Source organism: Chenopodium album, chromosome 25 (assembly GCF_948465745.1).
Source record: "Chenopodium album chromosome 25, dcCheAlbu1.1, whole genome shotgun sequence".
Classification (NCBI taxonomy): Eukaryota; Viridiplantae; Streptophyta; class Magnoliopsida; order Caryophyllales; family Amaranthaceae; genus Chenopodium; species Chenopodium album.
Genome location: NC_137858.1, coordinates 9,968,810 through 10,023,339, shown reverse-complemented (window position 1 = coordinate 10,023,339; position 54,530 = coordinate 9,968,810). Strand labels below are relative to the sequence as shown.

Here is a 54,530-nt window from a genome sequence, read left to right as displayed (position 1 = left end):
TTTTTTTTTTTTTTTTTTTTTTTTTTGAGTAATACAAGTTCTAAACATGTGTATAATTATACTACTTGAGTATAGTAAAAAAAAAGAGCTTTTCTAAACATGTTTATGTGTCACATATATAACATTATAGGTATTCCTCAAAAAATATATATATATATAACATTATAGGTATTCAATAAGTAAGTCTTTTATTAAAGTAACATCAAGGTTTTTACCACAATGTTAGAGTTAGCAAAAGTTGACACAATATGAACTGGATACCGAAAAAAATAGATACTATAAAATGGGTTGGTGGTGAGATTCCTAACATGATTCAACTTATCTAAGAAAGATAATATGGAGATAATAATATAATTAGACAATACGACACAAATATGATATGGAAAAGTGGGTTAGTGTCAAGCGTTTTTGACACATTTAATTAAACAGTCAGGTCAAGTTAGTATTGTGCGAGGTTCTCCAATGTGTGAATGTGAACATGCATGAGTATAACACGACACATTTGTCAACTCCACACTACGCTATGCCATACTATCTTTGTCCTCCAATAATCTCTATGTTAGGTTTGCACACATATTAAGAAGGATGGAAGGAAATTGTAAGAGGAACATAGTTAGCTCCTATTCTGTTGAGTTGAATTCAGGAAAATGAAGTAGATTACTGAACTGAGATGACCTAAATTGATCGAATTGAAAAAAAATTCAAAGACCGGAGCGTAAATAGAGGGGGTCAACTTCACATTGGTTGAGAAGACAAAAAAAAATTTTACTTTTTTAAAACAAAGAGAGGTTATTTGTGGATCAGATATTCTAAAGACTAAGAAGTAGAAAAGATTATATGTGTGTGAATAGATTGAATATAATACATTGTTTCAAAATAATACAAGTACGTCCATAAATGAAATACGAAAAGATCAATCATAATTCATGAGTGAACATAAGTAATTTATGTCGGTGAGATTTTAGACTAGAGGTGATTGTTTGTAGGTTTGGCAGAAAACAAGCTCGACCTATATATACTTCATTGTTTGTCGAACTAGGTCTAATACAGCAAAACCAAGCCCTTTTATGCGAGTTTAGCTTAATATTCAATAAACAAATTGGGATTGCACAGGGCACAAAGTTAGTATTTGTATAAAGAGGAGTTTTTTTTTTCCTATTAGAGAGCCTTGTAGGATTTAATTTTCTTAGCATGTCAGATAAGAATATATATTTTAGTTGTAGCCAATTAAATAAGAGATTATTAATTTCTTTTAGAATTTTTATAATTCAATTGTCACATAAGTAAAATTGGCGAATGAGATTTTTAAATTTAAATTAATTAAATATAAAATATTATTCTTTTATATTAGGAAATTTATCTAAAAATACTTCCTCTGTTTTTTAGTTGACATCTTTATATTATCATGCTTGCCAACACATGTTTTTAACGCTTAATAATTTCAATTATCAACATTGTAAAATTATAAAAAGTGGATATTAATAAAATATACCTATAAATGATTTAAACAAAATCCCACATGAATAAATTTTATCGTATCTATAAATCACAAAAGCGAGTCAAAGTGTAGTATGTAAATAGTGTAATAGTCAAACGGTGTCAACTAAAAAAAACGGATAAAGTATTAATTGTTTTAAAAAATTCAAACAATCCTTGCATCGCATGGGTTTTATCTCTTTCCTTAAAAAACTCTTTTATTTTGTCCCACTTCTTCTCTTTCCTTACCTGTCCCATCTCCGTTCCTAACACCAACACTTCTCCAACTACCCCCTCTTCCCCACCTTATAAAACCCCCTCTCTCTCCTCTCTCTCTCCTCAACTCAAATCCCCGTCTTTCTCTCTCCAACTTCGGCGGCAGAACAACACCGACAACACCAACCCCATTAACACTCCTATCAAATTCATCAACAATGGCTCTTTCCACCAACACCATTCTCCCTTCCAAAACCTCCTTCCTACCTTCCACCACCACCCCCTCCTCCTCCTCCGCCGCAAACACCGCCACTTTCTCTCTCCTCCCCCGCAAACCCCGCCACATCTCCGCCGTCCAATCCTCCGACAAAAACACCCCCATTACCTCCGCCAAACCCACCGTCCCTTCCGCCGCCGCATCTACCACCGCTATCCCCTCCACTTCTCCGGCCAAGACCCAGAAATGGGCCGTTGATAGTTGGAGGTCTAAGAAGGCATTGCAGTTGCCTGAATACCCAGATCAGAATGAACTCCAGAATGTTCTTAAAACTATCGAGGATTTCCCCCCGATTGTCTTCGCCGGTGAAGCTCGTATCCTTGAAGAGCGTCTCACTGATGCTGCTCTCGGCAATGCCTTCCTTCTTATGGGCGGCGATTGCGCTGAGAGTTTCAAGGAGTTCAATGCTAACAACATTCGTGACACCTTCCGTGTTCTTCTCCAGATGGGTGCTGTTCTCATGTACGGCGGTCAGATGCCCGTCGTCAAGGTTTGTAACTTAATTACTCACTTTAATTTAGTTTTCTTTGATTGTTTTGTTAAATTCAATTTGTATTGACATGGCTCTTTTGGATGTTGTTATGTTAGGTGGGGAGAATGGCTGGGCAATTCGCCAAGCCGAGATCAGACGGTTTCGAGGTTAGGGATGGTGTGAAGCTGCCGAGTTACAGAGGGGATAATATTAATGGGGATGCATTTGACGAGAAATCGAGGATTCCTGATCCACAAAGGATGATCAGGGCTTACTGCCAGTCAGCTGCTACCCTTAACTTGTTGAGGGCTTTTGCAACTGGTGGTTATGCTGCTATGCAAAGGGTTACTCAGTGGAATTTGGGATTTGCTGAGCACAGTGAACAGGCTGATAAGTATGTTTACTTTAATTTTTCTCATATCATGTCTTGTTGACTTTTTATTTAACCCTTTATATCTAACTATTAATTGTTAGATACTTGTAAGTTTGTTCTTTTGTGATGCTTGTTATATGTGTTACTCTTACTTTGTTGAGAATAGTAAGGGGGACCCTTAATTTGGACATAGTAGAATTCATTTGATTTTGCATATTGCAAATTAGGATGGAGGGATTGTTCAATTGGTACAATCGATTTGTAATTGTACCTCTCTACAAATAGATTTGTTCGTATAGTACACGCGATTATACAATAGAATTCAGAAAATCTCTTGGTTGAATTGGTAATAGTTGGAATTGGACCATTGAAGGGATACTGAATTAATCTATAGGGTTGAGATTATATTGATGGGGTGTTTTTGGCTGTTTGCGACACGTCTTGGGGTGTTTTGGGATCTTGTTTTGGGCTGAGTTTATTTTCCTATCATTGTCAACCTTAAGGTCAATGAATTATAGTCCATTATTTGTCCTTGATCAAAAGAAAGATCAAAAGGTAATTGATTTTTCCAATTTGGGGATTAATTTATGTGTTCATTCTATTATGGGGTTTGATTACTGGGGACAGTATAGTGGCATTGATTCCCATTCAATTTTAAATGCGCGTGAATTCAATTTGCTGTCTTATATGCACCATCATATTTCTTGACCCTTCAGCTTTTGAGTGGGCACCAAGTTGGAGACATAAATATGGTATATTAGGAATGCTCATGTATCTGCCATATAACGATTTGGTATTTTGTCAAATAAGTTCATGTAACTGTAATTTGTCAGATTCTTTTCTTGTGATGCAGATCTTTTTTGCTTGGATTATGTGATAGTATTTATTTGAAAGTGTAGTTCTTTGCTACCTTAGCCATTTACCAGTACATGTCGCTTCAGACCCAATGTCTTATTGGCAATTTTGCTTATGGTTGGGCCTCTACTTTGGGATGAATGTATTTAGCTGGTGTCCTCAATTTAGTCCACTTGTTCCCTAAACTTATGTTACTAATTTGCTAAATGTTGCCTTTTTGCCTGGTTTATGATGTTGACACTTTATGAAAATTGCACAGCTACGTAATGAAATTGTTGATCAGGGCTTTTACCATTAATTGATTGTGTCAGCCTCAGCCATGTGCAATTATCCGAGTTTGACGTAGTACTTTGTTAAATGATTCAGGTACCAGGAATTAGCTCACAGAGTTGATGAGGCCCTTGGATTCATGGCTGCTGCCGGGCTTACACTTGACAATTCTGTAATGCAAGCTACTGAGTTCTGGACTTCCCATGAATGTTTGTTGTTGCCATATGAACAATCTCTCACAAGGTTAGACTCAACTTCTGGACGCTACTACGATTGCTCAGCTCACATGCTTTGGGTTGGAGAACGTACTAGGCAGCTTGATGGTGCTCATGTTGAGTTCCTTAGAGGAATTGCCAATCCCCTTGGAATTAAGGTAATTGAAGAATGCATTATCCATTCCCTATTTGTTGTTTGATTACATGTAATTTAAGTCAGAATTTAGCAGCTAATCCAATTAATTGAACTAATGTGGCTCAACATGAATATTTGTCGGTGTTACAGGTGAGTGACAAGATGGATCCAAATGAGCTCATCAAGCTCATCGACATCATGAATCCTGACAACAAGCCAGGAAGAATCACTATAATCACTAGAATGGGAGCTGAGAACATGAGAGTGAAGCTTCCTCATCTGATTAGAGCTGTCCGTAGGGCAGGTCAAATCGTGACCTGGGTCAGTGATCCTATGCACGGAAATACCATTAAAGCTCCTTGTGGTCTGAAAACTAGGCCTTTTGATGCTATTCGGGTATGTTGCTTATATTATGCAATGGCATTTAATATCGTCCTGTCTTTGTTACAATGCTTACAAATTCATTGTTCACCACATTCAATTAGATGCTAGATTTGGGTGTTTGGTTATTGATGCAATTTTACCAATTGGGTGGTGGTTTCAAAGGAATATGGGGGGTTGGATTTGGGAAGTATGATGCCAAAAAGACAACTGACCACATTCATATTAACTCAATGTACTTGGGGAAATTTGAGTCACTTGTTATGGTAGGGCAAGACTTTTTTACAAGGGGCCACTTTGTACATGCTTATGTATATATATTGCTTATTGCTTTTAGATCTTGTAGTAAAGTCATCTCATTACAATGTAATTGGTGTAAATATCAATACTTTCAAATTACCATTTATGGTCCCCCTAAGGCTATAGTTGGCAATTTGGAATCTAATCAATGCTTGCTTGAATCGTTAGAATCAAGAGTCGCTACAGTTATTGTGATGCATACACAAGCATTTGATCACAAGGCAAAATCCGGTATCTTCCAGTTATTGGGGCTCCGGTATTTGGCTGGAACTTTGTGGTTGCCAGAACAAACTAATTACTCCCCTTACATCATTTATCCAACTCTTGTGGACGCTTGTTTGTAAGTTTGGTAGGTAGGGTGTGGTAGGTGGGAAGATGCTAGAGGGTGTTGCTTAATGGTCTCTTATACTTTCATGACTAGTAATATGATTTAACATGTTAGCTTGATATTTTAAATTAGATACTTTTAACTTTGGTGGGTGGACATTTGATTTATTGCGTGGATTGGATTATACTTGTCAACTCGTGGCATCTTTAATTTTGTTTCCCTTGCAACATGCCAACGTGCTTACATTGTTGTTCCTTTTCTCTTGTTTGACAGTCCGAAGTCAAAGCCTTCTTTGACGTCCACGAGCAAGAAGGAAGCCACCCAGGTGGAGTTCACCTAGAAATGACTGGACAAAATGTGACTGAGTGCATTGGTGGGGCTGAAACCGTTACCTTTGATGATTTGAGCTCACGCTACCACACACACTGTGACCCTAGGCTGAACGCCTCCCAATCTCTGGAGCTTGCTTTCATCATTGCAGACCGTCTAAGGAATAGGAGGATGAAGACCCAAGCATCTCTTACTTCCTAAACAGAGTCCCCTTCTTTTTTTTACTTCTTTTTGGTGTGTCGAAAGTGTTGTTTAGTTATTGTATGAATATTTATAACAATACATGTTTAAGTACCGGATTCTTTTAGAAGTGTATTTTGTGTACTGTATGTGTATACCGTTGAATACCAAAAACCGAGTATTCTGGTGTTTGAGACCATGACAATTGACAATAAAATGTGACTACTTATTTACAAAATTGTCTTGTTAAAATAATACTTTGTCTTATGATAGTATGATTAATTAAAATAAGTAAACTATACTATAATCATGTTTGTTGGCGAGATCATACCTAAACAATTGACCATGACATGTAATTTTGAGTGCAGAGTGAGTAAGAAGGAGCTTGGTCAAAAATGGCGATTGATCATGATGACATTGTGGTTGGTGTGTGATAATATGAATAATGAATGAATTTGTTGGCCTGCCTTGTAGGACCTGCTTTAAAATAAGAATAAGAACATACAAATACTCGCTAAGTTAGTGGTTTAAACTTTAGACTTTAGAGGTTTTTTAAATTTTAACACGTGAATTCGGCTCGGCTCGGCTATACTTTTGCAACCGAGTGAAGCTTCACACAATGATACACAGTACTATTTTAGTTATTGTCATTATTATTAGTCTTATGGATTTTTTTGGATGTGGTGTACATTCGATTGTAACTTTGTAAGTCTTGAGTATCATCTGACTTACATAAAGTTTTGTTTGAGTTATTTGCTTAGTAAGCACTAGCGGAAACAATACCTTATGCTGCAATAATTTTGGGGTATGCCATTAGCCGTTGCAACAACGGCGGCGTTTGGATAAATCACATATTATCCGGTTTAGTGGCATAACTTGAACATTTTATACGCTTATGAATTGGATTTGGGCAACTAGTCTAGTAACTGGGGAGCATTTATTCACTTTAAAGCCATCGTAAAACTCGAGATTTACTATGGCCACACTATTGTGTTAGATAGCCATTTTTTTAAAAAAAATTGCCTCTTATCATCATATGTAAATCACTGATTTTAATGGAAAGACATTGCGCGAGTTTGGATTCATGGTGAGATAAGTAAGAGTTATTTTTCACATAACTTTTGAAAAACTTCTTACAAATTATTAGGCATATATTTCAATTTTTAGGTAGGTGGACTCTCATTGAAACAGACTCACCCAATACTTTATGTTTACTACAAGGACAACTTATAACGTGCAAACATACTTATATTAGACGAGGATGTCCAAAAAATTGAGATTTTACACTTGTGAAGTTGTGATGGTTTAACTTTTACATGTTCATCTATATATAATGGTTTACATTTGATTATAAGGAGATCAGTTATTTAAAATTCTCTATTACATGAGTTTTTTAAGATGATCGTTTGGGTATTAATTCAATCAGTTAGCTGACATCCTCTATTTATACGAATCATATTCCAGGCCCAACATCAAAAGGCCCAATAAAAAAAGCTCAACATCAAAGGAGAGTTTCATACAAAGAAACGCGTAAATAGACGAAGTAACACGGAGAAGAAAACACGGCCCCGCATAATATCCACGCAACCCAGAAACACTTTACATCGTCAGCTCGTCTTTTTGTCAATGCTTTTTTTATTCCCATCTTCAACCGAAATGGATGGAGGTGGAGGAGAAATGGTGATGAAAAATGATCGAAGAGCTGAAGCATTAGGAAATCTTAGAGTTTTACCAGATGAAGTTGTTTGTGAAATCATCAGTTTTCTCTCTCTTCAAGATGTTGCTCGTCTTTCTTGTGTTAGCAGGTATGTTAATTTCATCATTTTATTAATCTTATTTGATTATTTGTGATTTTTAAGATTGTGAAATTTCTGAATCTGTTTTTTATAATGATGAATTTGAAGTTGAGCGATTATAAATTATTTAAATGATGTGTTCTTGTCAGTTTTTGATTTGCAATTTAGCAACAATGTTGTAAATATTGTGGACATGGTCTTATGCATTTGAATACTTATAATTTGTCATAATATAATATTATGATTGAATTGAAATTGGAAATTTTATTGGATTTGAATTCGGTTATTACTAACAATTAATGACTCCAATGTTTGTTCTATACTATAATAGGATAGGATGTCCGAAAAAGCTATCACCTTTAATATGAAGTGATGGTTTTTTGATTTGATTTCCTACTATGCGACTATTCGAATTAAGTGATGGGGGAAGGAAAGAATTTTGAAGTCCTTTGTGGCAATTCATATCATAGTTTTAGTTACGAGAGGTTGGAACAATGTGATAACTAATCTCACATGGAGGGAATCAACTTTAAGAATATGTGAGCTGGTGTGGATGTCAATATGTCATAGGGTTTTCTTCTTTGTATGATGCATGCATTGATTCTATATGCTGCATCTCGTGCGTTTAACTATCTAAGAGAGGGATTGCGAACTATGAGTTTTATTTTTTAATTTTACCGAGAACTCTTTTACTACATTCTAGGAACTTAGGAAGACCAATAAGAAATACGCCTAAATGGAGAGTAGAAAGTTGAAAAAATAGAACGGAGGGAGTATATAGGCTATAGAGGGGTAGAGGCAAAGATTTACAAGTCTTTTGAATATAATTATGATGTACTACATTATACTTGTACTTCTTATTTATTGAGAAGTAGGAGATGGTCATTGTGTATCAGCTCATGGCTTATAGTTATTATTGACATAAGAGATGGTTCTGGTTATGATATTTCATAGTACAGTTGCAAAGATTCGTGTTCCTCTACCCAATCTGTGACGAGGGTCTCTTAAGAGGCATTGGGGTGGTGATGAAGTTGTAATGAATATAAGCAAAAGTATATGGATAAATGGTGGAATAGATCTTTTATATGGTTGTGAAGGGAGAAAGGATATGACTCATATATACATTGCAAATTTGCAATTAATTTTTCAAATACACTATAATATCTAGAATTTTGGGGCTTATGTTGACTCGATGTTGGGGCTCTGATAGGGTAATAGGGTTGAAATATCTTTTTCGAGTGTTGGAGATTGGTTAATATCTAGAATGTAGTTAAGAGTGTTTAAATAGATTTGATGGTACTATCTATACCAATTACAAGGAGATGTACTTTTCTTTTCAAGAGTCCACTGGCTGAGATAGTTTATTTTTAAACGTGCTTGGGTTGGAAAACTGGAATCAATGCTGCCTGAAATCTGGTACTTTTATGGTAGTTGGATTGGATGATGTAATTTGCTACTGACTTTAATTGAAGTACTAACGCAGTCAAACTTGGTACATATGCTAATGCGTGACTTTAAACATTACTATATATGTATAATTAAATATTAATAAAAAAATTATATGAAAAATGTTCATGTTATGAAATTTCACATTACAGCCTATTTAAAACATTTTATATGACAATAATTGCTATTCATACAATATTAAAAAGCTGCAGTCAAAGTATATGAGTGGTGAAAAAAATTCTATACTACGTATCCTGGAACGGAGGAAGTAGCCCACAAATGAATTTACGTTTTGCACCCCACACTAATTTGGGCATTCTAGATAGTGCTTTGTGAAGGTAGGGGCCAGGGGCAGATGATTACGTAACAGTGGTTTTAGACTTGTAGTATTCTTTGGGTGGTGCATCTCTTGAGAAGGTATTCTAGTATACACTTGCGTGAGGCAAATCGCTTTTGAAGGACTTGTGTTTGTTTGTGGCCTTGTGGGTCTAGTTATTAGCCCCACATGTTGTATCTTAAAACTTTACATAGTCTAGAGGATAAAGAATTACTGAAATTCTGAAAAGTTAATGCCGTATTTTGAAGTGTTGCCCATGTTTTTGTGCATGGTTTCTTAATATTTATTCTTATGAAGCCATTTTCTTCTTAATATCATATGCAGTGTAATGTACATATTCTGCAATGAAGAGCCTCTCTGGATGAGTCTATGCTTAAAAACTGCAAGTGGTCTCCTTGAATATAAAGGTTCATGGAAGAACACGACACTTCAACTGTATGTTTTACAAGACAAGCTCTCTTGATTATATTGCTTTTGTATTTTGAATTATTTTCCACTGAGTTTGCATCTTTCGAATGTTTAATATAGAAATACTGCACATGGAAATGAAGCACCTCTCAGGAAGCTCTTGCATTTTGAAGGTAATGTTTCCCCATATTGAGGTTGATAAATCACTTCTGCTATGCTCTTGTTCGCTAAGCTTTCATCTATATCAATGCAGGATTTTACTCATTGTTCCTATACAAGAGGTGGTACCGGTGCTATACCTCACTGGGCGGGTTTTCTGTGGATAATGGAAATGTGGAGAGGAAAAACAATCTTTCTATGGAGGAATTCCAAAACAAGTATGATGGAAAGAAGCCGGTATGTTTGACTTATATCTGGCTGTTACAGGAATTGTAACATTACAGCAAGTTTAGTGGGAAAAAGTGAAAAACACTTCACTTGGGAAAAAAAAAAAAAAAAAAAAAAGTAAAATAATAACCCCACCCTCCCTCCCCAACTCCTTTATCCACCTTTTCTTCATCATTTCACCACTCTGAGCAAGATGCAAACTCTTTGGTTGTTTGTCCTTGCTCCTAAATAGCTACAATTTACTTAATGGTTTGTACGTTGGATTTTACTGATGCTCTGCCTGGAAATACGAGAATTTTCATACTATCTGATCTGACTATTAACTGCTAATTGTCTGCTACACAGGTTTTGATTGCTGGTTTAGCTGATTCCTGGCCAGCAAGAGAGAAATGGACTTTGGACCAACTATTGCTCAATTATGGGGATACAACTTTCAAAATTTCTCAACGGAGTCCTCGGAAAATTAAGATGAAATTTAAGGATTATGTCTCCTACATGAAACTTCAGCATGATGAGGATCCTCTATATATATTTGATGAAAAGGTTCAATCACAACTATGTTACATGGCTGAAGTTTATTTATCTAGTTGAAAACTTAAACATATGTTGCTTGCAGTTTGGAGAAGTGGCACCAGGTCTTCTGAAGGAGTATGCTGTGCCTCATCTTTTTCAAGAGGACTTATTTAATGTTCTGAACCCAGATCAACGTCCACCATATAGGTGGTTCATCATAGGACCAGAGAGGTCTGGAGCTTCCTGGCATGTGGATCCAGCTCTTACTAGTGCTTGGAACACTCTTCTATGTGGTCGTAAAAGGTGAAGCTTGTGTTTAATTTTGTTCTCTAGTGGTTACTTAATCATTTTTTTTTTTTTATTTTTATATATTGATTTTATGATGTTTAGATTTTTCTGTTGCTTACATGAAAATTTATTTGGCCATCTCTTTACATTTCTTGGGCCTATCTCAAACAGCCAGCTTATCATAAAATGGAACACAAAAGTTGTGCCTTTGTCTGTAATAGGCTAATAGCTAACAATAGCCTATAGTTTCTGTATACATGTGTGTTACAGGTCAATAATCTCTTCTTAATCCCACTAGATGATTTCTTTTTATAGCATCCATAGCAAGCCATTGTCCATATTTCCCTCTATCAAGTACCACTTATTATAACCATGCCATTCCTACAGGAGTATTTGAATTAGGTGGATGTTGACGAATAGAAGTCTGTGTAGGCCTTTGCATGTTAGAAATGCTTTCAGTTAACCTGCATCCTTTTGATGGGGGCCATATTGTCGAGGGATCTGACAGGAAAAATTATTGTTATCATGAGTAGCTTGGTAAAGTGAAGTATTATCTCCTAATACTGATAGTTTCTGCGGCTTTCAGACTTTTGGTAGTGCTAAATCTTCCAAAACTCTTCTAACCAGAGCTGCAAGTGTGCTTCTGATGTCATCTCCTTATCATCTCTTATCTATCCTTGCTGAGGATTTTAAATTTCTAGCAGCAATGACTGTCCCTGGTTACTTTTTGAGGGTGGTGGATGGCAAAATCTTACTTCTACCCTTATTAACTTGGGAAGACAATCAAGAAGAGATTAGAATGCTTAATCACTTGAAAAGACTTTGAATCTGGTACGGTGTATTAAATAGCATCACATAACATATATCATTTATTCAAGATTTTACATTGTGATTCTAAAATTAAGGATAGAAAGTTTGGGATTTAGTTCTATAAAATTAGAAATCTAGTGTTCATTTTAACTCTGAAAAGCTTGGTGGATAAGAGAATAATTGATCTATTGCCTTTTTGGTGTGTTTTGTAGTGTGTTGACATTCGTATTGATTTTTTGCTATGTTTTGTTGATTAGCCCTACTTGCAGAATGGCTGGATAAGTAATTAAATTTTCCTTCTTACCATATTTCCAAAAAAATGTTCTAAACAATCTATGGCGTTAAAATCACTCTGAGGCTCTCAGCTGCCTATTTCCTGCAGTAAAAAGTATACAGTTGTGGGCCTCAGAAGTATGTTAAGTTCAGCCCCCATTTATATTTTCTGACAAATTATTTTACTACTTCAAGTTATTTTGAATTCTTTCATGAAATTTCTGAACATGTCATTAGTTGGTAATAAAATCTACTACTACGTATTAGTTCTGCTGAACATTACAATCTGGTATAGAATGCTAATTATGAATGGATTTAAACTTGAAATTATGAGGGGGGGGGGGGGGGGGGGGAAGGAAACCTGGGGAAGGATTGTATTAATGGAACTATAGTAACTAATTTCTCCACCTTTTGACCTCTTACATCACTTTCTCACTCTACAACCCTCTGCCACACACAACCTCTTCCTCAAGGCCTTTTCTGATTTGCTGATGTCATTAAGGTATATTCTCCAAGTTGTTCTTATTAAGTCTCCTAGCATAGGTAAGGCTAATCTGAGGCTTGGGGTAGCTTGGTGGCATCACAATACAGCCCCTTAAAAGGAATAGCCAAGCAAAGAGTAGAAGGGTTGATGAAAGTTTGGGTTCTGGAAAGCAATCAAGCTTGTTCATATTCTATGAGGTGATTACTTGTGTAGTAGCTCTTATTAAAACTCTCCAAGTACATGGTAAATTGGTAATATGGTATTATGGTCATTCAGGGGATATTACCTAAATTAGAAGTTGTTTTAAACTCTTCTCTCTGCACTTTTCCCTCTCTTATTGATTGTCATATTCTTCAGCTCAACAATTGTATGTGAGTGGGAGATGAATTCTTTTGACATATTTTTATTTGCTTATGATTGACATTCCTTTAGGTATATCGGTAAACTAGTAAAGCTTTCAATTAAAAAAATTACATGTTTTTTTTTAAATAATTTAATGGAAAATGAAGATAAGTAAACGTTCCCTTTTAAAGGCTTGGTTTCTGACCCTAAAATTTCTGTCACATTAGGTGGGCATTGTATCCTCCTGGTAAAGTGCCTTTAGGTGTTATTGTGCATGTAAATGAAGAGGACGGTGATGTGAATATTGAGACCCCATCGTCTTTACAGGTAAACTGATGTAAACTTGTACTAGTGTCAATTCATGTACTTGCTGGTTCTACCAGTCACCTTTATGTATTTATTTAGTTTCGATTTTGTCTTAGTAGTGGTGGCTGGAATATTATCCACTCCTTCCTGATGAAGACAAGCCTTTGGAGTGTACTCAATTGCCTGGTGAAACAATATTTGTCCCAAGTGGTTGGTGGCATTGTGTGCTGAACCTGGAGCCCACTGTTGCAGTTACACAAAATTTTGTTAACTCCACAAATTTTGAGTATGTATGTCTGGATTTGGCTCCAGGATTCCGTCATAAAGGGGTTTGCCGTGCTGGATTTCTTGCTCTTGATGATGGAAATATTGAGGATATGGATGAGGTCACATCCTGTGCTAGAAATTGTTCGAGTCCAAGAGATGTGCTTAGGAAAGAAAAACGAATCAGATCAGACCTTGTGTGCCATGATAGTCCTAGCAATGCTGCTGCTGCTAATTGTTGTAATGTCTGGAATAATGACCTTCCATATGATATTAATTTCTTATCAAAGTTTTTGGATGAGCATCGGGATCATTACAACTCTATGTGGAGCTCTTCCAACTGCATCGGACAGAGAGAGATGAGGGAATGGTTATGGAGGCTTTGGATAGGAAAACCAGGAATGAGAGACTTGATATGGAAGGTATGTTTTCCTCTCATTGCTATAACTTCTCCCTCCTGTAGATTTTAATATCAATGCTCCAATGGCTTGAGAATGACAATAATTTCCAGCAGCAGATCATGATTCTCATAAGAAACATAACAAAGATATACATTATTTAATTATTTTAGTAATTCACTATAGCATTTCATTCTGATGATTTACTTCTGTGAACACAATTTATGCATGTATATCTATGGATGTTTAATGCTGTCTGTAGATATTGTAATGCAACTATGCAAGTGCTTTTTTGGCTGTGACATGAGTTTATGTAATGCAACTGCTATTCCTGGCTCCCAAATATTTTTCTGTCCTAAAAAGGGACTCCTCTATATTTAAAAAAGTTTAAGGCAACTTTGCTTTTATAATGTATGTTGTTTGATTTGTCCACTTTGTTTGGGAGTTGGGACCTATAAAAACTTATCTTCCATATATGTTAGGTACATTAGGTATGGTAATGAAATAAGAAATTTTTAGGGGTTGGGGGTAATTGATAAAAAGTGGTTTAGAAAGTAAGAAATGGCACACAAGCTTTATTAAGTAGACATATACATTGGGACTTTTTTTTTTTTGAAGAACATATGCATTGGGGCCGACAATAATGCAATGAGACGTTCTTTTATGGATGGATGAATTTCATCACATGGCTTTAGATGTTGAATCCTTCAGAAGCATGTGGCTAGTAAAGTCGCCCTGGGGACCCTCTTGCCAAAGAAATGGATTTGAATTGTAACTAGCATTATCATTCTTCAATTATCCTTTTTGTGCTTAAAGAAAAGGTCTTTAAAATCATAATTCTGTGAGAAGTAGCCACTTCTTGTTGGCTATTTTTGGGCAAGTGATGTATTAGTCACCAGAGAGAGCTTTTTAAATTATTTACAAAAAAATAAAAAAAAATAAAAAAAACCTTAATTATAGTGTTCCAAATCTCTGATTCTGCTGAAATATTGTTATTTTTTTTCAAAATTAGGGATGTGGTTGGTGTGTCTATTCATAAACCATATCCATCCTATTATCCTTGTGACAACAAGGCTAGTGAATAATATTTTTGTGAAAACAAGCATGATTAAGTGAAATTATCTTGATGGGTTTCCCTTGCTTCTTATGTGATCATCAGGATGATGGATGTACGCTGGTAGCTGACTTTCTTTTTTTTCGTTAAATCACTCGGATTATGATGAATTAATGAGAACATGTTTATTAGTCAAATTTACCTTTGTCTTCTATTTTAGCTCTGGTCATTTTATTGCATATTTAGGAGTAGTCTATCTATAGTCTATATCCTCTTAGGTATAGTATTTAACTTTTTCATGGGCTTTAGTGGGCTGTGCTAGTGGTGTTGCCCCACAGCTTCATTGCATGCTATTCAATTTACGTACTTATTGCAATGTTGCAATTTTCCTACAATCTGCTTATTTGTAAAATCTTATATATGTTCAGGGAGCATGTCTTGCCATTAATGCAGGGGAATGGTTAGAATGCATTGAGCAGGTTTGCAAGTATCACAATTTGTCTTCTCCTAGCAATGATGAAAAGTTGCCTGTCGGAACAGGCAGTAATCCTGTAAGTCCCTTGTCTCAATGAGCTATGCTATGTTGGTTTCCTTTTTTTTATCATGAGGATTAGACCTTTCAATGTACCTGATTTGAGAATGGTAGTTAAGCTTTCTGTATTTTATTTTTGTAAGGTATAACTATGACATTATGTAGACCCTTGTTTCTGCATGTTGTAGCTAACCAGTTTTTTTCTCCCCACAACTCCCCTCTCGAATCAAAAAAAGAAAAGATTATTAGACAGTGGGAGGTCCATGTCAGGTGATGCTGAACTATTTTGGTGTCAGATTCACTGAGTTCTAAGAGTTTAAGTTTGGCTGAGATCAAATACTTAGTGTTGGGGTTTCTATTTCTGGATTTTCTTTTTGCCTGATTTCTTTCTAGCTTTTTGACAAACTGGTTTTGTGGTCTTAGAGATTTTGACTCATTGCTATGATACATTAGGTGCTAAGGTGTTAACTGAATTGTTTTTGCTCTCTTTTGTTTCTGTACAGGTTTATTTGATTGCGGAGAATGTAATTAAAATCTATGTTGAAGGAGGGCTGGAATCTTCTGTTTATAGTTTGGGCACTGAGGTATATTATTTGACTGTCTAATATCCAGAGGGGGATGTTTTCCTTTACCTTTAGAACAAAGATAGTGTGGCCACCAGTTTGACCTTTAATTAACATGCAGCTTGAGTTTTACAATCTACTATTCCAAGAGAAATCTCCTTTGAAGGAGCATGTTCCTGATGTCTTGGCCAGTGGTTTTATTTCTCTTGACAATGGATCTTACACTATTGTACCTTGGGATGGTAAAGAAATGCCTCATGTGATAGCTGACAACATTTCAATGATTGAAGGCTGCAAAGGTTATGGCAATTCTTTTGGTCTATGGACCAAAAAGTTGTTTGATTACAAAAATGCAGGACTCCATGCTTCTGAAATCAGTAATCTACCTGGAAACATGAAGATCTGGCCTTACATTGTGACAAAAAGATGCAAAGGAAAAATTTTCGCTGAGCTGTAAGTTGACCTTGGAAGCATAATTTAGTTTTTTTTATTCCTTTTCCTTTTTAGCATCTATAAAAAAAAAAAATGTTAGTTACCTTACTGAATTTATCTTTGCTTACTGCAGACAGGATTCACTGTCTTGGGAGAATGTGCTGGATTTGGCTTCTTTCTTAGGGGAGCAACTACATAACCTTCATATATTGCCCCTACCTCAGCATGATAACTTAAATTTAGCAAATATTAGAAGGGAACTTGGCTTGGCAACCAGTATTACTTCTATGAGAATTGACTCTCTTGATTCTAACGATGCTGCAGTCTGGGAGATATTTCTCCACAGCCTAATTAAAAAGGATGTCGTGAGCCACTTGAAAAAATGGTAATCTGAGATATTTTATGCCCATTTTGTTTTGCTTTCCTTGTCATGTGATGTGACAAAGTTTTACACTGGCTGTCACAGTTCTACTTCAAAAGTTCTTTATGCCATGTTCTACTTACTATGCTGCCTGTATCATTCTTTAGAACAACTTCTGTCTTCATGTTACCTGGAAACTCCTCACTCCTCTATTGGGAAAACCATACAATAACAAAGAGACTTGGGAACCTTCATTTTCTTACAATGATGTTTGGTTTTTTATCTTATAACAAATTTTCCGTCGAAGCAGAGAACACATCATGACCCATGACTTGAGTACTGCATGGTTCTTTATGGGTCATGATGTGTTCTCTGCTTTGATGGAAAATTTGTTAAAAAGGGTTTTTTCACCAAACCTCTTTTGAGCTCCAAGTTAAAGTTAACCAGAATAATTCAAGGCTATAATCAACTCCTGAAAATTTTTAGCCAACATACAACGATTGGTTCTTTTACCTTGACATATATGACTTGAGCAAAGCAAACATTCCATCCTTTCCCCTATTGGAAGATATGGTTTACGAAGCCTGATATCCATCTTTCTCTGAATTCAGAGCTTTATTGCTGTGGTTTTTACTGCTTACTGTCATAACTACATTGTGCACTAGAAAAAGAACATAAAGGAGATAAACTTTTGCTGTTGAATTAGAATATTGGGTGAGTATTACAGTTTCTTATGCTCAAAGTAAATCAGAACAAGCACCAAAAGACCTTTCTGTATCATTTACAATATTAAATTTATGCAACATTTGGGATGTTTCTGCTCTGAGCACCTGCATCTAATGTCTAATGAAATTTAGGATACTTGGTAAATCTTGGATCCATGTTGTTTCTAACAATACTGACGTGCTATTTGCAGGGGAAACCCTATACCAGATAGCCTCATTGAGAAAGTTGTTGGATACCTTCCCAATGATATCAAGAAGTTGCATTCTGTATTTGAGGTACACTCTTAACCCTTAAATTGGTAGTTGACTACTTGTGAAATATGTAGTACAAAGTATTTTCATGCTGTAATCCTGTACTTTTGTATCTCATAATGTATTCATCAACAAATGCAAAATGAGGAAAGTAATGATAATATTTCAGGGAGCAACATGTTCGTGGATACACTCAGACATCATGGATGACAACTTATATTTAGAGCCTGAAAGTAGTATCCATTTATCTGACCATTCTGACAATCCATCTGGAAATGGAAGCATGAAAAATGGAGAAGTGCAGTCATGGAAGCCTTCTCACATTCTTGACTTCAGCAATCTATCAGTTGGTGAGGCTCTCTTCACTAATAATTTGATGTTCCTAGTTTATTCTAGCATTTGAACAGTACTAATTATTAATTATTCCATGCTTCCATCTCCAGGTGATCCTATTCTCGACTTGATCCCTATTCACCTAGATATATTTAAAGGAAATCAGCAGTTGCTTAAGCAGCTACTATCCAGATATAAGCTTCCATTTTTCAGAAAAGGCTCTCAAAATAATCTGACCGAAGAGGTTATGAAGTTTCAGCGGGCCTCATATCGTGCAATGTGAGTTATAGCTATTTTATACAAAGTATCTTATGTGACTCATGCTGTCATGCAGACTGAATTGCTTAATCAGTTGAACTCTTTTATTTTTGATACTATGCATGCATCTGAATGTGTATTTTTTGCTTGCATGTCAACACATACATTGAGTCACCTTAAAAATTTTAACATTTCAGGTTGGCATTACTGTAGTTTTCCAGGAATGTAATATAGTTGCTGTTGATTGAATGTAATACATATTTTTGTCTCTTTCTGTCCTTGATAAAAGGTCACAATTCTGTCTTGGCATCCCAAAATATAGGCTACTGTTGAAATTAATAGGCTTTAACATCACCCTTAAGGTCAAGCTTAACAAAGAAGTCTGAAGATTTTATTACAGATAATGATACAGTAGGATTTTCAGGAATGTATATTAAACAGAATGATATCTATGGTAACTCAAGTTCTTTAATTTACAGCGGGAACTCCATGTCTCTTTCTAATTTGAGATGCAGAAGATTTAGAATTTTATGCCTAAACCGTGTAATTTGAATGCTTGCTGACAGGTGTTACTGTATTCTCCATGAGGATAACATTCTGGGAGCTATTTTTAGCATATGGGAGGACTTGAAAGACGCCAAATCTTGGGAAGATATTGAGGAACAAGTTTGGAGAATTCTGAACGAGAGTATGGATTTATCTTAGTCAGTGCTGTGAGTCCTGTGACTTTCATCATTCATGAATGTATTTCCAATTGTAGATTTTTATATACCATTCTTTGTAACTTCCTTTCTTCAGCAATAGATATTTTTCACTTGCCTGTAAAATTTTGTTGTAAAAACACCTTTGCTTCATAAAATGTTAACTCCAGATTTCAATTTGGATTATGACCAAATATCCTTTATGTAACAAATTCATAGATTCCAACATTATAAGCTTGTAACATATTTGAGTTCTAATCTTATAAATAGAATTGCTAAGTTCACACTAGTTTTTGAACTCATATCAGGAAAATTTTCTATTGGAAAACCAGTTGTATTGTACAGGACTACAGGTGAAAGTGAAACTATTTTTCTCATATCAACAGCTATGAATTGCAATAAAGTATTGAACTCACTCGTCAAACTTCCCAAAATGCACTAAGGCAATGACAGTTCAATATAACTCAAATTCAGTAAATTAATAAAAATTTAGGTGATAAGAGGTATTGCACAAGAGCCTGAGTAGCATAATTCCAATTTCCATATCCCAACCCACATATAAAGGCAAGGTAGAACCTCTAGCACACATTAAAGTCAAGAAAAAAGTCTCAGCAAACTTTGTTGATAAGATGATTAATACAGAAATGCAGGTAATATATTTCTAAGAAAACATATAATAATAACCCAAAGTATTTGAGCAACTTTGAAAAAAACAAGCATCCACAAGAATGTTACTCTCCTGATTCAAAAAGATGAAACTAGATATTACGCAGGTCTCTAACTCAAAATTTTGACAAACATATTAAATTATCTCATGACATTACTACTTCAAGACAACATTCAATGATTCAATCAAAACGAGAAAGCATCAAACTATGCAGCCTCAGATGGTCGCTTGGTAACGGCAGAGAGCTTAGACCTCCTCTTCGCCAAACTTTCACTTCTCCTCTCCCTCTGCTCCTTCAACCTGGAAGCAAGGAGCTTTTGGTACTCAGCAGCATCAGACTTGGACTTGGCGATCCTCTTCTTCTTCAAAGCAATTCTTCGACGCTTCCTTTGGAGGGTCAATGGAGTAACAAGACGCTGAATCTTAGGAGCCTTGCTAACCTTCTTGCCTGTCCATCCAATTAGGAAGATATTAGACAACAATAGAGTACAAGAAACCAGATTACATCATACATCTTTAAAAAGGATCTTAAAGCTATACCTTTTGCGTTAGTGAATTCCCTGCGGTATGTGTTGACATACTTGCGGACATCATCCTCCTTGGAGAGGTTGAAGAGCTTTCGGATCTTGGATGCCCTCTTGGGACCCCTCATCCTTGGTTTTTCAGTGTCGGTAAGACCGGGGAGATCATTCTCACCCTTCTTAACAATAACCAAGTTCAACACAGACAAGTCCTGGCTCACAATGCACCCACGGACAGACTTTCGGCGACGTTCTCCGTTACGTCTTCCGTAACCACGGAAACAAGGGGTTCCTGCACATAAAGAGAAATAAAAACCACCAAGTTTAAAATTACTTGCATAATTGTGCACAACTCAACAAATTAGCAAGAAAAGCATGAACCCATAACATACCTCTCTGGAGCAATAGGCGAACTCTTCCAGAAGTCAACACACCCTGCTTCATGGGGAAACCTTGCTTGTCACATCCTCCCTTGATCTTGAACACGTAACCTTTGAACTCCTGCAAATAAGAATGGCAACAAAAATTAGTCTTCCAGCAACATTCGAAACTTTAAAAATGCATCAAGCAAAAGCATACATACCTCTCCGAGAGCATCTCCACTGACTTCTTGAGAAATCCTCTTGTCATAGAAGACACGGCTGTTTAGAAGAAAAGGTACATCAGCTTAATCCAGTAAATCAAGTGAACCAAAGCTAACTACCTCACTTACGGATATCATCAACAAAACCCATCAACACAAGAATTCAAAGAAAATTTCCAAATGATTAACGAACAAGACGAGTAAATCAATACAACATATAGTACAGTGAAATGCAAACTTGTATGACATATACGAGAACCTGAGTGCACTCAGCCATCTATAGTAAAGGCAGTTGTGCAAGCATTGGTTAGCTCAAATAGGTATCGGCACCGCAAAGGGCTGGAAGCACCATCTGCTCAATGAGCAAAGCGCCCCAGCAACGCTAACGATTGCCTTATACTACTAACAAGCGCGACTAACATGGCGAAACAATTAAACACATTCACCCAGATCATCAATTCATCTATTCATTATGATTAATGAAACATCTACATTCTCCTTAAACAAGTCACAACCTAGATTCCTAAACACACCCTTCTAGCTCAACCACTCAATCATCAGAACCTCAAACAAAAAGGAATACCCTCATTTCGGTTTAATCAGTGATTAAGCACAATCACTCAAACAATTGATATAATCCAATTATAAATATAGAAAAACATATATTTAAAAAAATCCTATTTTAATGGAGTAATTCACATCTTAAACAATATCGTCAATCAATCAACCCAATACTCCACAACATTTATTAATAATCAAGTCTAATAACATACGATTACACTACATACAAACCTATATACACTAATCTTTTTTCATATTTAAGAGCAAAAAAAATGAGCAGATTCAAATCCATGTAAATAAAAATTCAAAAACAAGTGAAAAACAAGGAATAACACCATACACTATATTTCTCATAAACCCTAATAAAAATTATCAAAATTTAATACTCATTGATAGAAAAAACTCACAGTTTCTGGTCATCATCGATCTCGACCTTCTTCTGGCACCCTGTAGTAGGGTCAGCAATATTGAACTGCAAACACCCAACAAAAGCAACCAAAATCAAAACCCAGAAACAGATACATTGAGTAAAAAAAAACCCAGAAATTGTTGAATTCAAAGAATCAAATCAAAACCCAGAAATTATTGTAAAGGAGGAAGATGAACAAACCTTCATGGTTGGAGAGCAAGAGCGGCTGAAGGGAAATGGGAGATTGAGAGAGGAAGTGATATATAGAATAGAGGGTTCTAGGGTTTTAAGTTAAGATCTCTATATATTTGAAAGGTTTGACCCGTTTTAATGTGGGAGCATTTTTAGATCCGAATAGGTTAGGGCATTTCTGGCCGTCAGATATAATCGTTTCTTTTAAATGGGTTTCTTTTTTCAAATGGGCTTTGACACTGTTATTTTACTTCGTTGTATCTTACTATTGTCGTATGGCGATTTATGGCCCTGTTTCACTGTTAGGTAATTAGCTGTTAGCTATTAGCTGATTGTGTAAACTGGTTTGACTCGTAGGTTGTAAATAGGTGATTGTGTAAAAGTGTTTAATAAATAGTGTAGTTGTTTAAGAACTTGTTCTCTTCATCTAAAACAAGGAGATCTGGTCTGATTTGGTTTAATAATTTGACTAAACTTTAATCGCATTTTAATACTAATCTACAAAGAAAAACATCATCAAAATGAATCTTATTTGATTCGTCTCATTATGAAATTTTCAAATATATAATTTTTATTATTTTTTGTAATACGCAATTAACGATATTACGCAATAAATAAATGATAATTAAAAGTTTTGATCTAGTGTGATCTGAATGTTTTTGATCTGATCTTAAATTATTAAGAAATAAGTAATAAGTACCTAAAATGAGTTGAAAAGAATTATTAGAAGTTTTAATATTCAAAAAGATAATTGAATAAGCTAATTTCAAAAAACTCTTATAAAGAACTTTTTCTAAAGTCCAAAAAGCTCTTTTAATAATCTATTTACCAAACATCCAATTAGCTTTTCAAAATGGTCAAACCTCTAATAGTGCTTAATAAGCTAAAAGCTTTCCAAAAAACTCTTTACCAAACAAGGCCTATATGTAGCGCTTAGGTTTTTTTTTTTTTTTTTTTTTTTTTTTTTTTTTTTTTTTTTAAAAGTATTTATTTATTATTTATAATTTTTTTTTGTAATTTGGTAATTAGTACTCCGTATTAACTTAAAATGCATGACAAAATCACACACAAATCAGAATCTTTCTATCTCGATTTTATATGGAAATTATATGTGGAGTAGTACTCTCTTAGGGCTAAATATAAGTATTTAATTAATATCTTTTTTAATTTGATATTAATTTGAAATGCATGACATAATCACGCACAAATCAATATAATTAACGTTATGTTTTTCATTTTTTTTCAAAATTTAGCTCCTTATATAAAGCCCCAATTATGTATAGCATGTTCCTTTTTTACTATAGTAAAATTATTAAAATGGTTTAGCTTGTTCTTAAAAAATTAATAGTATTTTGAAATGTATTGTGTGAATGATTCAAAATAAAGCCTTGTTCACTTCACCTTATTTTTGCTGAACTAAAATTAATTTGACTAAATTATTTTCATAGAATATTATTTTTTAAAGGTGAAGTGAACAGAGCCTAAGTTTACAAAATAATGGAGTAACATTTGAATATTATGTATTGATGAAAAAGCTATGATTAAAATTAGTATGCGAATAAAGCAAAAGTCAAATGATGTATTTGCTATTTAGGGAATTATGAAATATTTACGTAGTATATATAATAGAGGTGTTCAAAACCCGGTCCGGACCAAAGAAATTGGTATGGTCTTTGGGTCGAGAAAAAAAATCGATCTTTGATCCAAAACCCCTAAAAATATGGTTTTAGAGCGGATCGATTTTTTTGTTTGTTTAAAATTATGAATAAAACCTTTGTAATGTTTAATTTTTACAGTCAGTATGCTACAAATTTTTTTTATATTATGATTGATTTCATCACCAATATGCTGGTTCATGAGTGTGGTTAGATCAATGGGTTGGCCTCTTGTTCCACCATTAATCTGCATCACCAATAGGAAATCAAAAATAAAAATAATAGTTAAAATGAAATGAGTCATCCAAGTATGTGACAACTGAACATATTGATGATTAAAATTATGGCTTAATTTGGTTCCATTGGTATGGAAATTACACATAGTGAACGCGACAAACATATATTGCCTCATTCGGTCATTTTCTTTGCACGACCCTCATGCTCGCTTACTCATGAGGGCGAAAGAGTTTATGATTTACATATGATACATTTTTGTAACACTGTAAATAATTTATCATAATCATACAAATTCACCACTGCTTTCCATGTAATCAAGATCTACATCTGCATCCAAGTCATCGAAATCCATGCTACCACAATCAAGTAGTCCGCTTGTAATATTAGGTGGCTGAAGAGGTTGTCGTGCCTCCTGAATTACAGACAGTATCTCTTCGACGCTCTGAGGTGGTTGATTAATATCATTGCTTTGCCAACTTCCACCTTCTCCGAGTTCCACAGGTAAGTTTTTCAAGAACCAAGGATGGTTTTTTATTTCTGGAATTGTTATTCTCTGTTCAAAGACCCAACACATCAACTCAATTAGTTACGTTTTTTAATGTAACCCTTAACTGTATAGTCAAATTTCACTAAGAATTGAAAGATAGAGAGCGAATAAACAAAATAAATTTAAGGATTAATAATAATAATGAAGATGAAGTATCAAACAATGAGACAATGGTCTTAACAGTATCACCGTGAAGGCGTGAAATGATCAAGGAATGAAGCTGGAGCTAATCATCCACCAACTTATCACTGTAAAGGATATGGAACCTATGTTCCACCTCAAACATAGCTCATAACTCATAATCTTCTTCTTTCTAAGTGATACTTTGTATGTCGTATGATTATATTTTATATTTAGGAAAAAGTAAACATGTGGCTTGGTCCAGGGGCTTTAGAAGTGGATTTCCAAAAGTTCCAAATTAGACATTCCACAGCAGCTCACAACTTCAGACTATACAGTCATACAGAAAGTAAAAGATCAAAACATAAATTACCTTCTCGGGGTTGGCCACAAATATCCGAGATAGAAGGTGCCTGCACTCTGGGGATATCGGAACATTATCTGGGACCAAGTATTGTGCATGAAGTATCCGCTGCCAAATTATAGTCATATTAGGTCATAGGTCCAATTATCAGCAAAGAAAAGAATGACAATGTTAATAATAAGTTGGATTCATCTGCACACTATTATTGATGCCAAACTTACAACAAGAGCTTTCTTGAAGTTTTTTGGGTCAGTTGGATCTTCAAAGGGATAAGCTCCGACCAGCATGACATATAAGGTGACACCACAAGACCACACATCTGCAATCTACAATCCAAAAAAAAAATAATGTAAATCTCTCAGGCTCAGGCTCAGGCTCAGGCTCAGCTAAACAAAACACAATTATACCAGTATATGCTTTAAACTTCAAATTACCTTCCCATCATACTCTCTTTTGGATAACACTTCTGGTGCAATATAGGCTGGCGTTCCAACTGCAGATTTTGGTTGGGAGTGCAGCACTGAAGACTGCAAAGACAAGGCCAGTGTAGCAGAAAAAAAATTAGATATGCAAGGTAGGTTAGCAAGTAATTTGAAGAAAATCCTGCACTATACGTCCATCAAGTTAGCTTCTTTCTAGTCATGTAGCATCCAGGTTGTGTCCTCTGTGACTAATAATCAGAATGCTCACCCATCCCTTAACAAGCTATTTGATACAGATTAGCAAATTTAAGAGGGAAGTTGAATAATAATCCGTAACATTTACCTTGGAGTAACCAAAATCGCATATCTTGACTCGTGGTGCAGCACTTCCATCTAAGAGTGTGTTTTCTAGCTTAAGATCTCTATGACATACTTCCTGCACAAATAAATCTCCTTTAGGATAATGACTGTAATGTTTATAAGCAGAGAAATGAAAAGTAAGAAGCAAGTAAAAGGAAGATCACAATATACCATCGAATGACAGTAACTGACTCCGGATATTAGTTGCTGAAAGAAAAACCTTGCCTGATACATACAATAAAAAAAGAGGAGAGAAGTGATTAGTTATGATATAACTTATTCACCCCTTCCCCCTATTTGGTGAGGTGATCATATTGAGACAAAAGGGAAAATAAAAGGCCTGCTTATGTAAGGAAATATACAATGATTATTACAACAGCATAAATCAGAAATAAGAAAAAAGCAAAAGAAAGCGAATATGAGGGGACATTCCAATTACTCATATAGTCATCCAACTAGTATCAAGTCATACTTTGTTGTTTCTAATGAATGGATAACAATAATTCTTTTCTGAAAAATTCTACCATAAAAGAAAGTTCAGTACCTCATCCTCCCTAAATTTACCGGCTTTACATATCCGTTCAAAGAGTTCTCCACCTGAAGCATATTCCATAACTATTGCAAGATGTGTCGGAGTAAGCAAAACCTGCAAGAGAAGTTTAGATCACATTGATCGTAATTTTCTATACAATACTAATTTTAGAAAATGCAACCAAAATCCCTCTCTTAACATATTCTTAAGTAATATAAAAATTTGTTGATTCTGTTTTCACTAGAAAATTTCATTCCTCTAAGAGTGAGCCTGCAATTGCCTTATGTAGTAATCTCGTCACTTCCAACTTTTTAATCACTCGATTATTCCTTTCCTTCATCAAAATATTTGTATGCCAATCATGTTGTCCACATCAGTTCTTTACCAATGAACTCTTAAGTTCCAAGTCTAATGGTGCAATTACCCTGCAACTGATTGGCCGAAAATTGATTCTAGAGATCAAGGAATAGATTCAGACAAGGTGCTGACACCATTTCCTCACAACACGAACCATAGTCAAGGAAGGACTGACAAATTGAATGGCTGTAATCGTAGTGCATTATTTGCTAGTATATACTATTACTAATAAAAATAAAAAAAAAATAAAAAAAAAAAAGAAAAAAAAAAGCCAATGTTTGTTATTGACTAATAACTATTGTCTTTGTCATCCTCCACCTTACTTAAGTTCGTGGTTTGTCCACTAATGTTTCCTAAGTTGCTTGTACGATCCAAATTATATACTCATTTATTCTCGACATAGTTTGTACTGGTATTTGGTAGTTGTTGATCAACCTTTTCCTTTCACTTACAATTATTAAAGCCTATGATTTACAAATAGCTTGGTATGAAAAAGCTAGAATAAAACACTAGCATTCCATCACATCAAGTTATACTATAACACGAGAAATGCTTGGCCAATCCCCGCCTCCCCGGGATTGGCCTCAATCTCTCGTCGATGTTTTTATTCCAAAACTACCCTTATTAAATCGAAATTAAAAATTAAAAAAACCCGAAAACATACCAAAAATTATCAAATTACTGCCACAACCTTAGTCCAAGAACACAAACACAACCATTGATTAATTAATTGATTAACAACTAACTACCAAAACAGCAAGCTTTTATATCCCAATTAATTCCAGCATGATAAATTCACAATTAAAAATAATGGTAAGAAATGAGTAAAATTACCTCTTTGAATCTAATAATATTGGGATGCTTTAAAGAGCTGTGATTCATTATTTCCCTTTGTACATGCTCATCAATCTACAACAAAAACACCACAAAAACATTCAAAAAATCTATACAAAAAATTTACCATCAACCCAGATCAAATCACCCACTAAATTTACTTTTAAACATCAAAACAGTTAATTTTAGCTACTTCAATAAAAAATAATATTAAAAAAAAAAAAAAACCTGACCTTATGACCTCTTTCAATGAACTTAACAGCAAGAAATTCATTAGTCCACTTATCTTTAACAAGCTTAGCAACACCAAAATTTCCAGACCCAATATCTTTTACTATTTCATACCTCTCCATTTTTTTCCCAATCAAATCAAAATAAAATCAACTTTTTTTTTATTTAATAAAATTATTTTTTTGGGTTGAAGAAGTTCTTGAGATTGGTAGTAGCGTGGGGAGGTTTTAAGTAAGATATATTCTGGGTTTATGAGCACATGAAGAGAGGGAAAACGACAAAGAGTAAACAAACTAGAGAGAGAAACTTAAAATTGTTAAATGAGGAAATGATTTGGAGAGAGAAGGAAGTGGAAACGTGGCAAAATTAAAGGGGAGTATAAAATAGAAACAAAATTAATTGAGAAAGAATTTAATTTTCTTTCCAACTTTTTTACAATCAATTTTATTTCCATTTTTTTATAATCAATTTTCTTTCTATTTAGGGTGTGTTCTATTCACCTGATTATCATTAATCTGAACTTATTAAAATTTATTTTAGTTGTAATTTGTATTTGAGTAACCCTTATCAAAACTTATTAAACCTGATCTGAACTTATCTAAACTCATAACATCTGAAATAAGTGAAAATAAGGTAAACATAACAAATCGTTAATACATCCTCCATTATTATATGCATCATTTTTAGAATTGCAGACTTCTAGATAATATTTTTTTTTTTAAAAAAAAAAAAAAAGAATTCATATAGCAAGAGATTATTAGAGAAAATTTAATAATTATAAAAAAAAAATGTGTGTTTTGTTGTGTGGCCAGCTAACACACGAGTATTAGCTACACATGAAAGTTTGTGAAAAAAGAAATTGATACGTCTAAGGGCCTGTTCACATTTACTACTCTCAGTTCAATTCAGCTCCTAATTTCCTTCTCTTATAAAATGTTCAGTTCAGCTTCAATCAGTTCAGTTCAGATCGGCTCATGTGAACAGGCCCTAAATTAAAACATCCATTTGTAAAAAGTGATACATTTAATATAAAAAACAGTGAAAATATTTGGAAGTTTGATATTGAAGGATTAGATTTAGCCGTAGGAAAGACAAGTATGAAAGTGATGCATTATTAAGAGCACAATTTACAATGACAATTGAAGATAAGAGAGAAAGAGAAAAAGGAAATTGGGAGATTCTTTTTTGCTTTGAGAGGAAAAGGAAGTTTGCTTCTTTTGGGCCCTTGTTCTCGCTAAGATACAAAGGTAGCCCATCACGTTTTCCCCTTGTTTTCTATTTTTTGGGTTAGGGGAGGAGGATGATGATGTGATCAATGTCTTCATGGACAATGATATTAGGTGTACTATGATTTTCTAGGAGAGCTTTTGATTTCTGAGCGTATGGGGTCGTTTGAAATCTTTGAATCCTAACCGATTGGTGCGTATGGACGGTGTGATTTCATGATAGATGATCGTTTATTTAAAAGAAATGACTTTGTGTATAACTTACCTAATATAAGGTGTTTTGGCCGGATTTGATTGGTTTAAGGTTTGATCTTATATTTATAACTAGGTTGGAATCCATGCGATGCACGTTTATATAAAACCAATTTGTAATTTATAAATGTTAAAAAAAATGGCTATTATATATGAATATAAATAAGTATTACATACAAAACCATATTTGTAATTTTTAAATTTTTATTTTCATCAAAATTATCATATAGTATCATACTTGTTTAATGACGTCTAATACATAGTTTAATATAAGAGGTCATTTATTAGTTAGCTATTTAAAATTGTTTCAATTTCCTACGGTAAATTTATAGGTTATAGTTAAAATGTAGAAGCTTCTAATATATTAAAATTTAAAAATATTAAATATGATAGCTACACACACACACACAAAAGAAAAAAAAGGATGACATCGTAATTGCATTTAGGCAGAAATTTTTTTAGTAAGAGAGCGACACGTGGGTAGTGATAATATATCAGCATACTCGGTTTTAGTATTAGTTAATAGATAGATTTCTTATATCTCAATTTGATTGAACTTTGTGTGTTCTATTCACTTAATTTCATTTATCGAACTTATTTATTATGAATTTATCTTAACTTATTAGACCATACTAAAACATTTTTGAATTATAATTTGAATTTCGATAATCCTTATTGACCATTATCAAAACTTATTTTTTTTAAATTATCTTATCTATATAAACGTTATGATTTTATGAGACCTAAAACAAGTGAAAATTAGGTGAAAAATACCGGGATTTTAGCTTAGCGTTGATGTATATTTTTCAAATATTTGATCTTAAAAACTTTTAGATATGAATTTTTAAATAATAAAATATGCAGATAGGTACCGCTTTCGTTAAATACCAAAAAATTGAAATAAGTGAATAGAACATAGCCTAAAACGGCTTTCGTTAAATACCAAAAAATTGGGGCATGTTCAAAACATCACATTAGAACACAATTATAAGGCGAAGATAACATGACTTTATCCTCACATGGTCACCCATTTACAATCACTATATAAATAAAAACATTCTGTAATTTTTTTTGAACTAGAAATGACTGACTCTTTAAAATCATAGTCTTTTGTTTACTTTCAACATTACTTTTCGTTGTATGTTTCTATATCCCGTGCATTAACACAATACACGATTACATTTTGGTTTTCTACGTAATAATAAAACCAGTCTGTCATGCAGCCATAAAGTCGTAAACAAGAGAGCGAGGGATAGCTCAAGTGATTAGAGGTTTCCTTCCCGATTTTAGGAGATCATATGATCAATTTTCATCTCGTCCTTGTGACTCTGTAGACACCAAGAAATGACGTTGAAAAAAGTTGAAATCAAGAACGAGCCCAATGAATCAATGATGGTAGCTATCAACAACCCACAAATTCATTCTACCTACCATAGTTAACAAGAAGATTGATCCAAACCACAACAACCACAAACCAAAGACAAGCCCAGCCCACTTTACACCAACTTTCTAAACCTCATTATCACACATCTTACTTCCCACAGCCCAAACATTCAAAGTCAAAAAACATGATCGCCGTACACCACGCTGTCAATCCAATCCTAAAAAATAAACATTAAAATTAATTACACATCACTAATTCACTATTCAACAACTGATCCCCTCTTCTCACCGTCCGATCAAAATCCAACGGTCCTCATTCATCCCCCACAAAAGTTGCTCCCCCCACACAATCATTACCAATTTACAGCTTGGCACCAATCAAATACACCCAACACCCCCCTTTCTCTCTCTTCCCCCTTTCAATTCAAAACACAAACCTAAAAAAAAAACTCAAGGATCCCCAAATTCAACCTTCACTTTCTCTCTCTAAAAATTCCTCAAGCTTTCTCTCTCTAAACCAACAATGGCGGTCTCAGCAAGGGAAGAGAGCGTTTACATGGCGAAACTCGCGGAACAAGCCGAGCGTTACGAGGAGATGGTGGAGTTCATGGAGAAGGTTGTTTCAGCGGCGTCGGAAGGCGAGGAACTCACCGTTGAGGAACGAAACCTTCTCTCTGTTGCTTACAAAAATGTCATCGGAGCTCGACGTGCTTCATGGCGGATCATCTCTTCGATTGAGCAGAAGGAGGAGAGTCGTGGTAATGAAGACCATGTCTCTGTTATTCGTGATTACAGATCTCGCATTGAGAAGGAGTTGTCTGATATTTGTGACGGTATTTTGAAGCTTCTGGATACTAAGCTTATTCCTGCTGCTGGTAATGGTGATTCTAAGGTGTTTTATTTGAAGATGAAGGGAGATTATCATAGGTATTTGGCCGAGTTTAAGACTGGTGCTGAGAGGAAAGAAGCCGCTGAGAGTACTCTCACCGCCTACAAGGCTGCTCAGGTATAATTATTTCATTTTTTTGATGATTTTTTTCGTTTTATTTGGTAGATCTGTTAATTAGGGTTTGGATTTGGTTTTTGTTTGTGATTTTTGCGTTTATATGATATGATATGTGCATTTTTCTGGAATTATTTAGGTTTTTGAGGAATTGTGTTGAAATTTGATCCGGTTATAAGCCACTTGTCCAATATTATGCATTGAATTTGGATTTTTGTGTTTCAAATTTTGGTAGATTTCAAAAATTGAGATATGCTGTAATTGGAATTTGAATTAGAATATTCCGTAATATACTTTGAATTTCAGTTAGCCTCAAAGTATTGAGGCGATGAATTTGAAGCTTTCATTTGCTACAATTTGCTCAGCGAAGTCTGACTTAACCTTCGGAAATGATTTATTTTGTGTTTATCTTTCTGTAACGCTAATGGTATGAATTTGAGAAGAGCGCGATCAAATTTGTTGGATGATATTCATGTTAAATCTGAACAAATTATATTTTCAGTAGAGTGTAATTCTTATGGTCTTTATGTTTGTGAATTACATTTCAGGATATTGCAAATGCCGAGCTTGCTCCTACTCATCCTATTAGACTTGGATTGGCTCTTAACTTCTCTGTGTTCTACTATGAGATTTTGAACTCTCCTGACAGAGCTTGCAATCTCGCAAAGCAGGTATTTGCTCTTCAAATTGGAAGATACGCAAATTTTTGTGATAAATTATTATATATCGAGATGTGTATGCCATCTTATGTATCTAACAGAAGTTACATAAGAAAATCTCATTAATTGTATTCGAAAAGGTGTATTCCTCATAGCTTTGCTCTTGTTCTTTTTTACTCAGGCATTTGATGAAGCCATAGCTGAGCTAGACACCCTAGGAGAAGATTCATACAAAGATAGCACTTTGATTATGCAACTTCTTCGTGACAACCTTACTTTGTGGACATCGGATATGCAGGTGGAGCATCTTCGCCTCCCAAATTAGCTGCTTTTATGTTTGTTTGCCATGTTTGAAAGAACTAATGTTTGATTTGGCTTTGCTTAATGTTCTTGCAGGACGATGGTGCTGATGAGGTCAAGGAGGCTCCTAAGCAGCCAGAAGGCGGTGAACAACAGTAAGAGTGTCATAAGTTCTTAACGTTGGAATTAGGGTTTAAACCTTCTCCATAGTGGTTTTCAAAAGGAGAAGGGTGCTTGTTTATGATTTTAGGGGTTTTTCTCATTCTGAACAAGTATTGCTTTGATTCAACATTGTCAACTTGGGTGATGTCTATGATTGCCGTTCTTATATATTAATATGGCAAATCTGTCTGCCTCTATTTTCTTGTGTAGTTTGTTTTGAACTGGCTCAATTGCTTTTTAGTGGTTCAAGTGCAATTAATGCAATTCCTTATAGCAATGTAGCTGTGGGTTCCTATCTAATGTTTACTTTAATTTTGAGGTTTGTGGTCCATTAATCTAGCGATACCTTAGGTTATTGCCTTACAAGCTACAACTGCAACTTGTGGTGTTACTTGGCTACTGAGGAAACTTGTGATTAGGTTGTTGGACCTTATGCAGTTACGCAACTTGATTGATTTAAATAGTTAACGGGTACATATTTCTGCTTAATGGTTTGCCTTTACATTTGAATTATGGAAAGCTTTGATGTTTTGTTGCTTGAGCGTGTGGTTTGTTAGTGACATTAAGGTGTTATGTGGATTATGGGGTGTAAACTAGGATTTCACTTAGAGGCAATTTTTGTTATGACAAAACAATTCAGGCACTTTTGTTGAAAAACTTGAACTCCTTTGCACTGTAGTTTCTTGAAATGTAAAATCTCTTGGGTACAGTATTCAATTTATTGGCTACTCCAAATGATCAGAAAAACTATTGCCTATAGTTTTCATTTTTTCAACAATAGGTAGTGTGAACACTATACAGTTTTCGGCGGCTTTGAAAAACAAGGGGTTGTGCTGTTTGTTGAATGTTTTTAATCTATCTATAATTAGCAACACAACAAGAATTAGATAAAATTTTATATACTATGTAGCCTAGGCTGCCTAGCTGTCTTATCATATGAGTCATACTTCGTATAATTATTTTGATTATTATTGCTCGACAATAATGGATGAGAATTGAGAAAGGTGGGATTGCCAGCGGCCTTGCTGATGGTAGTGATGTCTATTTCATAAAGCTATTGACTAAAATCGGTAGACAGTATTACTTAGTACAATTTGATATTCTTATGTCCAGCTCAAATTGGTGTAAGATAATCCTTTTTTATAATTACTTTTCGATTTAATGAATATGACTTGTGATGAAATGGAAGAATGTGGTGCGGGTCCACGGGTCACGGCACTTGGATAATGATATGTTTATCTCTTTCAAGTGGGCAGTCTTAAGTCTACCCTGTGTGAAGGTACTATGTAGTATGACTGGGTCTGTTAGGTCCTAAGACTCCTAACCATGTCGTGTTGATTGAAATTATAGGATGCCTACTTTACATTCGGGTGTATCTTGTTCTTATTACATTCTGACTTAAAATCTTAGAAACGATACTAGATAACTTGATTGCATGATGAGAACTGCCTATAGATTATCACAAGAATCATTATTGATGCATATTGGTTACCTATCCTTTTTGGCCTTTTGGGGTTTTTTCAATGAAAGAATAATGTGACGAGATAGATAGAGGGGAATAGGGGATGGAAAGAGATTTGTAAGCTTAATGCCATAGAGCTGAGTCAGGTGACAACCGACTATTCTATTCGAAGTATTTTCTTTCAATTAAATACTTTGTAAGTGGATTAAAATATTATCATTAAACTAGTAAACTATGATGATGTTATTTTAGTTGGTTTATATGTTCTTCAATGTCAAAGTTCCCTTGAAACCATTATTGATTTCTTTATGCATGCAATAAAGTCTTCAAAAGGAACGTAATTCTACTAGAAATCCACTAAAACGTTGCTGGATGAACATGTTTTTTGTGTGATTGTGTCTGTGTATGACGTTTACAGCGTGAGAGGTAAGAGTTAACCAGCAGCAATACATTCTGGTGGGCAAATGAGACAAGCCAGTACATAGCGCCTGCCCCCTGAACAATTACTCAATAGTCAATACACTTATACAGTTTTAGTTGGTGAGAAATTCACCTCCTTATAATGTTGACTTTACAAGGTCGAATCCTTATACCTGTTGTACTTATGGTTAGGGATGAGGATTCATTATCCTTCTTCCTCACTTCCAAGTACCCGACCTGCAAATTTTTATCCAAGAAAACTATAAGATTATTCTTGAAACTGTTTAAAAAAAAATACTCATACATTTATAGTACTCTGTAACTATCAGATTGTAAAAGTATAAAATGCACTTACAAAAAATAAGTTGCTGATCTTTTATATTTTTTAGTGTAAAGAGTTATGGTTTATATTTCCAAAATTAATTTTAGTTTGGTACTTTGGTATGCTTTAAATTTTCCTAATCTGATTTGATATGATTTGATCATCTAATTTGACTAATCTTTAACGACATCAACGTTAATTGTACATTAATGTATAAGAAAAACATTATAAAGTAGAATCTTATTAGATTCGTCTCAACATGTATTTTTTATTTTTTGATTATGAAATGGAAGATATACAAGGTGGAAAGAACAAATCACCCCCAAGGCTTTGGCATCCTTTATGTTGCCTAACATATGAGAGGATGATTGTTTTTTTTAAATTGGCTAGTTGGATTAACAATTAATAGGTTTTGTTAAAAATTCAAATGGGCCTTTTTTTTACAACCCAGATGGGCCTTTTTTTTTTACAACCCAGATGGGCCCTTTATACTTCTTTTATAGAATTGAGTCGAATGGGGGCAAATTATAAGATGCACCATGGTGCATATAGTTCTATGTGCACCACCAATTAAAATATACTTTCTCTTCTCTTTCCTCCTCTACTTTCCTAATTTCTGATTTTTCCCCCCTTTTATTTTCCGTCTCCTCTATTTTTCTTTCTATTTTATTTTTCATTTTCTTGAATTCGTTCATCATCTTTTAAATTGAATTCCTTCATGTTCTTAATCACCATAGAGTGAATTCCTTTATTACAATAGATTAAATTCAAATTTTGTTTTCTTCAACCTTTAATTTGAAGCTTTGTTAATGGAGTTTATACAATGAAGCAGTGAAGCTAAAAATGGCGTCGTCGTCGAGGAGAAGGTGGTTAAGACAATGGTGTGATTATTTACCGATGAGATTTCATTATCTAAATCACCATGGCTAGGTTTGAGTTTCGGAATATATATGTAGCTTTCATATTCTTTTGATTTTTTAGTGATAATTGTGCATTTTGTTATGAACAGTTCTGTATTTGATTATAATTTATTATTTTGAACATCTTAAGTTAAAAATATGAACGTATGATGCATTTTCTTTAAATACATAACATGCATTTTTGGAATTACGAACATCTTTATTATAATTCTGAACATGCGATACATTACTTATGAACTTATTTTTGTTTTAGATCTATGTATTTTTTATTTTATTAAAAAAATTTGGCATTGTCTATTTTATAGTTTATTAATCTGAACATTTGGCATTCTGAGCAGTGTCTTCAAGTGCAGAAGTTTTTGAAGGGTATTCAGTGGTTTGTGGTTGGGTTCAGAAGTTTTTGTAGGGGGTTCAAAGGTTTTTGAAGGGTGTTCAGTGGTTTGTGATTGAGGTTTAGAAATTTTTGTAGGGGGTTCAGAGGTTTTTGTAGATTGTTCAGTGGTTTATGATTGGGGTTCAAAAGTTTTTAAAGGGTGTTCAGTGGTTTGTGGTTGGGGTTTAGAAGTTTTGTAGGGGGTTCATAGGTTTTTGTGGGGTGTTCAGTGGTTTGTGGTTGGGGTTTAGAAGTTTTTGGGGGTTTAGAGGTTTGTGGTTGGGGTTCAGAAGTTTTGGTAGGGGGTTCAGAGGTTTTTGTAGGATGTTCAGTGGTTTGTGGTTGTGGTTCAGAAGTTTTTGTAGAGGGGTTCAGAGGTTTTTGAAGGGTGTTTAGTGGTTTGTGGTTGTGGGTCAGAAGTTTTTGTAGGGGGTTCACAGGTTTTTGTAGGGTGTTCAGTGGTTTGTGATTGTGGTTCAGAAGTTTTTGTAGGGTGTTCAGAGGTTTTTGTAGGTGTTCAGTGGTTTGTGGTTGTGGTTCAGAATTTTTAATCGGGGGTTCAAAGGTTTTTGTAGGGTATTCAGTGATTTACGGTTGGGGTTCAGAGATTTTTGTAGGGGTTTAGAAGTTTTTTGAAGGGTGTTCAGTGGTTTGTGGTTGGGGTTCAAAAGTTTTGTAGGAGGTTCAAAGGTTTTTGTAGGGTGTTTCAGTGGTCAGTAATTGGGGTTCAAAAGATTTTAACAATTGGTTTATTTTTTTTTATTTTTTTTTTTAAACAATTGATTTTTTCTTAGATACATCATCTAATTTCTACTTTTTTGGTGTTTAGACGTTGAACATTTGACTAATTATTATACATGTACTATGTAAAAAATTTAGGGTTCAAGTTAGTATTCAAATTAACAATATAAAATCAAATTGCGAATTTAAAAAATAAATTACTTACACAACTTCATCCTCTTCAGTAGGAGTAGCTAATTTTGATTTTCTATATATAAAAAAAAATTAATTTTAAAAATCAAAAAGACAATTATATAGTAGAATATATTTTCAATTTTACAATTTGTTGAATTATATTAGCAAATTTAACATAAATGAAGGAAAATCAAAGAAGTTTAAGTGATGTTTATCTTTTTGAAGGTGTTTTCATGTGTTTTTTGTCTTTTGCCATGGTAGATTGCAGTATTTAAAGAGAGAAAAATGGTGAGAGGATAGAGAAAATACAAAAGAATTAATTAAGGAAGGTTTTTAATTTATGAGAGGAGAGAGAGAATTTTTAAAATGAAAAAAAAAATAGATATGACAGTTTTTTTTTTTTTTTTTTGAACTTAAAATAGATACAGTTGGAGAGAGGAGGAACTATTATTCTTAAATAAAAATAATAAAAAAAAATAAAAAAAAAAACCGAACTTTGAGGGCTTCTTTTATTTGGACTTCCTCTATTAGGCACATATTGGGCCAGGTTATAGGTGCACCATGGTGCACATAATACTAATTGGGTGCACCATGGTGCACATAATACTAATTGTGGGTTATAATTGTAATGGACTTTGTATAGTAGTTTATCATTGTCCATTTGTATATGTAAAGTATTTGATATAAGTTACGGATTATATATTTATTGCATTTACGAAGGGTTTTCTAATGTTTCCTCTTTTTCTTACCCTACTATGAAAAAAAAAAAAAAAAAAAAAGCGTATATGTAGTATAAGAAAAAGAGGTAAACTTTACTATAACTCCTCAGAACACCTGAATAATGTTATATTGTCATTCTATTCAAACACATGAATTGTCATACAAAGTGACTTTTAATATCCATGGTTTCCTCAATTCCTCGTTAAGAATTTTGTTCCATTCACCCAAAAATAGGACCACTATCCATTATAATGTTATGCAACATTTTTTTTTTCTTTCCATGCAGTTAGTGTTACAAAGTTAAAAGATTGTTATTCACTAATCAACCATAGGAATAACAAGGATGTTGCTCCGTAATACTCATGGGGAGAGGGTAATAAGCGTCGAACTCAGGACAAAGCCACGGGTTCTGAAGCTTGCTCGGTTTCTCCAACTGAGCTAACCTTTAAGCTCCATTTGTGTGGCACTTAACACCACATGTAAAATGATCTCTTTAATTGTGCATCACTTGTTTAGTAGGTTACGTAACAACTCAAGACATTGCTTGTGCTTTTAACCATTTTCTAATCAAATTGATATCTGATTTTGCTCTTAGTTGAGCCACATAAAAAGTAGGTTCTCATTTCTCCCATCATATCACAGAGTATCACAAATGCAAATAGCATATTAATTAGAAGGTTAATGGACAGATTAAAGCAAGCTTAAATTTCAAAACATCACTTTAACATGGAACAAGTCTTTCAACTTGTGTGCGCTAGTCTTGGAGTGGGCCTCTCATAAAATGTAACACTAGGATAACGACATTTTAAAGCAACATTAACAACACTCACCCACTCATGTGAAAGGAAATACTACAAGCACCCTCTTTATTTTTTATTTATTTATTTATTTATTTTTAGGAAAAGCCGAGCATATATTAATTAGGAGATATCCATTTCCACCAAAGTAATGATATTTTGTAAAAAAGAGTTTAATCTTACATATTCCAAGTTCGAACTCGTATCCCATCTTGCAACAAGATAAGCAACAGTATTACACTCTCTCTTAACATGAGGAAAAAGTCAAACATTAAATCCTTCTCTATTACACCTAATATCAACATAAATACTACAAGTACTATTTCTTATATTAATCCATACGGAGTAACAAAAAAAAGGTGAACGGAAATATTGTGTCAATAACAAAAATAGGCCTAATAGTACTTAATAAAAATAAATTACAATAGCAAGCAAAATATGTTTTCCATAGACCATTGGAATTGGATTGGAATCTAATCTAATCATTTTCTTTTGCATTACATTTGTGAGACAGAATAATTTTGTTCGGATATCAAATTGGATATAATTATCTTATCATGCATGTTAGTAATTCGTGAGGGAGTATCAAATAAAATCTTGTTAAATTTAACCTTTAGAGTAATACTTATACTACACAAATAAATACTTCGTATCATTTAATAGTGTCAAGTAGACTAAACCGGAGTTAGTTTTAAATATAGTTGTAATTTAAGTCCGATAATCAAATACAAGTTAGTTTTGCCGATACTCATATTACAGTAATTTTCCTTCACCATTTCATTTTCTTTTCTTTTGATGGTGGGTATAGTGAGTATTGGCCTATGATGGGTAAGCAAAGTAGAGCGTTATCAAGCTCATTTCCCAAAAGATTGGCCTCCAGAAAGCAAAACAAAGGGGGCCAAAGCAAGGATTCCCACTTCATCAAAAACCATAAAAAACTTCACCAAAAACCATGAAAACCAACACTTTTACAGAGCAAATTGGTATGAGTTAGCTCACAAAGCACCAAAGAAGCACAGTGCCCTGTTAATTTCTTTCCTTTATTTCTTTTCTAATCCCACCTTTTTCCTCTTTACAAAGTGTTCTTTGACTGATTTCCATATCTAGCAATTATAGCATAGACCAAAACAGGAGACTTTTTAGCCAATTATTTTTTCCTCATATATTGCATTATCAAGATCTTTGAAACGTCCAGACTCCAGAGGCTACTACTGTACTCTGTAATAATTAACACTACATCGTCTACATGGGTAGCAACTGGTAACTTCTCCGAACGTCTGCCGTTCCGTTAATGATTGTCTCATATAAACCAAGAAGCTCAAATAACAAATGCTTCCACAAGAGTACAACATGGAGTTTTACATGCAACTCATCCCTTGCAATAATAAGCAAAAAACTTGGAATATAATAACTCCATTTTTTCACACAAATATGACAGTATTACCAAGTCAATCCAATACTATAAAGTATAAACTATTAAGCATGGCACTATCACATAAACAAATATCCGGATCACGTGGGTTGCCATCTAGGATCACGAATGAATACGTGCGAAGGGGAAAAAAATTTAGATGATGGTGAGAAGAAAACTTCAACAAGATACGTTGTATGCAAGAAAGATTACGAGCAACGCCAATCAACCTTCCGATAATTAATTTAAATAACCATACAGCGAAATATGGTAATTAAAAAACAATTTAACACATGGATGAACCTATCAAAACATGTAAGGTAGTGGCATTATACAAGTATATCATCACTGATTGCTGACTTTGTTTCTAGTTACAATTAAGACTGCACATGCCCCAGACATGGCAGAAACCTGTTACCCATGAGTTTTTATTTTTTTACCATAAGCAACCTAACTTAAATCAATAATATAATGCAGTAATGCTATATGACTCTTAGACCTACATGTTCATTGTCTACTGAAACGTGAAACCAAGTCCTTCGCCTAAAGAGAAGGCAAAATTAGGTGAAAATGAGGTCTGAATGAAGGATGTTAAAAGTTGACAACAAAAACAAGAACATGCAATAATTCTAGAAAATGGGTGACATCTAGAATGTAAACTAAACCTAAATATCAAAAGGTCAAAGGATTAGAACATGTCATATGGAGCTTCTAAGTTCAGCAGAATGTAAAGAGGTTGCTCCTTACCACTTACCAGGATGCAACTAAAGATATATAAATATGGACACTAAAGAACCAACAAATCGACATATATATCAGACATGAAACATAGCAGAAGGCAACTTAGGACAGCCAAGGTTAAGTATCTTGTTAACTTCAGCAGTGTCAAGCAACTTCCTACATTACTAAGCACAAAAAACTAGCAACGTAGGCACCCCAAGTGGATAAGAGAGAGCTACACTTTCCCAGCGCAGAAATTTTAAATGTCCCAACAAATTCAGAGTAGCAAGAGAGTTTTTTGCAGCACACACAACACTGGCACTCTTGATGACATATATAATTGAGTAAGGAAGAAAGTAACATCAAATCTCTTGATGACCAAACTAGACCAACTAAACCTCAAATGTGGGCAGATTAACATTAATATCTAACATAAACAGAGGATCTAACACACTGATACATGGTATTACTTTGACAGAAGCTAACTACAGATGTTTGTTTGAGAAGAATGCATCTTGCAGTCATAATTCATGAGTAAACATCATGTTCAATTGTGTTTCATTAGTATACCCTGCATTATAATGAAAGACTACCACCACCTGCTTTGCCTAAAGGTCCCATTATATCAAAGTCAGACAGCCACAGAACCTTACTCTTTGCAGTTTAAACCGGTAAATTGATTGTTGTTTTTATAAAATACCCTCTTAGTATTAATTAAGTAACAAAGCAACCAATTATATGTTGAACTTTCCCACAGAAGAAAAAGGAACAAGAAAATCTAGTTGGATATTTCATTGCCACCCCATAAGCTTGTTGCAAGTAAATACTCAACTAACACTACATCAAAGAAGAGGAGTTCGACGTAGGCAGATTAAGCACCCACAAAACTTCCAAGCATTCACCTCTAAGTAGATCCAGTCAACAGTTCTAAGTGCATAAAATTCAACCATAACGGCCAAACCAGATTTTTCACTAACAAAAACTTCATTTGTTAATTGAATAGCAGGTTAGGGCCTGTAATGTACCGTAATGAATTTTGATCAAGCACATCAAAAGATTAACTTTACACTCAAATTTTCAACACTACCAAAATTTTCAAATGAACCAAGAAACCATTAAGAACAACCACAATGTTTCACCAGATTAATTCTTTGACCAATGACTTAATTCTAAGTCTAACATCATAGAATACAAGAAAGTCTTAGCTAACAACAATTATTGAGGACTACCACCATATAAACACATGCAATTTCAAATATTTCACCCAAGAAAAGACTGCGATTACCAATTACTCCGTACCAAACAAGTATACATATGAGTATATGAATAAACATTCGAACACTAAATTCGTAAATTCATAATCCAAAAAAATTCATCACATTTCACCATAAAAACTACAGTATAGTCAAATTTCCTTTCCATTAACAACTAAATATCAAATTTCTCCTCTTCACTACTCCATTTACATCATCATCATCATCATCCAACATATGCACAATTGCACATCCCTAACTTTAACCAACAAAAACCACAAAACTAAATCCTATCAATTCCTTCATCATACATTTCTGGGAAATGATCACATGAAAAATCTATAAATTTATATATAAATTTTATAATGAAATAAAAAATTTTCCTAGAAAATTTACCTTCAACACCTCACAATTCCCCTCATTTAGGGCTCGGAACTCCAGGAACAGTCGGCGAAATCGGAAACCCTAACGGACTATTTCCCGTCGGAGAAAACATCATATTCGGCGGAACAAAGGGACACGGCGATTTTGGCGACGGCAAAAACCCAAAAGGAGGAAGAGCCGTCGTAAAATCCGTCGACGGCGGAGAAGGAGGTGGCAACATCTGACCCGTCCGATTAAAGGAGGAATCAACGGAGCTATGAAGAAACCGCATGTACGCCGAGATCGGACTCTCGGCTGCCGCGTGGCACGTCGGGAGTGGTGGAAGAGGAGAATGAGGGTTGACGTTGACCCCACAACTCAGCATCGAAGGAGGTCGAGGACTAAGCTGCGCTAATGGCGGCGGTCGGATTCTCTGGAGCCGTGAAGAAGCCGGCTTCGGCGCGTGAATCGGCGGCGGCGGCGCCGGAGTTGCGGCGTGAGCTGGTGAGCCGGTGAGTTTTTGAACAACGTCGCGGAAATCGCTTTTGTTGATGTTGTAAACTGGGGGTTGTTGTTGTTGTGGTGGGTGAACTGGGGGTGGTAGCGGTGGTTCATTGGGTGGTTTTCGGAAACTTGAGGAATTGGAATTGGAACCAGAACCGGCTAGGTTTGATGGTGGGAGGTTTTGGGAAGTGGGTTTAGAGATCTTGTGTGATAGTTTGTTCAGATGTCTTAGAAATTGATCTCTGTTGTTGTTGATGTTGTTGTTGTTGGGGTTGTTTCCGGCGGTTTCTGCGGCGGTGTTGACAACGGTGGAATCGGAAGAGAAATGAGAGGGATTGTTGTTGTTGTTGTAATTATTGTTAATGTTGTTGTTATTATTGTGATTGTGATTATGGTTAGTGTTATCCATTGAAGAAGGAATAGAATGACTGAAGAGAAAAGAAAACGGGTATGAAAATGGAAGGATGTGTGAGGTTTAAAAGTGTGTTAGAGAGAGGAAGAAGAGAGAGGAAGAGGCAAGAGTTGTTATCATTTGCAGAAGATTTTGGGCATTGAGAGGTCGGTGGCGTAGGGACAGCAGATGAGATGAGAGGAGAGCGTTCTTATAGCCAAACGATTAGTCTTTGGCGTCTTTGTCTATACTTTATACACTACCACTTACTTACTAACAATACTCCTAATCCTAATCCTAATCCTAATTGTCTATTACGCAATACGACGCACTTTGTACTCTGTATTAGTATGAGGTTATTCAATGTATTAGGTTATTCAATGTATGTTAATTTAAATTTGAATTCGCTTTTCATATCGTGTTACTTTTCGATTTCGGGATTGAATGTTAATTTAAATTTGAATTCGCTTTTCATAATGCAAAAAAGAGGAATGAGAGTTTGTAAAAAAAAAAAAAAAAAAACTACTCCGTAATTTAACACAAATAAATAAAAAAGGAAAATCGTAAAAACTACTCGGTAATACTTTGGTTTCTCTCATTCCTCTTTTTTGCATTATGAGTCATTTAATGTGAGAGCTTTATAAATCTAATGGAGCAATAAGAGAAACCAATTTAAAAGAGATGGGGAGAGTATGAGATAAGGGGGTAATAAACCATAAACCGTTAATATTGAAAAGATGTTGAAGGAAAATGCAAGCTCACACCACTCACATCCTCACATAGTCAGATCACTCAGATGTTACCTTCCCTCCCAAAATCCCATTTCTTACACAATAGTTTTCCTTAACAAACATCCCAAAACAAGATGTCCAAGCCCATTATTCCTAAAAAAAAGTGTCCAAGCCCAAACCATCATTAGTTCAATTCCCTTTGCAAATGCAAAAAAGCCCAACAAGAAAAGCCCAAACCATCATAAACTTAAATTCCCTTTGCAAATGCGAAAAGCCCAACAAGAAAAGCAGATTTAATCAATCTTTTTATTTTAAAAAAGGAAAATCGATATAATTTCTACACAAATTTTATATGTGGCTGGCCACATTGTGTGGTCGGGGTTACCTATAAAGATTATTTATTTAGGGGTCACTTATTTGATCAGGAGTTACTTACAAAGGTTACCTATTCAGGGGTTACTTATTTAAGGGTTACTTGATCGGTCATGGACCTCATACAGAAAATGCATTTAATGACTAAGAAAATTTAGAATAAATAACCCCTGACTGGCTGAGTAACCCCTAAATAATTAACCCCGACGAAAACGTATCAACAGACTGAGTAACTCTAGAATAAGTAACCCTTAACCGACTAAGTAACCACTGTAAGTAACCCTGGCCACACGGTATGAGTCATGTAGCCAGCCACATAGAAAAAACATTGTTTCTACTAATACTCGTAGGAATTAAAAAAGAACACTGATTGAAAAATCTAAACTACTAATGTATTATTTCAAATGAATTTCAAACCAGTTCATGACAAGTTGACGACAAATCAATTAGAAAAAAGAGTGCAATGCAACCTAACCTTGCTATACATCATTTAATTATTGAGCCAATCAGGAATAAACTTAGCAATACTTAATAAAGTATTGACTTACTTAGTAAGACTTTTGCTTCATATGTTAAAGGTTTGGTGTTTGCTCGTCATACGTTGAACATCAAATCTTAATTTAAAAACGTGAATTATGATATAACTATAAAGAACATGGAGACTAACATATACAGATTTCACATTGAGCCAAAAACTATCCCATTATTCCCATAGTACAATTATTTTTCACTAAAAGAGTAACATACAAGTATTTGGCAATTGGATAATCTGTTTTTTTACCCAAATGTAGCATCTTGCAATGTTGTTGGAGAATGCAGTAGTGCAGCTAACGGCTCGACCTTAAATAAAAGTCAAGGGTGAAAATTATGAAATATAGCTTTAGAGATTTAGAGAACAAGACATGACAGAAGAAATGATATTTTGCACTATCCTGAGAAAAAGTGAATCGATTTATCACTTTACAATGTGAAACACGACCATATAGGAAACGTTTATAAAAGTTAATAGATTTCAGTATTCCTCAAGATTTAACTTTACATAAGTCCAATAAGATTTAAGCAGGCAAGGATTGATAAATTCAGATAAGAGGGTTGATAAGTTCAAATAAAATAAGTTTAAGACTAATAGAATAAGATATGTGAAATGCAGTTGAAGAAAACACTACCTTAATACTTACTACTTGGTAGCAATTTAAAAACTACACTAATAAAGTGAAAAGAATAAGACCATAGATGGCAAAGGAGAATGCAACATTAATCTCTACTGCAGATTTTAATTTTAAAATACTCCTTTTGTTTCTAATAGAGTAATTGTAAATCTATCACTAATTAATGGTTTGACAATTTTAAATGCATGTTTATGAGTTATAACCATTTAGAACTTAATTTTTAATGTATACTTGCAAAAAAGGTAAGCTATCACTAATTAATGATTTACCTTATTTTTGCTTATTTGATCTGGTTTGATATGAATTGAAGTGAACCTTTCTAATTTGATCTCATTGTCCGATTTGACAAACTTTGACCTTAAGTATACGACAATCAATAAGGAATATATATATCAAGTGGGGTCTTGTTAGATTCATAATAATGAGTATTTTATGAATACTAGGGATTCTTACGCGCGCGATGCGCGCAGATGGCTAGCCCTTTAAGGAGAATTATTATTGGTGGTCTTTATGACTTATGCATATTTGCATGGTATTTTATATATCTATTTACATAGTAATTTTTAAGTACTTATTGATGAGACAAATTAAATAAATTAAATTAAGCAAGTCATCATATAATTATATATTTTGTAAAAAATGAAGAGTCAAAAAAATGCTTTAAATATTAAAATAAACATAATTAATTAATCAATTTTTGGTAATTCAATAGACAATTTTTAAGCTTTTGAATTCAATGGGGTTAAATATGTAAAAGAACATTTTTAGGGATAAAAATGTCTATGCACTATTTATAAGAGTATTCTCCCACTTTTTATAAGGTAGGGATGTAATTTTCATAATTTTAGTAATAATGGCTATACATTACTCTAACAACTTTGTATATCATTTAAATATATATATACTAAATAGTATAAATATGACAAAAACTCACATAAAATGATGTAGAGTAATTAACTTAAGGGTTCGTTTGGCATTGCTGTGGTTTTCTGTTTTTTGGTTTTTTGGTTTTCAAACTCATATGATATAAGTCATATAATTAAACAAAAATTAGTCAAACTTATTTAAATCATGATAATTTTGAAAACTGACAACAGAAAAGTGAAAACACCTTTTTCTTGTTTCTTGTTTTTGGTTTTTTGTTTTTAAAAAAACAGAAAATTGAAAACAGAAAACGATGCCAAACAAGCTCTTAGTTATTTTCAACCATACAATTTTTTAGCTTCTTTATATGCAACTCCTCTTAAGGCGGCTTGTTTAGTTCACCTTATTATTGCTTATCTGAACTGGTCGGATTTGATCTGGTCTGATATGATCTTATTGTCTTATTTGACCAAACTTTGACCTTAAGTGTACGATAATTTATATGGAAAAAAATGTATCAAGTGGTCTTGTTATATTCGTAATAATGTGTATTATATTAATGTATAATTTTCATAATTTTATTCATTACGAAATTTAAGATATTTAACGATAAAAAACAGCACATAAAACCATGATTTGAAAAGAAATTTATTTATTATTTTTTTTATACACAATAACCGAACAAGCCTAAAACACAACTCTATAGTTTTTGTAACAGGTCAACGTTTGGTATAGTTTTAACTATAAAAGACAATCAAACGGAGTATTATTAAACCCAAAGTCATATCTCATCAATCTTTTAATTAATTAATTAGACTAATTAGGTATCGAGTGAATTCGTAAGGCATATAATTGGTGAGCTTTGAATATTTATAAATTAACTTAACCTCAAAAATCACAATCTAGTTACTTTTTGTGATAAATTAAAGTAAACTGTAAAGATTCTTTAAATTACTATTAAATTATTAATCACCGTGTCTATACAAGAATATAACTTCAATTTGTACAAAAATACAAAATTTGTCCACAAATCTCAATATTATTTCACTACCCATCATATGAAAAATACCTAGTTGAATATTGCAATAAGACAAGAAAATTTGTAGCTGGTGGAGAAATTATTGAGTCACTTTTTAAATTAAGCTACTGACTCTCTTTATTAATGCATGCATCAAAGGGTAGGTATCACTTTGAATGTTCGGGTTGAGTCGTTGAATCTATTTCAAACCTTTTTTTTTTTTTTTTAAGGAAAAATCTATTTTAAATTTATTATACTAAATTATTATGTTCATATGAGTTGAAATTTAAGTCTGGTGATTTTTAGGCTAATTTCGAGCCAAGTCAGTCGTATCAGATTTTAACACCTCTAAATTATTGTGTTACAAATTATAACAAGAAACAAAAGTAGCATTAAAATAACTAAATAAGCATATTTCTTTCAACCATCACATGTTTTTTTATTTTTTCAAAAACATGATGATGAGTTGAAAGAAATATGCTCTTTTTTTTTTTTTTTTGGACAGTGAGAAAGAAATATGTTTGTTTTAATACAACATCTGTTTCGTGTTTTATGAATAGCCACACAAACTTTTTTGCCTTCCACAAGTTCCACCCTCCCACATCTTTCTTGAGCTCTCTTTGATTTTGAGCATGGACTATGTTAATGGCAACGGTCCATCAAAAACGGCTGGCAAACCAATCATATGCAAAGGTTAGTACTCCATCAATGATTTGAGTTTGTTTTTCGCTCTTTTGATCCACTAAAAGAATCAATCTTATCTGAACTTATTAACCGTTAACTTATCGATAAACTTTGCAGGTGCAGTATGTAGAAAAGCAGGGGAAGCTTTAGTAATAGAAGATGTTGTAGTGGCACCACCTAAAGCTTGGGAAGTTCGGATCAAAATACTATGTACTTCTCTTTGTCATACTGATCTTTCCTTCTGGAAGATGGATTCAGTAAGTTTTCATTTATTAATAATATTTCAAGAAATTCATTATACAGTATGTATTTTAATATAATTACTACTAATAAAATTGTTATAATGTAAGCATTTTTCTTTTAAACTTTTAATAAAATTGTTATACTAATAATAGTAATAAAATTGTTATATGAAATGTAAGCATAATTTTTATATTACCATTATTGGACATTAGGGACCAATTGTTGCACATCCAAGGATCTTTGGGCATGAAGCTGTCGGGTGAGTTGAGTCTCCCTCTCTTCAATTTCTTTCAAAATCCGTCTCTTTCATGTGTGATCTTGTTTAATTATTGAAAGTTTTAGAAATCTTGTTGCTTAAAAACAACTCAATCATTATCTTTCATGAGTTTTCAAAGTTTGACTTATGTTTAGAGGTGAGTCGATAGTGTTAAATCAACCTACCCTCTCACATTTTTGTACAAAGTCCTTTTCAAATAGTGATTACGTACGCCTTGTCTAATTTGATTGTTCAAAAAAAATAAAAATACGGAGTACTATATTCACGTTACACAAATCAATTATGCTACAGTATACTACACTCTTCAATTCTAGATGTTCATCCCATTTTAACTGTGCACGTTTGTCAATACATAATGTCTAGCTTTTCACACCTTATAAATAGTGACATGATACCAAATATTCTGTAAAAAGATTAAAAAAGATAGAAAAAGTATTAGATTCACTACCAGTATATGGAATACTTTTTTTTTTAATAATTTTCATAGCTACTATAATTGGTAGTATTTGTTTTTTAATTGTTGTTTCAATTAACATTTTGTGATAATAGGATAGTAGAGAGTGTAGGAGAGTATGTTGAGGAAGTAAAAGAAGGGGATACAGTGATACCAGTGTTCTTTCCCGAATGTGGCGAGTGCAGAGACTGCAAGTCCAGTAAAAGCAATGTTTGCACAAAGTTTGGCAAGTACTCTAACGCCATGCCAAGGGACGAGGTTGGTAGGTTTACGGACATGAAAGGGGACCCAATTCATCACTTCCTCCGCGTTTCGAGCTTCGTCGAATATACTGTTGTGGATATCACGGTTGTGGTTAAGATCAGCCCTCAAATGCCTGTTGACAAAGCTTGTTTGCTTAGTTGTGGTGTTACTACAGGTATGAGATGGCCTAAAAATAAAATTGGAATTATTTTGAGTTGATTCGAAATTAAAGTAACATGACAAACAATAATTTTATTAGTGATGATGATAATTTTGTAGTTATTCAATGATCCATTATTGTTTGAAAGATTAAGCGATAAAATAGAAAGTATAAATTAGTCCAATTATAGCAAATAAGTTCGTTGTTGTTATTAGTGATGATGATAATTTTGTAGTTATTGAATGATCCATTATTGTTTGAAAGCTTAAGCGATAAAATAGAAAGTTTAAATTAGTCCAATTATAGAAAATAAGTTCGTTGTTGTCTTGTGAGGGAGCAGGGATTGGAGCTGTGTGGAAGGTGGCTGAGGTGGAGGAAGGATCTACTGTGGCTATTTTTGGACTTGGTGCAGTTGGACTTGCGGTAAATAATTACTCCGTACTAATTCCTTTGTTTTCGACTTTTCGTAATGCATTACTTTTTGTGAGAACTTTTTAGGTCAAATGATGCAAACAATAAGGAACGGCTGGAATATTGTTCTTGTAATCATTAAGAATTACATGAACGTAACACTGTACAGGTTGCAATATGGAGAGATGTTAAACATGTGAGTCTTATAAAACAAACAAATCAATTTACTTACAAAAATAGCTTAAGTGTTTAGAGCTTCCCTCCTGTTTCCAGGAGATCCTGGGATTCATTTTCACCCCTGCATTTATGACTCTCTAAACAAAAAAAAAAAGAGGAAAGATTCTTCATTAGAAAACGATTGAAATGCTGCGCTATACCTGTTCAATTTGAAATTATTTTTCTATTTGTAATCAATCAATCAATCAACAAGGTATTGGGTGTCACATTTTTTTTTTATTTTAACTCATCAATCCATGATTTCATGAACGATGATGAGTTGGCAAAGATATGTTAGCAATATTGCTTTGGCTGTTGAGACAGGTGGCTCAAGCAGCAAAACAACAACGAGCTTCGAAGATCATTGGAGTAGACCTTAATTCTGAAAAAGAGGATTTAGGTTAGTCTCTCAATTTTGTTACATACCTATTTGAATTCTTTGGCTTATACTATTTCTTTCCGTCCATGTTTAGTTGTCGCACTTCTAAAACGTTAGTTCACATTATTACTTGTACGACCATTTATTTGATCACATACATGCCGGGCTAAGTACTCGTAACTAAATTGATTATTTGTTTTGGCAGGGAAGAGATTTGGGATTACTGATTTTATAAATCCAAAATCTTGTGAAGAGAAGAAAGTGAGCGAGGTTATTAAGGAACTTACTGATGGAGGTGCGGATTATTGTTTTGAGTGTATAGGCTCAGCTACTGTTATGCAAGATGCTTTTGAAAGCTCTAGAGAGGTATGTACTAAATTTCACCTATAATTATCGATCTAATACGAAACATCTATTTTCACAATTACTAAATTTGTTAGTTTGATAGGGTTGGGGAAGGACAATAATACTTGGCGTGGAGGTACGAGGCATTCCCTTGAATTTGGATTGCATAGAAATTATGAGAGGCAAAAGTGTTACAGGGTCTTTATTTGGTGGGATTAAACCCAAAGTCGATATACCTGTACTCATCAAAAAATATATGAACAAGGTAAGTCGATATTGATATCATATTCATTTCATGTTTAATCAATACGAGTATACAATCTTATATCTTAGAATGTTGCTTGTCAATTCAAGATAATTATTAATGAGTTACATAATTTTGCAATAATTTACTTCCAAATTCTAATAGGTATCTTTTCATAGTCATAATATAGACAATATTGACTTAATTTGTAGGAGCTTTCGCTTGATGGATTCATTACTCATGAAGTAAGCTTTTCTGATATCAACAAAGCATTTGAATATCTCATCAATGGGCAGAGTCTTCGCTGCATTATATGGATGGACAATATGATGGATCGTCAGTGAATGAAATTATTCTTGCCTGTGCAAATTTCAGATCCTACAAAATCTAATTTGTATTTTAAGTACGAGACGTCAATAATAAGGTATGTTTGATATGGAGTATCAAGCATACCGTGCATCCAGATATCAGGTAGTACTTGACTAGTGATGGGATTAATCCCCCACTAAAAGCAACTTGGGGATGGTAGACAGAGTTTTTCTTCTTCCATTGGAGAATGTTATTTCCTTCAAAAGATAGAGTTTCTCTTCTTCCACTGAAGAATTTTTTTTTTCCTTCAAAAGATACGGTTATACTCCCTCTGTGTTTTTTTAAGTGATACATATTGACCGGCACATAGTTTTAGGCAATTTAATTGACTTAAATAAAATAAGAGGTAAGTGGGATAGTGGAGTATTAAGAAATTGTTAAAGAAAGATAGTGGGGTTAATAGTTTATTGAAAAGTAATATATGTGAGAGGAAAGATATAATAAAAAAGTAATAGTAGGTTTGGGTGGGGACCATGAGAGGAGAGAGAGATATAATATTTTAATGTATTGTTTTGCCAAAAAAGGAAATGTATCACTTAATAAAACACGACCGGAAATGGAATATGTATCACTTAAAAAAACACGGAGGGAGTATTTTTCTTTTTAGGAAGACCTTTTCTTCTGAAAAAGACAAGATTTTTCTTCTACTCTTTTGAGTGAGGAATTGCTTTGATAGATTGTCGTGAAATTATTTTATTTATTTTTCTTCTATCACCAACGACTATTGGTATCTAATACAACTTTCCCTTATGCTTCATCGAATAAAATACTTTGATGTATATATTTTTTTGGGAAATTCTCTTTGGTAGACCTCTAATAATAAACATTCCCAGTGGTAAAATGCAAAAAAGTTAATATCCTTGGTAAACTATGTTTTAAAAAGTTAAGTCAATGATAACCTTAATCAATGTAATTAGGCATTTCTTAACCATGGTTAACCATTCTAAGTAAAAAAAAGTTGTGATGCCTAAAATACCCCCATTCTAAAATTAATTAAAAAAATAAAAAATAAAATCACCACCCTGCCACCACCTTCCCCGCCATCCTGCCACCATTCCCTCTCCCCCTTCCCCTCCCTTGCACGCAGCTCCCCTCCCCCAGCCAGAAACCCGACGGCCGGCGTTCAGTTCACCCTTTATTCCCCAACCAGGCCGAAACTCCCACACAGCCCCGATTCCACCCCTTCCCGACCACCGCAGCCTACCTCCACCACCCAAAACTCCCACAATTCGCAGCCAAAGAACCCCGACACCCAACCCCGATTACCCAACCCCCACCCCGACACCCCAAGTACCCAACCCCTTCGACCACCCTTCCCCATCTTCTCTCCTTTCTCGCACCTCACCACCATTGAAAACGATGAAAAAAATCGAACTAAATTTGTGAATTTCTGGTAATCGAAACCCTAATTCCTCACAATTGAATAAGAAATTATGTAAATTACAGGTAATTGAAATTAATTTGATGTTTGTTGAAGCAAAAGGTGTCGCCAGTGGGGATTTAGGGTTGGGGGTTTATCGTTTCGGGAAAGGGTGGGGGTGGGGGCTGGTGGTGTCGAGGGTAGGAATAAGGGGAGGGGGGATGAAGTCGGCGGTAGGGGAGGAGGCTGTGCGCCGGTTGGTTAGGGGGAAAGGGACGTCGACGGTTTTCAGGCGGTGGGGGGAGGGGGGTTGCGTGCAGGGGAGGGATAGAAGTGGTGGTGCCGGGGTGGTGGGGAGGTGGTTCTTAATCATGGTTAACCATAGTTACGCTTAAAATGCTAATTATCTTGCTAAATGTTACCATTGACTTAACTTTTTAAAACATAGTTTACCAAGGATATTAACTTTTTTTGCATTTTACCACTGAGAATGTTTATTATTAGAGGTCTACCAAAGAGAATTTCCTTATTTTTTTCTATTTTCCTTTATATATTACAAGTTTAAAATCATTTTTATTTTCTTAATTAAAATTGTACATTAAAAATCTAACTTTTATGTATATGCTTAAATTTTCATCTTCGGTGTGTTCTTCAAAATTGATTTCATAAAAATAGCATTTACAACTAATGTTTATGTCTCAATAATTCTGATACGTAAGAATACATAAAATATATACTCTATAATTTAAAGAAATCCGTGCATCGCACTGGATTAATCTAGTAAATAAATAAAGGAAATCATAAAAACTACTCCGTAATACTTTGGTTTCTCTGATTCCTCATTTTTTGCATTATGAGTCATTTTATGTGAGAGCTTTATAAGTGTATTGGAGCAATAAAAAAAGAGACGGGGAGAGAATGAGATAAAATAAGGGGGTAATAAACCATAAACCGTTAATATTGAAAAGATGTAGAAGGAAAACTAGCATAGTGCCCGTGCGATGCACGGTTTATAAATCAAATTATAAAACCCATAGGAAAAATATAAATAAAAACAAAGGTAATTCAATTACTAATAAAGGACTTAATGGTTACTAATGGTCAATAAAAAAAAATTAAAAAAAATTAAAGGAACGTTATTTGAATAGTATTTTATGTTATTTGAATTTCTTTAAATTTTTATAAAGTTATTTAATTAATTGAATAATACTCCACATGACTATGTAGGAGAAGTGGACTAATTTATTTAAATCTCCCGTTGACAAAAAGCTTAAATTTTCTTATCATACCATCCGCATTAGTAGCTAAAATCAATCTAATATATATACATGTTTTATTTGCCCGTCGCACTCACCAAATTTATAGACACAATTATAACCTTATATCTAACTTACCAGTACATATATTTTCCTAAGTTAAACATTGTGCCAAAAACTATATATTATATAATAGGCATATAACCAACAACTGATTAAATACACTATACAACACAAATACTTCGTATATAGGTATGGATACTGATTATTTCATATAAATAAAATATACGGAGTATATATTAAGATTTATCCCTACCTTAATTATAAAAAGGTTAACAAAACTCTTATAATAGTGCATGGACATTTATATCTCTAAAAATGTTCTTTTACATATATTTTCCCCCATTTAATTTTAAAAGCCTTAAAGTTATCTCTTGAATTCGCTAAATTGATTTAAAAGGTTATATTTATTTCATTATTTAAAGCCATTTACTATTTTCATTTCCTTTTGTTTT

At 34.1% G+C, this 54,530-nt stretch overlaps 7 protein-coding genes across 7 annotated transcripts; 4 read left to right on the top strand and 3 right to left on the bottom strand.

Moving 5' to 3' along the window:
- Positions 1-1,795: 1,795 nt before the first annotated feature.
- On the top strand, positions 1,796-6,047 carry LOC145613323 (phospho-2-dehydro-3-deoxyheptonate aldolase 1, chloroplastic-like). Its single transcript, XM_081668408.1, has 5 exons — positions 1,796-2,459; positions 2,558-2,835; positions 4,036-4,312; positions 4,441-4,686; positions 5,573-6,047. Exons 1-5 carry the CDS (start codon positions 1,911-1,913, stop codon positions 5,828-5,830), a joined length of 1,608 nt encoding a protein of 535 aa, XP_081524534.1. The 5' UTR covers positions 1,796-1,910; the 3' UTR covers positions 5,831-6,047.
- Positions 6,048-7,370: 1,323 nt separating this feature from the next.
- Positions 7,371-19,300, top strand: LOC145615149 (lysine-specific demethylase JMJ21-like). The gene is made up of 16 exons (XM_081670220.1): positions 7,371-7,614; positions 9,713-9,823; positions 9,917-9,969; positions 10,050-10,192; positions 10,529-10,726; positions 10,800-10,999; positions 13,121-13,220; positions 13,319-13,885; positions 15,344-15,466; positions 15,951-16,031; positions 16,132-16,463; positions 16,576-16,827; positions 17,720-17,804; positions 17,950-18,130; positions 18,224-18,392; positions 18,938-19,300. The coding sequence occupies exons 1-16, from the start codon at positions 7,436-7,438 to the stop codon at positions 19,074-19,076; spliced, it is 2,913 nt and encodes a 970-aa protein (XP_081526346.1). The 5' UTR covers positions 7,371-7,435; the 3' UTR covers positions 19,077-19,300.
- Positions 19,301-19,728: 428 nt separating this feature from the next.
- Positions 19,729-22,106, bottom strand: LOC145613311 (small ribosomal subunit protein eS6). Its single transcript, XM_081668395.1, has 6 exons — positions 22,015-22,106; positions 21,812-21,876; positions 20,844-20,901; positions 20,653-20,761; positions 20,280-20,552; positions 19,729-20,187 (listed from the first exon to the last, which is right to left on the bottom strand). The coding sequence occupies exons 1-6, from the start codon at positions 22,018-22,020 to the stop codon at positions 19,946-19,948; spliced, it is 753 nt and encodes a 250-aa protein (XP_081524521.1). The 5' UTR covers positions 22,021-22,106; the 3' UTR covers positions 19,729-19,945.
- A 1,863-nt stretch (positions 22,107-23,969) lies between these two features.
- On the bottom strand, positions 23,970-27,985 carry LOC145615495 (serine/threonine-protein kinase SAPK2-like). The gene is made up of 9 exons (XM_081670573.1): positions 27,667-27,985; positions 27,434-27,508; positions 26,255-26,356; positions 25,882-25,935; positions 25,694-25,786; positions 25,363-25,455; positions 25,150-25,254; positions 24,938-25,036; positions 23,970-24,450 (listed from the first exon to the last, which is right to left on the bottom strand). The coding sequence occupies exons 1-9, from the start codon at positions 27,784-27,786 to the stop codon at positions 24,181-24,183; spliced, it is 1,011 nt and encodes a 336-aa protein (XP_081526699.1). The 5' UTR covers positions 27,787-27,985; the 3' UTR covers positions 23,970-24,180.
- A 2,955-nt stretch (positions 27,986-30,940) lies between these two features.
- LOC145614605 (14-3-3-like protein 16R) lies at positions 30,941-32,926 on the top strand. The gene is made up of 4 exons (XM_081669668.1): positions 30,941-31,531; positions 32,077-32,199; positions 32,369-32,485; positions 32,584-32,926. The coding sequence occupies exons 1-4, from the start codon at positions 31,049-31,051 to the stop codon at positions 32,644-32,646; spliced, it is 786 nt and encodes a 261-aa protein (XP_081525794.1). The 5' UTR covers positions 30,941-31,048; the 3' UTR covers positions 32,647-32,926.
- Positions 32,927-42,111: 9,185 nt separating this feature from the next.
- LOC145615030 (VQ motif-containing protein 9-like) lies at positions 42,112-43,394 on the bottom strand. The gene has a single exon (XM_081670111.1). The coding sequence runs from the start codon at positions 43,236-43,238 to the stop codon at positions 42,381-42,383; it is 858 nt and encodes a 285-aa protein (XP_081526237.1). The 5' UTR covers positions 43,239-43,394; the 3' UTR covers positions 42,112-42,380.
- Positions 43,395-47,949: 4,555 nt separating this feature from the next.
- LOC145614827 (alcohol dehydrogenase-like 1) lies at positions 47,950-51,389 on the top strand. Its single transcript, XM_081669888.1, has 9 exons — positions 47,950-48,067; positions 48,176-48,315; positions 48,514-48,560; positions 49,128-49,450; positions 49,776-49,858; positions 50,387-50,462; positions 50,647-50,807; positions 50,890-51,051; positions 51,243-51,389. Exons 1-9 carry the CDS (start codon positions 48,007-48,009, stop codon positions 51,372-51,374), a joined length of 1,185 nt encoding a protein of 394 aa, XP_081526014.1. The 5' UTR covers positions 47,950-48,006; the 3' UTR covers positions 51,375-51,389.
- Positions 51,390-54,530: the final 3,141 nt, after the last annotated feature.

Excerpts from the sequence above, each read along its gene's own strand:
- LOC145614827 (XM_081669888.1), top strand. The coding sequence starts at position 48,007 with ATGGACTATGTTAATGGCAACGGTCCATCAAAAACGGCTGGCAAACCA. Across the intron at positions 48,068-48,175 it reads CAAACCAATCATATGCAAAG|GTGCAGTATGTAGAAAAGCA; the intron begins GTTAGTACTCCA and ends TAAACTTTGCAG. Across the intron at positions 50,463-50,646 it reads TTCTGAAAAAGAGGATTTAG|GGAAGAGATTTGGGATTACT; the intron begins GTTAGTCTCTCA and ends TTGTTTTGGCAG.
- LOC145615495 (XM_081670573.1), bottom strand. The coding sequence starts at position 27,786 with ATGGAGAGGTATGAAATAGTAAAAGATATTGGGTCTGGAAATTTTGGT. Across the intron at positions 27,509-27,666 it reads TCATTGAAAGAGGTCATAAG|ATTGATGAGCATGTACAAAG; the intron begins GTCAGGTTTTTT and ends TTTTTGTTGTAG. Across the intron at positions 26,357-27,433 it reads ATATTATTAGATTCAAAGAG|GTTTTGCTTACTCCGACACA; the intron begins GTAATTTTACTC and ends CTTCTCTTGCAG.
- LOC145613311 (XM_081668395.1), bottom strand. Across the intron at positions 20,553-20,652 it reads TCGCCTATTGCTCCAGAGAG|GAACCCCTTGTTTCCGTGGT; the intron begins GTATGTTATGGG and ends CTTTATGTGCAG. Across the intron at positions 20,188-20,279 it reads GGAATTCACTAACGCAAAAG|GCAAGAAGGTTAGCAAGGCT; the intron begins GTATAGCTTTAA and ends TTGGATGGACAG.
- LOC145614605 (XM_081669668.1), top strand. The coding sequence starts at position 31,049 with ATGGCGGTCTCAGCAAGGGAAGAGAGCGTTTACATGGCGAAACTCGCG. Across the intron at positions 31,532-32,076 it reads CCGCCTACAAGGCTGCTCAG|GATATTGCAAATGCCGAGCT; the intron begins GTATAATTATTT and ends ATTACATTTCAG. Across the intron at positions 32,486-32,583 it reads TGTGGACATCGGATATGCAG|GACGATGGTGCTGATGAGGT; the intron begins GTGGAGCATCTT and ends ATGTTCTTGCAG.
- LOC145615030 (XM_081670111.1), bottom strand. The coding sequence starts at position 43,238 with ATGGATAACACTAACCATAATCACAATCACAATAATAACAACAACATT.
- LOC145613323 (XM_081668408.1), top strand. The coding sequence starts at position 1,911 with ATGGCTCTTTCCACCAACACCATTCTCCCTTCCAAAACCTCCTTCCTA. Across the intron at positions 2,836-4,035 it reads CACAGTGAACAGGCTGATAA|GTACCAGGAATTAGCTCACA; the intron begins GTATGTTTACTT and ends TAAATGATTCAG. Across the intron at positions 4,313-4,440 it reads CCAATCCCCTTGGAATTAAG|GTGAGTGACAAGATGGATCC; the intron begins GTAATTGAAGAA and ends TCGGTGTTACAG.
- LOC145615149 (XM_081670220.1), top strand. The coding sequence starts at position 7,436 with ATGCTTTTTTTATTCCCATCTTCAACCGAAATGGATGGAGGTGGAGGA. Across the intron at positions 7,615-9,712 it reads CGTCTTTCTTGTGTTAGCAG|TGTAATGTACATATTCTGCA; the intron begins GTATGTTAATTT and ends TATCATATGCAG. Across the intron at positions 9,824-9,916 it reads AAGAACACGACACTTCAACT|AAATACTGCACATGGAAATG; the intron begins GTATGTTTTACA and ends TGTTTAATATAG.